Genomic DNA, 72,089 nt, shown 5'->3' with positions numbered 1-72,089 from the left:
TTTCCATACTTCTGAAATGCCTATTTTATTTATTTATTACATTTTACAATTCTTTAAATTTAGTTTTATTTTTTCGGTGTTCCAATATTCATTGTTTATGTACCACATCCAGTGCTCTATGCAATCCATGCCCTCCTTAATACCACCACCAGGCTCACCCATCCCCTACCCCCCTCCCCTCCAAAACCTTCAGTTTGTTTCTCAGAGTCCAGAGTCTCTCATGATTCATCTCCCCCTCTGATTTCCCCCAACTCACTTCTCTCCTTCTCCCCATGTCCTCCGTGTTATTCCTTATGCTCTACAAGAGAAACCATATGATAAATGAAATGCCCATTTTAAAAAAAAGATTTATTTACTTATTTGACAGAGATCACAAGTAGGCAGAGAGGCAGGCAGAGAGAGAGGAGGAAGCAGGCTCCCCACTGAGCAGAGAGCCTGATGTGGGGCTCGATTCCAGGATCCTGAGATCATGACCTGAGCCAAAGGCAGAGGCTTAACCCACTGAGCCACCCAGGTGCCCCTGAAATGCCTATTGTTTTGATGTTGGGCTATCTGAAATGGATTCTCTGATTTATTTACCATTTCTCCACTATTTTTCTGTGTGCCTTTTGTAGTTTTGTGATGTCTTCTTACATTTTATATTTTAATCCTATTATTTTTCATTTCTCCTATCATTAAAAAAATTCTAGTAATTTTTTGTTCTTTAAAGGAAAATCTTTTTCTTGCTTCACAGATACTGTCTTTTTATTTATACCTCTGAGTTCTAGGCAGTTACAGCTCTAATGTTACTAAGAGTTTCTTTTTTGATTTCTTCTTCCCTCAGCCCGTTCTCCAAAGTGCTTTCATTTTCAGTACGACTGTTGTGGTCTCTGTCCCTTGTGTGAGATGTTGTTTGGTTAATTGGGTAAAAAGACGATTGGAAGCTCTGTCGACATGAGTTAGTCTCATTGATACTTTGGTTTTCTATTGAGGGTGATCTGGCGGAGCTGTTTCCTTGGGACTTCCTTAATGGTAGTTTTTGTTTGGTTTTATTTTGTTGTTATTGCTTGTGCTTATCTTTTGTTTGTTTGTTTGTTTTGTTTTTTCTTTTTCTTTTTTTTTTTTTTTTGGTCTGGTTGATTCCCCAAAAAAGACTCTCTCACAGAAGCCAGTCTTTTGGATAGCTACCCCGAATGTTGGATGAATGCTCTAATTCTTTCTCTCCAGAGGAAACCAGGGTTTGGGCTTTGTGCCCCACTTGCTCTGTGGCCAGTGAGAGCATGCTTTCCAAATCATCACCTTTGTTCTCAGGGGCTCCCAATCTGAAGCACTTTTCCATCAGTGGTCAGACTCAGGCAAGACAGAAAACAGTCGCTCAGGCAGCTCCTCAGGACTTTAGAACTTAGGACCACAGTCCAGTCCTTTCCTTCCCTTCTCAGGGACAAAGCAGGAGCTGGGGGCTTCCTCCAGATTGTGTGTTGCTGTCATGCGGGAGGCATGATGGGAAGAAAGTGCCATCTACTTTCCTATTGGCTTTGAGGCAGCTGGTCTCACGCTTGACTGTAGTGCAGGAGCCCTTCAACTAGTCTCTGAATTTTGCACAAAGGGAACCAATCCTTGCTGTTGAATCAGTGTGTCCATGCCGGAAAGGAAGTCTGGGTCTTCCCTGTCCACCATTTTGTTGAAGTTGTGGCTAATCTCCTCTGAGCATAAGGACCCCAGTCATATTGGATTAGAGTCAACCCTAATGACATCATTTCAACTTAATTACTCCTTGAAGGACCCTATCTCTAACGACAGTCATGTTGGAGCATTAGAATGTCAACATATGAATTTTAAGGGGATTCAGCCCATAACCATGCTACAACATGAATGGACCTCTAAAATGTCATGCTAAGTAAAGGATTTCAGACACAAAAAAATCACATATTATAGATTCTATTTATATGAAATAGGTAAAACTTGTGGGTACAGACAGCAGATTGGTGGTTGCTAGAGCCTGGGATGATGGGAGCAACTGCTTCCTGAACAGGGAGTCTCCTTGGGAGGACAAAAATGTTTGAGAACTAGATCGAGGTGATGGGTATATGACACTGTGAATGTACTAAACTCCACCAAATTGCACCCTTCAAAATGGTTAACTTTTTGTGAACTCCGTCTCAATAAAGAAGTGTGTGTTTGTGTGTTTATGTGCATATAAAGAGATAAAGCAATGTGACTGAAGAATAACAACCAGTGACGGGTATATGGATGTTCCTTCCACTTTTCTGTAGGTTTAAAATTTTTTGAGTAAAAAGTCAGAAAAACCGAGAAAAGACTTGCTGTTTTATTATTAGTTTATAGCTATTTCCATAATTTTAGCCTTTTGTTCTCCAAAGACAAAAGGTGATGATGGCTTGTTAGCAAAAAAGAGGAAATTAAGTCAATTCAAAAAACAATGTAAAGTGAGTTGATTCAAGAAAAATGCAGGAATGTTCTGTGTAATATCTATCAGACCACTTGCTTAATCTTTACCCAGAAGAATGCAAATGTTAATGCCCAAACTTCATAAAAGAAGAGCTATCTGTACCCCAATGTTTATAGCAGCAATGGCTACGGTCGCCAAACTGTGGAAAGAACCAAGATGCCCTTCAACGGACGAATGGATAAGGAAGATGTGGTCCATATACACTATGGAGTATTATGCCTCCATCAGAAAGGATGAATACCCAACTTTTGTAGCAACATGGACAGGACTGGAAGAGATTATCCTGAGTGAAATCAGTCAAGCAGGGAGAGTCAATTATCATATGGTTTCACTTATTTGTGGAGCATAGCAAATAGCATGGAGGACATGGGGAGTTAGAGAGGAGAAGGGAGTTGGGGTAAATTGGAAGGGGAGGTGAACCATGAGAGACTATGGACTCTGAAAAACAATCTGAGGGTTTTGAAGGGGTGGAGGGTGGGAGGTTGGGGTACCAGGTGGTGGGTATTATAGAGGGCACGGATTGCATGGAGCACTGGGTGTGGTGCAAAAATAATGAATACTGTTATGCTGAAAATAAAATATAAATTTAAAAAAGTATGCATCTCTCAGTATAATGTTTTCTGGCTTATGGTTACACAGGGGAAGTTTATATTTACATCAAGTGAAATGCAAGATTTCAAAGAAAACAACGTATAGAGAAAGTGTGCCAACTGATAACCAGGGAGAATGTGCATCTCATGTATTGCCAATGCTAAGAGAGGTTATCAGGACATCTTCCTCAATGTGAGTCATTCTCTGCTGTTGTATGCTTGTGCTGAACTTGCTTCCCCTGCACTTTCTATATTTTGGCAAAAGCGAAGGTCAGTGTCCTATAGTGAGTCTTCAGGGAATTGAGGGAGTGAAAGAAATCTTGGAAGAGGAAGCGATAGAGAAACATGACTTCATACCAAACAGCTGTAAACAAATAGGTTCATGTTGCAGTCAACAGGAAGCAATGTTTCAAGTATTTAATATCCTAACACAAGGGGTTTTTAGCTACAGTTCAGGGAACTGAAAGTTTGTGGTTGATGTAAAATATGACATTTCCCATTTATGATAATGGAAAGTAGAGTCCCAGGTGACAGTTTTATGTTCATCTCATTCTCAGGAATGGATAAGTAATGTTACACAGGAGACACCTGTTAAAACAAGATGGCACATGGAGATGGCAAAAAATAAGGTGGTGTGCAAAGGATTAATGTTTGAGGCACACGTCTAGAGTGATAACGATTTCTTTGCCATCTTTCCCCCTTCCTCTGTTCTTTAGAACAACCTGGCTCAGCTGTAAATAACTTTAAGCATGGCTTGTTCCATCCCTCCATCCATCCATCCATCCATCCATCCATCCATCCATCCATCCATCCATGTGAGATGCTGAGGATTCAAGATCCACTCTCTACTACTCCATATCTTGATTTCTTTTTCCCAACTCCTCTCTGCTCCAGACTTTCCTGTTCAATAAACATCCACGTGTCCATGTGCTTTGGGTACCAGTGATACAGAAATGAATAATAGCAGGAACCTTGCTGCAAAGGAACTCATGGCCTATGGCAGTGTTACTCCAAGTGTACTCCATGAACTGGTATTGGCCCTTGAGGAAAAAAGGACCTTGAAACAGACTATAAATTAACAATATCACCTAAACTTTAGTTCAGCTGACATTTCTTCCAGAGCAAGACTTTCTCAATGAAGGAAGCAGTGTGTTGAGTAACTTTCTGGTGCAATCTTCTTATCTCCATGCAGACTGTCACAATTGCTTTGAGTCCTGGTCTAGAATCTGCTTGAAAGGATGTCATGGTGAATGTCAAACTCAATTTGTAAGGTCCAGCTGTATGGTGAGCTGAGTTGAGAAGCTCCACCTGGGCTCAGAGGTAGAAAGCCATGAGACCAATTATCAATGTCTGTTATGGGCTTGGGAGTAGAGTGTGGTGGTGTGGCTCAAGGAATTTGGTGGTAGTTGCCCACTACATATCAAGTCCTTAACATATGTCACTATTCCTACTTCCATTCCGGCTTCACTGGGTTGCCACCTGCCTGACTCAGCTTTGGTTTCAACAACGCTCTTGGTAATTCACTCAGCCTTGGGAGGCTTGCCTGTGATTTCCTGCAGTGGGCATTCCCGCTTAGGGTAGCCTGGCTCTCTGTCCTCTGCCCTCTCCCCTGTGATACTGATGATACTGTGAGACTGATCTGGCTGTGACACATAACATGTTCACAGGCACTAGACCATCTACCTTTGGACCTTTGCATCTTCCAAGTTTTGGAGACCCCTAAAGAATGGAGTCTAGAGGAAGAAATATCACAACTTAGGGAAGCTGCCTCCTGTTTTATCACCATCCCTGCTTCATTATTCATTATTTAACTCAGAAGAAATCTCCTGGACATTTTATTTTTTTGAGCAAGGGATCCATGTGTAGCAATGGATTCCCTCATCTCCTCCTCCTAATTAGATCCAAACAAAAAGACTTGGACATCTGTCACATTCATTTATTTTCATTAGTGCTGCTCACCCTTCCTGTCGTTGAGAGACAAGTAAATGTTTTCCCACAAGATCCAGAGACAAAATACCAGGGGCTCTAGGCTCCCATTGCAACTAATTTTCTCCCTTGAAGAAAGGGAGACTCAGAGGGGTTTATTGTGCAACAGGTCTCCCTGGAGCCCCCATCCCCAGATGATGACATGTATCCCTGCATAGACAGAGGCAGCAGTGGTTAAACCCTTGATGCTGGAATCCAGAGAGGTTTTTATTAGGGATGATCCTAGAATGAGGGGTGTTGAGAAAGCTCCTTCCCTCTACCCACAGACGCTGTGGAGTGGGGACAAGAACTCGTGGGGATATTAGGGGTCCAGGCATGATTTAGAGATTATACAGTAGTGGCAGGATGAATCTGAAGACCTGCTGGTGTTGTTTCCCGTGGACAAGGTAGGTGGACAGGTATTGAATGGAAGGACGAATTCTTGTCCACCTCTTTTGACATTTGCCAGCCTCCAGGCAGTTGTCTTGTTTTAAACTGGATGCTTATTCTTTCCTTGTCTGTCTTCACTGCTGTGAACCCACGATGGCCAGGCCTCTAGATAGAAGGTCATCCTTATTGAAGGTCATCTCATGTTGACCTTCCCTAAAAGCATTTGGAAGCAGCCATGCCTGGGCACTTGAGGTTGGTCATGGGGCTGGTATCAGAACAACCTATCTGGCAGGGATCGAGGCACCTTCAGCTTCCCTCTTGAGGACTGGCCATCCACAGCTGTGATCCCCTCAGAGGAGTTCTCAGTTCTGACCTCCTGGACCCAGGAGTTGAGCACTGACTACAAGAGAGAGGCAGCATCCGGGGATGTGTTGTTTCCAAATCCTAGCCTATCTTCTCAGTAGCTGTGCGGGTTTAGGTTAAGTCACATACCCTTCCTCAGCCCGTTTGCCAATAACACTAGTTCCAACCAAAATATCGCTCCCCTTACTTAACAGAATATATTCACTTGGCAACTATTTCCCAAGTAAGCTCTGTTGTGGATCCTTGAGCTGGTGTGATTGGAGACGAGGATTAATGAAACAATATAAGTGACCGTGTCCTGCAGACCGTCTTCTGATTAGTTAGGTAACCAAGGGCCCAGATCACGCCTGGTCATGGTGGAGAAATATGAAATTTGTATGGGTGACAGGAAGTGAATAATGCCAGTGTCTTTTCCCTGGTCACTCGGCAACAGCAAAGGCAACCCCCCGCCCCGGTCCCAAATTTAGCATTACTGAGGACAACGGGAAAGGTAGTGGTAAAATCCCATGTTGGAAACTTGCCAGAGGGGCTTCTGTTCAACCCAGACCCCAAACCCCGGTGTTTGTATAACAGGGCGTACACCTGGGTGCCCTGGAAGGAAAGGTGAATTTGGGGGCATATAGGACTGAGTATGTGAACATGTGCAACAAATCCTCAAATGTCTATTACAGTTGTGGGGGAAGTGTGTGTCGAATGTCAAGGGAAAAGCAGGGACTTGGGAATCAGATTCTTATTTTGTTCAAATTATGGCTGTTACTTCTTTGCTGGGTGGTGCTGGACAAGTCACTACACTTCTCTGAACCTGTCTATGTCTTCTCATCCAAAAAATACAGATAAATAATGCCTACCCCTAGATTTTTTTTTATTGTGATAAAATATATAGAACAAAATTTACAATTTTTACTACTTTTACGTGTACTGTTCATGGCATTAAGTATATTCCCATTGTTGTGTGACTATCTCCACCACCCATCTCCAGGAGTTGGACATTAAAGTGTTAAGCATGTAACACTTAGTCAGATGTCTTCTACACAGTCAGAACTCAGCTGGTGTCAGCTTCTTCATGGTGAGGATGTGTGAGTGGACAGAGGAAGACCAGGTTTATTTGGACACTTAAATAGCTCTTGACAGGAGCCTGTGGCCAAAACTATTTCACTGATGGGGATATTGGTGTTTGGGGGGCATTGGTTGTCTATAAGATGGCAGGAAATTGCAAGAGATATTATTTTTTTTTCCTGTATGGAGACATAGGAATAGTAAGATACTCCCAGGATTAATGCCGGGTCTGAGCTCAATCCAATTTAAGAATATACGTCTGGTAGATGAATTGAGTAAAACCTATGCAGTTTGCAGTTGTCCTATCTCTAAGCCAGAGGTTCTCTGCTGGGGGCGAGTCCACTTCACTAGGCACATCTGGCCACATGTGGAGCTGGTTTTGGTTTCCCTGATGAGGGGTGGTGGTTAGCCGGCATCTAGTGGGTTGAAGCCGGAGGTATTGCTAAGCTTCATACAATGCGAAAGACAGTTGTCCATGACAAAAAATTATCCGTCCTCAAATAATGCTACAGTGGAAAAACCCATTAGTGAGACAACGGAGCTGAGGATGAGTGGAGTTTTAAAGACTCTGCTGACGGATCTTAGAGGCTAGAAAAAAAGCAGGTGGGTTTCTACACAGCACGGATGAGGGTATCACAGAGCAGCACTAGAGAGGATGACAGAGCTGGACAGGGTCAGGCTTGGCCGTGGAAGGGGCCACCATGTTGAATAAAAACAACAGCAACAAACACTGACAGGAATGTTTTATGTGCCTGGCACTGTGCTAAGCACCCCTCAGCCAGCGATCTCTAATGCCTTTCCTATCTAGAGAATTAGTCCTAATTCTATAGCTTATAGATATTGTGCATAATTAATTATATAATTATATGAATTATATTTATTATATATAATAATTTACAATTCACTGAGCACTTGCTACATGTCAGCTCTTAACAGTCATCCTTTTTTAAAAAAAATTTCTTTTTAGCGTAGCAGAATTCATCGTTTTTGCACCACACTCAGTGCTCCACGCAATACCTGCCCTCCTTAATACCCACCACCTGGCTCCCCCAACCTTCTATCCCCAACCCCTTCAAACCCTTCAGATTATTTTTCAGGGTCCATAGTCTCTCATGGTTCACCTCCCCTTCCCATTTCCCTCAACTCCCTTCTCCTCTCCATCTCCCCATGTCCTCCATGCTATTTGTTATGCTCCACAAATAAGTGAAACCATCTGATAATTGACTCTTTCTGCTTGACTTATTTCACTCACCATAATCTCTTCCAGTCCTGTCCATGTTAAAAAAATATTTATTTATTTGAGAGAGTGAGCGAGCCCAAGTGGGAGGAGAGGCAGAGGAAGAGGGAGAGAGACAATCTCAAGAAGACCCTGTGCTGAGTGCTGAGCCTGATGCCAGGCCCCATCCCAGGACCCTGAGATCATGACCTGAGTTGAAACCAAGAGCTAGATTCTCATCTGGCTGAACCACCCAGGTGCCTCAACATTCATCTTTTTTAATCTTCACAACTATGCCTTGACATATATTTCTGCCACCCGCTTTATGGATGAAGAAACTGAAGTTAAGTAGCTACACAAGGTCAAGCTGCTACAAAGTAGTTGAGCTGGGATCCAAGCTCATTTTAATCTGACCCCTGGGAATACTCTCTTATTTTATTTTTTTAAATTTTGTTTATTTTTATTTTATTATTTTTTTCTTGTGTGTGTGTGGGAACACTCTCTTAATCACAAATCACATGTGCTCTATTTCTTCAGCCTGGAACAACTTTCCTTCTTCTTGCTGCCTGTAAAACTCCTACTTGATCTTCAAAACCCAGCTCCAATGCCTCCTCCTCTCTGAAGCCTTTTCTGATCTCATTGTGTCCCTTGGGTACCTTCAGCTTTGTGCATGTGTCTATTTCTGAGTAGATTATTCTGAAATGATTTGATCGATTCTGCTTTCCCTCTCAAACTCTAACTTCTATAACCACAGGACTAGTCTCTTATTTCCTAACACCATTGACTGACTTTAGAAAATGCCGCCAATGAGGCAGCCCATTTCATTTTTCATTGATTTTCATGGTTAGAAAGTTCTTTGTTAGGGTGAACCACCCAGCTGGTCTCACTAGCATTCGCTTCCCAGTAGCATGAGGCAGTTGATTCTAGTGCATCCCTCTCACAGAAGCTCTTCAGATACTGAGGACATGGGTCATCAGTCCCAAGAGCTTCTCTGACTATGTGCAGTGGTGTCCCCAGCCATTTCCTACAGGACATCCTATTCACTTCCCTCACTGCACTCTCCCTCTGTCACAAAGATCTTGTCCATGTATCTCCTCATTTGTCATCAATATCCTGATGGAGAGTGTGGGATACAGGGAGTAGGGACCTTGCCTAGGGTGATTCACCTCTGAATGTCTTACGCCCAGACCAGCTTGTGACTAATTTTATTGACTGCATGGCTGAATGGTATGTTGGGAGCTAAGATGTGATAGGAAAATCAGGATGTGGATAATCAAACAGACTTGAAGGTCTTCTGAGTGAGGACGGCAATCTTAGGACAAAGAGCTCCAGTGGGGCCCTCAGTAGAATCCACTTGCCCTTAAATGGCCAGTCTTTTTGCTTCTCTAACCACCAGCTGTTGGGAATTTTTGGTCTTACATTGTCCACTGTTGGAGTTGTGGATGGTGCATGGTATTCCAGGGTAAACTGGATTTCCCAGGGACCTTGGAAGGTGCCAAGAGAATCAAGAATTCCCAAATTTAAGTGTGTCACTCCCTCTGGCCCATGGTCATCTTTCTTAACACCCTCATTCACCCAGGCAATATTTATTAGAGATAGTCTTCTAGGCTTGGTACCTTACTTGAAATTGAGTCTGGCTGCTCACAGGTCACTACTCTTCACCCAATGGAACAAAGTCACCAATAATCACTGAGCTCGGTGATGACTCTTGTCCCCCACCTAACCCCAGGCCACTTCATCCCCAATCTGCTGTCACCAATAGCCACCCTCTATGGCTCACACTCCCTAGATTCATACCCTCACTATGACCCAGGGCTGGCTCATAATTGCTTTCTCTTTCCTTGAGATTCTCATCCAGGTGCTTGGACCTAGGCCCTTCTCTGTTTTCTTCCTTGATTTATTGCTTCATCTCCATTATGCTCTAGTTCACCTCCCAGCCTTTTTGGACTCTCATCCCTGCTTTCGACCCAGGACCATTAGGAGAGGTACTGAAATATTCTACTGGAGCTAAGTCACTGTCTTTGACTGGGACTCCAATGTTTGGACCTCAAGAGTTGGTGGGTAGCTCTTCAGTGGTATGTGGCCAAATGTCTCGTTTGGGGATGCAAGCTACTGCTCTCCCATTCAATGCCTGTGACAGATTTCACTAATGGACCATGGCATTTCCAACTGCTGATTCTAGCTGTGACCTCATAATACTTCTCCAGGCGGCCACTACCAAGTAATGGCCATTGGCATGTGGGTCAAAGCTCACTTGCAATTGGTCTCTTTCCTTCTTGCGTTTGGTCTCCTTCCCGCAGTGAAATCATGTTCTGTAAAACATGGGGAATGTGAATCAATCGGTGACCTCTGACTTCATTCTGGTGCGCCTTTTCAGTCACTCAAGGTCACATCAGCTGCTCTCCTCTTTGGTGGCTGCCACGTTTACCATGGGCCTCCTGGGCAACACCATTCTGCTCTTCCTGATCCGCCTGGACTCCAGGCTCCACACGCCCATGTACTTTCTGCTCAGCCAGCTCTCTCTGTTTGATATTGTCTTCCCCCTGGTCACCATCCCCAAGATGGCATCCCACTTCCTGCAGGGAGAAGGTTCCATCTCCTTTGGGGGTTGCGCAGCTCAAATATTCTTCCTGACCCTGATGGGCGTGGCTGAGGGCATCTTGTTGGCCTTCACGTCCTACGACCGCTATGTTGCTGTGTGTCACCCTTTGCAGTATCCTGTGCTCATGAGGCGCCAGGTGTGTCTGCTCATGGTGGGCTCCTCCTGGCTGGCAGGGGTGCTCAACGCCTCCATCCAGACCTCCGTCACTCTGCACTTCCCCTACTGTGCCTACTGCATCGTGGATCACTTCTTCTGCGAGGTGCCAGCCCTGTTGAAGCTCTCCTGTGAAGACACTTCTGCCTACGAGTTGGCGCTGTCCACCTCGGGGGTGCTGATCCTTGTGCTTCCCCTTTCCCTCATAGCCATCTCCTACGGCCACGTCTTGGGGGCCGTTATGCGCATGCGCTCAGAGGAGGCCTGGAACAAGGCCTCCACCACCTGCTCCTCGCACATGACAGTAGTGGGACTTGTCTATGGCGCAGCTGTGTTCATGTACATGGTGCCAGTTGCCTACCACAGCCCACACCAGAACAACGTGGTGTCCCTATTCTACAGTCTGGTCACTCCCACGCTCAACCCTCTTATCTACAGTCTGAGGAACTGGGAGGTGCGAATGGCTTTGGCCAAAGTGCTCAGCAGAGCTGAGCTCAGGCCAAAGTGATGACCACACAGGGGGTTTCTGGAGTGATCCTAGTGGTCCTTCCTCCCCTCCATTTCCCCAGAGCACCAATTTATGGTGTGACTATTAAAGCCTTATATTCAAGGCTAAGCACCTGTCCGGCTTCTTCAGATCCCATGATTAGCTGGGTCAGGGTTTTCTCCCACAGACTTGTATGGAAGGCCCTGCTTTGTGGAGTGGAGATCTCCTTGTTGAATTGATAATTTACTAGGAATAATGAGCACTTGTTGACCGTTTTACCTGCTAAGTGAATGTTATTTTGTTGTACTCACCATGGCTTTGGAGATGTAGGGACTATCATGATGTTCATATATAAGAAATAAACAAGACTCAAAAAGGAAAATAACTTAAAAATGGTCACACTTCCTGAAAGTGGTACAGCTGGGACTTGAACCCATGGTGCTTGGAGGACAAAGACAGCCCCCAAAGCACACTGCTGTGTGACCCCTAAACAGTGATCTCCTCACTGTTGTAGGGTGTGTGTGTGTGTGTGTGTGTGTGCTGGGATGGTGGTTGGGCCAGACAATATCTGGAAAACCACCAGATTCTTGAAAATATGAGTTACTGCTTTGAATGGTGATGGGGATAATAAAATTTAACAGTATTTATAAAATATTTGTTAATTTTGAGCTTTATTAAGATGATTACTATTGGCCAGGGTCTGGCTATTTTATTAGTAAGCACTCAATATTTTGGGGGAGTGGTGCTTATTTTAATTTCTTTTGGATAAATATCCAGCCATGAGGCAAGATTCAACTTTAAAAAAAATCTTTTAACAGTTTTATTGAGGTAAAATTGACATTCAATGAATGTACACATTTGAAGTCTAAAATTTGATGAGCTTTGACTTATGTATATGTCTGCACAACAAAAACCAATCTTTTTTTTTTTTTTAAGATTTTATTTATTTGACAGACAGAGATCACAAGTAGGCAGAGAAGCAGGCAGAGAGAGAAGAAGGGCAACAGGATCCCTGCTGAGCAGAGAGCCCGATGCAGGTTTGATCATGACCTGAGCTGAAGGCACCCGGGTGCCCCACGAAAACCAATCTTAAGACAGAAACTTATGCAAAAGTTTCCTTCTGCTTGTTTGTCACTCCATTCCCCATCCTCTCCAAGGAGTCACTGACCCACTTTCGGTCACCATAAATTAGTTTGCATTTTCTAAAGTTTTTTTTTTTAACAAATGGAATTGCAGAGTACATACTTTTTTTTTTTTTTTAAAGATTTAAAGACAGAGATCACAAGTAGGCAGAGAGGCAGGTAGAGAGAGAAGGTGGGGAAGCAGGCTCCCTGCCGAGCAAAGAGCCTGTTGTGGGGCTTGATTTCAGGACCCTGGCATCATGACCTGAGCCGAAAGCAGAGGCTTTAACCCTCTGAGCCACCCAGGCGCCCCTATACTGTTTTTATATAGCTTCTCTTACCCAGCATTATTTTGAGATTTATTCTTGTTGTAGGTACTTAAAACTTTATCTCATCAAGTAGCATTCTACCGTGTGGATACATCACACTCTTAAATACACTTTCTCTTTTGTTGATGGAGCTTTTGAAGCTTTCTTTGGACTAGTATTAGTATGGCATACTTTGTTTCATAATTTGACCTGTTTATGTCTATATCTAAAGTACATTTATTGTAGCTGTATCATAGAACTGGGTCTTGTTTTTTTTCAGAAGTAATGACATATCATTTTCCTTGAGTGGTTGTCCCATTTTGCATTCCCACAAGGAATGGGCCACAGTTCCAACTGCCGTATCTTCCCCAGTCCTCTTTAGGGTCACAACATTCATTGCAGCCACCCTAAGAGCTGGGTTCTTGTATCTCAGAGTGGATTTCATTTGCATTGCCTTCTGGTGGAGTGATGTCCCTCAGCTTTTCAACTGCTTTTCCTGATGCAATGTCTGTTGAAGTTTTTCCTCTATTTTCCCTCTGGGTCTCCCTTCCCCGCCCCTGAGAGCTATTAGGAGATTTTCTCTATTCTATGTATTAGTCCTTTGTGATAAATGAGATTTGCAATATTTTCCCCCCAAACTCTAGGTTGTCTCTTTTGTCTCACAAGGGCATCTGTTAGCAGAGCAAAGGTTTGGGTGAAAGCCCCCAGCCTCTCCGTTTGTGGGGTTCCTAAGTGTGGGTGACATAGGGTCATATAGACCAGCCCTAGAAGAAGCAGGTGTCCACCATTTCTGAATGGCATGTGCCATTCTTGACAGAGGGGTCGGCACTTGGGGACAGAGAGAGGATTGAGGACCAAAGTACTGAAGCAAGAGGGACCAGTCCCCCAGACAGGTTGGCTGAGGATGCCCACAGGGAGTTGGGACTGGTGGCTCTGGGAAGCCTCTCCTTCCTCATCTGCAAGAGGGATGCACATGTGCTCTGCTTTCTGGGCTGAAAGGGATACTTCTCCAATATTGATTCCCCACGTGCATTGGCCTGAAGGGACGGAGCCACCAGGCCTGGGCAAAGAACTGGTGACCACCAGGATCCAGTTGCTGAGCATGAGCTGCGCAGGGACTACCTGTTCCAGGGCAGCTGGAGGTGATCACGTGCATGTGGAGACTCAGCCATCTCTGGGTCAGAGGGAGAAAAGCTGAATCCTTGGCCTCCAGGGAAGGCTCAAAGCAGAGACTGTGGGGGTGGGGGTGTGGGGAAGTTGCTGGTCAAGTCACCCTCCCCAGCCAACCCTGGGAGAGACTACCTGGCTGCTGCAGTGATTCTGACAACCAGCTGGCGCCACAGCTCCTGGAAGTCAAGGGGTCTGGGTGTTGGGCTCCAGGATCCCATTCGTCACTCTGTAAGGACCCAGGGGCTTTGCTGCGCAGTCCCGGAGCAGATGTCAATCACCATGGCAGCTCGCTGTCTTGTGCTGTTCCCATGGTATGTGGTTCCCCATAACATTTGCGAGATCCATTCTTAATCTTTGTAGTTTTGCGAATTCTTGTTGCCAGGTTGAGTTCCCTGGTTTGTGTTACATCTACCAGATGCTGGTTCTATGCATTTAGATTCTCACTGGCCATGCAAGAATGATCTGACTGCTTTCCCTTCATTTCAGCTAATGTCTGTGTTATAGTATCTCATTTTGACTTTTCCTAGCATTTCCCTGAAACAAAAGAAGTTAATTTTTTTTTATATGTTAACTGAGTATTTGTTTAAGCTTTTTTATGGTGTCCCTATTTTAGAATTTTGAGCCTCTTTTCTAGTGGGTTTTTAGATTGATTGATTGATTGATTGATTTTTATTTTCTTTTTTTCAGTGTTCCAAGATTCATTGTTTATGCATCACACCCAGTGCTCCATGCAATAGGTGCCCTCCTTAATACCCACACCCAGGCTCACCCAGTTTTATTTTTTATTTCACAGAATTCTTTACAAAAGTTGGCTTGATGCACTTTACCAGATGTGTGTGATGTCAGTTTCTTCTCTCACCCAGATTGTCCACTCCCTCTGTCTTACTGGTGAATTTTATTTTATTTTATTTTAAGATTTTATTTATTTACTTGAGAGTGAGAGAGAGGGGGAGGGAAATAAGCAAGGGAAGGGGCAGAGGGAGAAGCAGGCTTCCCACTGAGCAGGGAGTCCACTTCTGGGGCTCAATTCCAGGACCTGCAGATCATGACCTGAGCCCAAGACAGATGCTTAACTGACTGAGCTGCCCAGGAGCCCCTAACTAGTGAATTTTAATGAATAGTGGCTTCTCATGATCTTATTTTGATTCAAGTTATAATTTTTTTTCCGATCAATTTGAGTGTTGTTGTATCAAAAGGAAAACATCTGGAGCACTGGGGGGGGGACTCAGTTGTTAAGCATCTGCCTTTGGCTTGGGTCATGATCCCAGCATCCTGGGATCAAGCCCCATATCGTGCTCCCTGCGCAGAGGGTAGCCTGCTTCTCCCTCTCCCACTCCCCCTGCTTGTGTTCCCTCTCTCTTGCTGTGTCTTACTCTGTCAAATAAATAAATAAAATCTTTAAAAGAAGAAGTGTCTGTTTATGTGTTCTGCTCATTTTTCAACGTGATTATCGTTTTGGTCATTGCGTTTGAGGAGTTCTTTATACAGTGTTGGAGAGGATATGGAGATAGGGGAACCTCTTACACTGTTGGTGGGAATGCAAGTTGGTGCAGCCACTTTGGAAAACAGTGTGGAGATTCCTCAAAAAATTAAAAATAGAGCTTCCCTATGAACCTGCAATTGCACTACTGGGTATTTACCCCAAAGATACAGATGTAGTGAAAAGAAGGGCCATCTGTACCCCAATGTCATAGCAGCAATGTCCACAATCACCAAACTGTGGAAAGAGCCAAGATGCCCTTCAACAGATGAATGGATAAAGAAGATGTGGTCCATATATACAATGGAATATCACTCAGCCATCAGAAAGGATGAAGACCCAACTTTTTTAAAAAAAGATTTTATTTATCTATTAGAGAGAGAGAGAGAGAGAGAGAGAGAGAGAGAATGAGAGGTCAGCGGGAGAAGCAGACTCCCTGCTGAACAGGGAGCCTGATGCAGGACTCAATCCTGGGACTCCAGGATCATGACCTGAACCGAAGGCAGTCGCCCAACCAACTGAGCCACCCAGGCGCCCCTGAATACCCAACTTTTGCATCAACATGGATGGGACTGGAGGAGATTATGCTGAGTGAAATAAGTCAGGCAGAGAGAGTCAATTATCATATGGTTTCACTTACTTGTGGAGCGTAAGGAATAATATGGAGGACATTAGGAAAAGGAAAGAAAAGTGAATTGAGGGAAATTGGAGGAGGAAATGAATCATGAGAGACTGTAGACTCCGAGAAACAAACAGAGTTTTGGAAGGGAGGAGAGTGGGAGGATGGGTGAGCCTGGTGGTGAGTATTAAAGAGGGCATGTATTTCATGGAGCACTGGGTGTAGTGCATGAACAATGAATCTTGGAACACTGAAAAAAATAAAATAAAATTAAGATGTTAATAAAAAAAGAAGGAAAACATTTCTCTTTATTGTGAAACTCCTATGCTATCTTTTTATTTATTTATTAAAAGATTTTATTTTACTATTTGAGAGAGAGAGAGAGAGAGAGCACAGTGGGGCCCAGGCGCAGAGGAAGAAGCAAACTCTCCATTGAGCCAGGAGCCCTATGCGGGGCTCCTTCCCACGAGCCTGGGATCATGACCTGAGCTGAAAGCAGATGCTTAACCAACTGAGCCACCCAGATGTCCTTCTCTGCTATCTTTATAAAGTTATGCATTACATTTATGGTAGAACCAAAATAAAAATTAAAGTATTTAAGAAGGGACTGATTCCAAAGGGCTGAGTTCCTAAGCCAGAAGACAATTCAAGAGCAAATATCCTAACAAAACTATAGGGTGAACACTACTAGTAAACTCAGGACAGGGTTAAAAGAAAAGTGAGATTAACAGAGGAGCTGAGATGAAATAAGGCAGTCAGAGAAAGACAATTACCATGTGATTTCACTCATATGCAGAATTTAAGAAAAAAATAGATGAATATGGGGGAAAAGAAGGAAAACTAGAATAAGATAAAAACAGAGAGGGAGGCACACTGTAAGAGATTCTTAACTCTAGGAAACAAACTGAGGGCTGCTGGAGGGAAGGTGGGTGGATGGATGGGGTAATTGGGTGATGGGCATGAAGGAGGACACCTGATGTAATGAGAGCTGGGTGTTGTGTGCAACTGATGAATCACTAAATTCTACCTTTGAAACGAATACTGCAGTATATGTTAATTACATTTAATTTGAATAAAAAATAATAAAAAAGAACAGCTGTGAGGTCATGGGGAAGAATGATGTCCGAAGTAAAAATACACAATCTGTTCAACATTGATGAAAGACACCAACCCACAGATGTAATTAAATCACCACCCCCTAAACAAAGTCAGGACACAGGAGACAATAGGGAGATACACCACTGTCTAAAAAACCAAAGTTAAGGTGACGGATTTTGGAGAATGCAGAGGCCAGATAAATAAGAAAAAGGTTAACTAGTGGTATTAAAGCAAATATTAAATAAGTTTGGTATTAACTGAGTGCAATTTTTAAAATGTTAGAAGAAATGTCATATCAAACCCAGAATTCTATACCAACAACAATATTGCCCACAATAACAACTTAAATGAAACATTTCATTGTAAGCAGATTTGATTTAGAAAACAAATACTAGACTAGTTCTTCAACTGAAGAACTAAAGAACTAAGAACTAAAGGAATAGACTCTCAGATTGAAAATCAGGAATGCAAGACTGTTGGTGGGAATACAAGTTTGGTGCAGCCACTTTGGAATACAGTGTGGAGGCTCATCAAAAAGTTAAAAATAGAGCTTCCGTATGACCCTGCAATTATACTGTTGGGTATTTACCCAAAGATACAGCTGTAATGAAAAGAAGGGCCATATGCATCCCAATGTTTGTAGCAGCAATGTCAACAATAGCCAAATGGTGGAAGGACCTGAGATGCCCTTCAACAGATGAAGGCATAAAGAAGATGTGGTTCATATATACAATGGAATATTACTCAGCCATCAGAAAGGATGAATACCCAATACTTGCATCAACATGGATGGAAATGGTGGAGATTATGCTGAATGAAATAAGTCAGGCAGAGAAAGGTAATTATATGGCTTCACTTATTTGTGGAACATAGGGAATAGCATGGAGGACATTAGGAGAAGGAAGGGAAAAATGAAGGTGGAAAATCAGAGGGAGAGACAAACCATGAGAAACTATGGACTCTGGGAATCAAACTGAGGGTTTTAGAGTGGAGGAGGTGGGGGGATGGGTGAGCCCGGTGAGGGTATTAAGGAGGTCACGTATTGCACGGAGCACTGGGTGTTAAATGCAAACAATGAATCATGGAACACTACCTCAAAAACTAATGATGTCCTGTCTGGTGACTAACATTACATAATTTAAAAAAAATGTAAAAAAAGAGACTTTCAAGTTTCTGTGATCCATCTCAAAGTCTGAGAATAGAGCTACCCCATTAAGTGCAGGGCCTGAAAATGACCTGAAAACACTGAACCATGAATCACGCTGGTTTGAGAGGAGTTCTATCCCTGGGCTGTTTAGCTATATGAAATAAATTCCTTTTTCGGCTTAAGCAAAAAAAAAAAAAAAAAAAAAAAAAAAAAAAAAAAAAAAAAAAAAAAAAAAAAAAAAAAAAAAAAAAAAAAAAAAAAAAAAAAAAACAAAAAAAAAAAAAAAAAAAAAAAAAAAAAAAAAAAAAAAAAAAAAAAAAAAAAAAAAATTCAGGAATTCCGGAAGGAATGAAGAGAAGGAAAGGAAAATTTACAATTACAAATGAATTTTTTTTGCTTTTTATATTAACATATAATGTATTATTTGCCCCATTGAATCATCAGGCTTCTACATTTCACAGCACTCACCATAGCACATACCCTCCCCCATGTCCATAACCCAGCCACCCTATCCCTACCCCCCAACCCCTGAATTTTTTTTTTTATGAGGCAATTCTAGAAATCTCTCTTAGAGATTAAAATAACATGTAGAATTGAAATGCGTGAGAAGAGTAAAGCAGAAAAGTTATAAATGTAGTTGGAAGTGTTTGAATGTATTAACATTTGGGGAAGGTGGTAAAAGTAGTTGCATTAGACTACGTTAAGAAAAGGACGCATTAAGTAGGCTCCACACCCAGTGTGGAGCACAAGACGGGGCTTGAACTCCCCACCCTAAGATCAAGACTGAGCTGAAATCAAGAGTGAGATGCTTAATGGACTGAGCCACCAGGAGCCCCTCATTAACTACATGGAGATTTGTATATGACTGCAACTGATAAGTTTATTGAGGGAACAATAGAATAATAAAAGATGGGCACCTGGGTGGCTCATTTGTGAAGTGTCTTTAGCTCATGTTATGATCTCAGGGGTCCCCTGTCAGGTTCCCTGTTCAGTGGGGAGCCTGCTTCTCCTCTCCCTTTGCTTGCCACTCCCCCTGCTTGTGCTCTCTTTCTCTCTGTCAAATAAATAATAAATAAAATCTTAAAAAAAAACCCAATAGGGAGACAAACCATAAGTGACTCTTAATCTCACAAAACAAACTGAGGGTTGCTGGGGGGAGGGGGTTTGGGAGAAGGGGGTGGTATTATGGACATTGGGGAGGGTATGTGTTTTGGTGAGTGCTGTGAAGTGTGTAAACCTGGTGATTCACAGACCTGTACCCCTGGGGATAAAAGTATATGTTTATAAAAAATAAAAAATTATATTAAAAAAAAAACCCAATATAGCTCACCTACAAATGTATTCAACGTTTTCATCTACAACAGTATCTGACAGTGTCAAGATCTCCACATATTTGTGTTTTTAAAAAAGTTTGTTTATTTAAGTCATCTCTACAGCCAAAGAGGCAACCCAATGTGGAGTTCAAATTCACAACCCTAAGCCAGCCAGGTGCCCCAATTTTTGTGTCTTTGTATAAAGATTTAGGAACGTTTGAATCCCATTGATATAAGCCAGGGTATTTCTGCCGGATTATCGGCTGATTGGGTTATCCTCTCCCTTCCTCCATAAAAGGGGAATCAGAAGCAGAAATCTCACACTTTCCAGCAAGCCACCAGCTCTCACATCAGGAGTGCAGCCATGGAAGGACCTGCATCCACGCGTTCTTCCAACCAGCCTGCTTGGGTGAGTGTGGAGTGCATACTGATGGAACCAGGGCCCTTTAGTATACTTAGCCTTATGTGAAACTTCTTTTAAGTGAGAAGACACGAGATTTAAAAATGAGGAGAGATCTTACTGAAAGCTGCTTCTTAGGTGTTCATGTTTTTTGAAGTGATGTTTAATAGTATTGTACTATTTTGCATGTGAAGGTTTTTTGGGCTAATAGGCTAGATATTTTTGTTTTGTGGTTTTGTTTCAACCAACAATATCACCAGGACATGGATGTAGCCTGTGGTCCTGCACTGTTTAAATCATTCCCCTCTCTGGAAAATTCCTTAATTTGCAATGTTCTTGGTCTTTTTTTTTTTTTTAATTCAGTTCTAATCTCTTCATCATCAATAATTGTAATTAATTTCTTTGTTCCGTCATCCCTCCTCACTATCTTCCTCCATTCCTCCTTCTTCCTCTCTCTGTCAACCTTACTGTTTGTCACAGCCATTAACTATACCCGGCATGATATTAGACGTTCATTACTCTTTGTATTAAGTCTTTTGTCTCACCAAGATTAAAATAAACAGGGGCAGTAATTTGTTAAGTTAAATTCTGGATCATGGGTTTTAGTGCACAACTTGGCATGTAATAGGTGTTCTAGAAATGGGAGGATCAAGTAGTTTCCCATCCAAACTAGGACCTCTTGAGTATTGAAAGGGTCATTATTAATAATTATGGTAGGAGGGGCACCTGGGTGGCTCAGTTGGTTAAACTCCTGCCTTTGGCTCAGGTCATGATCCCAGGGTCCTAGGGTTAAACCCCATGTCGGGCTCCCTTTGTATTCAGTGGGGAGTCTGCCTCTCTCTCCCTGAAATAAATGAATAAAACTTAAAAAAAATTATGTAAGGATGAATACCCAACTTTTGTATCAACACGGATGGGACTGGAGGAGATTATGCTGAGTGAAATAAGTCAAGCGGAGAGAGTCAATTATCATACGGTTTCACTTACTTGTGGAGCATAAGGAATAACACAGAGGACACTGGGAGATGGAGGGGAGAAGTGAGTTGGGAAAAATCAGAGGGGGAGATGAACCAGGAGAGACTGTGGACTCTGAGAAACAAACTGAGGGTTTTGGAGGGATGGAGGGGGGGATGGGTGAGCCTGGTGGTGGGTATTGAGGAGGGGTACGTACTGCATGGAGCACTGGGAGTGGTGCATAAACAATGAATCTTGGAACTCTGAAAAAATAAAACAGAATTTTAAAAAAGGAAATAAATAATTATGTCAGGACAACTGGAATGATATGGGATTTATGGCTTCCCTTAAAAAAAAGATAGAAATGGTTGGTTTAAAAAGAAAGGCACACTGATTAAGTTTGCATTTTAAACAGCTTATTGTGATTAGAATCTTCTATGGTACTCCTCCCATATCCCTCATGGTGACATGTTCCAAGACCCTCAGTGGATACCTGAAACCATGGATAGTAGTTAACCCTATGTATATCCTATATATTTTTCCCTATACATACATACTTATGATAAAGTTTAATTTAGAAATCGGGCACAGCAAGAAGTTAACAATAATAAAGTAGAATTAAGTATAACCATATATTATAATAATTTATGTGAATGTAGTCTCTCTTGAAATATTTTACTGTACTCCCCTTCTTCTCATGATGATGTAAGATAACAAAATGCCTACATGATGAGATGGAGTCGGGTGAATGACATAGGCACTGTGATGTAGGGTTAGGGTATACTCCTAACCATTCCATCTGGACCTCAGACCACAGTTGACCTTGGTTAACTGAAACTGTGGATAAAGGGAATGCTACAGTGAATTCCAGGGAGAAAGGATAAAAAAAAAAAATCTTAGGCAGTCAGTGATCATTTAGTGCAGTCTGGCACCATAGAGATGATCTTGCTGTATAATAGTGGTTGAGTGAATTTATTTGAAAAATCTAGAAAGTTTTTTTTTTTTTTTTTTTTTTTAGTTTGAATAATTTCTTTCAGTAAATATAACTTAGTGCCTTCTAAGGCAAAACAAGTGGATACTGGTATAAAACATTAAGGTTCATATTAATCATCTCTTCACTGAATATCCATTTATAGAAAAGCAATATGAGGGGCACCTGGGTGGCTTATTTGAACGTCTGCCCTCTGCTCAGGTCATGATCTAAGGGTCCTGGGATTGAGCTCTGAATTGGGCTTCCTGCTCAGCCGGGAGCCTGCTTCTCCCTTTCCCTTCCCCTGGTTTGTCTCTCTCTCACGTTTTCCTCTCAATAAATAAGTAAAATCTTAAAAAAAAAGAAAAACTATATGAGAGAGATAATACATGTACTAGTGAGTATTGAAAAAAATTAACACAGAAAATGTAATTCTGATGGCTGGATCAGAAAGATCACTGGAGAAATGGTGTTTTGTGGGGAAACTGAAATGTGCTCAAGAATTATTCAGAAGTTGAGAGTCTTATTATTTATTTGATTTTTAAAATTTTTATTTAAATTCAATTTAGTTAATATATAGTATATTATTAGTTTCGGGGGTAGAATTCAGAGATTCATCAGTTGCGTGTAACACCCAGTGCTCATTACATCAAGTGCCCTCCTTAATGCCCATCATGCCATTACCCCACCCCCACCTCCCCTCCAGCAACCCTCGGTTCAGTTTTCTAGAGTTAAGAGTCTCTTCTGGCTTGCCTCCCTCTCTGTTTTTCTCTTATTTTATTTTTCCTTCCATTCCTACATGTTCATCTGTTTTGTTTCTTAAATCCCACATATGAGTGGGAGCATATGGTATTTATCTTTCTCTTGACTGGCTTATTTTGCTTAGCATAATGCCCTCTAGTTCTATCCACATTGTTACAAATGGTAAGATTTCATTCTTTTTGATGGCTGAGTAATATTCCATTATAGCATTTTTATCCATTCATCTGTTGATGGACACCTGGGCTCTTCCCATAGTTTTGCTGTTGTGGACATTGCTGCTGTAAACATTGGGGTGCATGTGCCCCTTCGAATCACTAAACAGTGATTATCCTTTGGATAGTGATATATTCTTTGGCTAAGTGATTTATCCAAAGTGATATATCCTTTGGATAAATACCTAGTAGTCAATTGCTGAGTCATAGGGTAGTTCTATTTTTAACTTTTTGAGAAATCTCCATACCATTCTCCAGAGTGGCTGCACCAGTTTGCATTCCCACCAACAGTGCTAGAGGGTTCCCTTTTCTCTATATCCTCACCAACATCTGTTTCCTGAGTTGTTAATTTTAGCCATTCTGACCAGTGTCAGGTGGAATCTCATGTGGTTTTGATGTCTATTTCCCTGATGCCAAGTGATTTTGAGCAGTTTTTCATGTGTCTGTTGTTCATTTGTATGTCTTTTTTGGAGAAATGTCTGTTTATGTCTTCTCCCCATTTCTTTTTTATTTTTTTATTTTTTATAAACATATATTTTTATCCCCAGGGGTACAGATCTGTGAATCACCAGGTTTACACACTTCACAGCACTCACCAAAGCACATACCCTCCCCAATGTCCATAACCCCACCCCCTTCTCCCAAACCCCCTCCCCCCAGCAACCCTCAGTTTGTTTTGTGAGATTAAGAGTCAGTTATGGTTTGTCTCCCTCCCAATCCCATCTTGTTTCATTTATTCTTCTCGTACCCACTTAAGCCCCCATGTTGCATCACCACTTCCTCATATCAGTTCTCCCCATTTCTTGACTGGATTTTTGTTTTGTTTTTGGGTGTTGAGTTTGTTAGATGGATTCAGGACTCATTATTATGAGTGTGAAGTGGCCGGAATGACACTCAGGTTTAGACAGGACATTGTATTAGCAGCGGGTTTGGGGACACTTTGATAAAAATGAATTATTTGGAGAATTGGTTGGTTCAACTTGGGATCTGGTCACTGTGAGTGGAGTCGTCAGTATTATCACCAGAGAGGTGAGTGGGAGGATGGCACTGGGTATCAGGGTTGGAGTTAGATCTGTGCTGATTCTATGGGCATTTCTAGTTCTATGGGCTAATGGTATTTGAAATCAAGGAAATGGAAGGATGGCCTATACAGGGGTGTGGATGAACAAATGTGAAAGCAGGACTGATTTCTAAGAAGCATCGATCATTGTGTTAAGTCAGAGGAACTGACATTAACAGGGAGGAGAAGAGAAGGAAGAATATCAGGGAGAATGTTTTGCACCAGAGCCTTGAAGAGTGGTTTACAATAGAGATATTTGTACAAAAAAAAAAAAAAAAAAGTGGAACTGTGTGATGGGACTATGGTGTTTTTGAGTTACTTATTTATGAACAGGAAGATAGTTGAGTGAATATGGGATTTCGGTGTGCAAGTCAAAGAAATTGAGTATCTCAGGGTTGGGAGGGACATAAAACCACTGAAGATGAGGCACGAAAGCTGAGAATGCCAGGAGGTAGGGTGTCTTAAAGCATAGTAAACTGAAAACCTGAAGTCTTGGGATGCAAAGAAATCTATGATCCTTGTGCCCAAATAACGGTGGGTCAGGGGGTACCAGCATGTGTGTGGTTGACACTGACACGAGTGGGAAATGGGAAACATCCTCTAGGGAACATGGTGGAGGAGAAAGGGTCTGGAGTTGGCACTGGGTAATGACCTCAAACTTTCTGTCCTTGACTTATGTCTGCTTGATGGTGTCCCAGAACTAATTGTCAGTGTGTGGCACCTGCACCCGCAGCATCAGCACCACCTGGGAACCCTTGGGAATGTAGATTCCTGGCCCCACCCCACACCTACTTGGCTTAAGGTCCAGAAACCTACGTTTTAGCAAATCCCTAGATGATTGCGATGCCCATACTTCCCCGTGGAGAGAGGAGGGTGGAAAATCCAAATGAGTGGAGAACGTTCTTTGTGGCTGGTGGTCCTCATCTCTCATTTTATTCACATATCATACTTCTTTTTTTTTCAAAGAGCAAGCTCAAAAGAAACATGATGCTCCAGACCATAGAGAAGAAAAGACAAGTCCATTTAACCAAGGCCAAGAAAAGACATCATGAAAGAATTGCACCTCCTACAAGGCTGACCGGTTGCATTTTTAAAAGGCCAGTCACAAGCATAACTTCTCATCCTGGCAATGAGGTCAGGTATAATCAATGGGACAGGACCTTGGAGAAGCCCCAGCAAATCTCTGCATACAGCAGACTGCAGGGACTCCAAGCCCACAGCAGTGAAGGAGAACTTTTAAGTACTTTGGACTTCATAAGTACCTCACAAGTCATTGCACTAGGCAGTGCGGATGGAGGGTCTCTACCTAGTGGCCCTGGGCCCAGCATGGTACCATTTTGGGCAGGGATGGTCCCAGGAGTGGGTCTCCATCTCCCACCACCCATCTGCAGACAGCAAGTAACACCTGGAGATATCCGGAGGCAGACTTGGAAAGTGAAAAAATCAAGAGAGAGACTGGCTAAGGCCTTGAGGGCAGACAGGCTTGCCAGGGAGGTGGAGAGAGCCAGAAGCGAAGAGAAACGTTCTGACAACTAGAGGAAACGTTGGAAAAGGTTGTGTGGGGGAAGGATCCAGTAGGGCGCTTCACTGCGAGACAGCCCCCAGTTTCACTTCCCGTCACGATGTCTATCTTGTTTCTTGCTCTATACCACTGTGCTTTGTTACATCAAAATGGTACTTCATTAAACTCTTGAGAGACAAGGTTGTGAAAGAGTAGAGTGGTGGTTTTGTGGGTAAGAGATTGGATTTCATGTGGAATAAGTCAGAGAAACAGAGATTATACGGTTTCATTTATATGTGGCACATAAGGAATAATGCAGAGGACAGTAGGGGTTGGGGGAAAACTGAATGCGAAGAAATCAGAGAGGGAGACGGACCACATGAGACTCTTGACACCAGGAAACAAAACTGAGGGTTGTAGAAAAGGAGAAGGGTAGGGAGATGAGGTAACTGGGTGATGGGTATTAAGGGGAGGGCATGTGGTGTGATGAGCAATGGGTGTTATACTGAACTGATGAATCATTGAACATTCTATCAAAACCCAATGATGTATGATATCCTGGCTAATTGAATTTAAATAAAAAAGAAATAAGAAATAAAAAAAAAGGAAAAAAGAAAGAATCCTTGCTAGCAGGCTCCCTGCCTTCGCCCCGAATGAAAATTGTCCATCCCACAGCACAGGACACATTGAAATTATTCAATAGACAATTCATTTCACTTATAAACAATGTATCCAGTAAACATTATAATCATTTATGGTGAACAAATAATTGATAGAATAACGGTGTCACATCACAGAAGTCAGAGGGGGAGACTGTCTCACTAGGGTCAGGAAGGAAAAGAAGTAATGTGATTCTGGAAGATTCTGGCGTTTTCTGGACTTTTAAAACTTTTGGTAGAGTAGTTTTTTTATTTATTTCTTTTCAGTATAACAGAAATCACTGTTTATGCACCACATCCAGTGCTCCATGCAATACGTGCCCTCCTTAATACCCACCCCCCCCACCGCCCCTTCAAAACCCTCAGATAGTTTTAGCAGAGATGGGGAAGGAAGCCTGATTTCAGAGGGTCAAAGACTGAAAAACAAAAGGTTAGAGAGTGAGTGGAAGTGGACAGCTATGCCTCAGACAGCTGTACTCCGTGCCTCCTACAATAGGCACTGGATTTAACAGTGGAAAACTCCCTCCTAGAGCCAGCAGGTTTGGTGGAGGCTGATTCCACCCCAGAACAGGGACAGGTCTGACTCTTCAGTGTGAGTTAATCTGCATATTCCAGATTCTCAGTGTCTTGGGGTAGGACATTCTCACTCTGGTCCAGCAGGATCCAGGCACAGAGCCCTTTATGGAGCATGAGGTGGAACCCAGTATCCAGGGCTCTTACCTGCCAGACCTGGCATTCTGGGAGGTGGAGCTGAGTGAGGTCACAGTGTAGGAGTGGCTGCCTGGGTTTGAGACCACCTGGGAGGACCGCATAGTAGAGGTGGGCATGGGGGTGGGCAGGACAAGACCCCTCATTTGTATTTTGCAAGTATCTATGTCTGGACATCATCTATTCAAGTTCCATCAACATAGCTGAGTTCTACCCTCATTGAATCTTTGCTATTTTTATTTTCTATTAAATCATTTTATCTTAAGTTAATTTTATTTTATTTATTTTTTGGAGGAGTAAATTATTTATTTTTTAATTTAAATTCAATCAGCCAACATAAAGTACATCATTAGTTTCAGATGTAGTGTTCAAGAATTCAGTTGCATGTAACACCCAGGCTCATCTTTTACGTTAATTTCTGTTGGGTTTTTCCCTCCCATGCATTTAAATTATTCCTGACTGGTTTCCAGATGTAGGCTAAATTTCAGGGAGTGAAGCTGAAAAACGAAGGGGTTCCTTCCCAACCCGGGCCCAGCAGAGTGGCTCTCACAAAGAAGGGTGGTAAGAAGAAGGGCCGTTCTGCCATGAGCGAGGTAGTGACCCGAGAGTACACCACCAACATTCACAAGCCCATGCATGGAGTGGGTTTCGAGAAGTGTGCCTCTTGAGCACTCAGAGAGATCTGGAAATTTGCCATGAAAGAGATGGGACCTCCAGACGTGCATGTTGATGCCAGGCTCAACAAAGCTGTCTGGGCCAAAAGAATAAGGAATATTCTAGACAGTATCCATGTGCGGCTGTCCAGAAAAATGTAGTGAGGGTGAAGATTCACCAAAGAAGTTCTATATGTTGGTTATCAATGTACGTGTTACCACTTAAAAAAATCTACAGATAGGGGCACCTGGGTGGCTCAGTGGGTTAAAGCCTCTGCCTTCAGTTCAGGTCATGATCTCAGGGTCCTGGGATCGAGCCCCGCATTGGGCTCCCTGCTGGGCGAGGAGCCTGCTTCCTCCTCTCTCTCTGCCTGCCTCTCTGCCTGCTTGTGATCTCTGTCTGTCAAATAAATAAATAAAATCTTTTAAAAAAATTTTATTTATTTGACAGAGAGAAATCACAAGTAGTTAGAGAGGCAGGCAGATTGAGAGAGAGAGGAGGAAGCAGGCTCCCTGCCGAGCAGAGCGCGTGATGCAGGGCTGGATCCCAGGACCCTGGGATCATGACCCAAGCCGAAGGCAGAGGCTTTAACCCACTGAGCCACCCAGGTGCCCCAATAAATAAAATCTTAAAAAAAAGAATTTAAAACCAAATCACCTTGTTCCACATTCTTGAATTCCTCATGCCTTCTATACAGGTAAATGCTAGTTTGCTCTTCATCCCCAAGGTCACTTAAATAGCTCCCCATACTAGGCGACGCAGAGAGCAATGTAATTAGTTCTTTCTTCACTGATTGCCACGAACTCACGTTTCTTCAACCTTCATGCGGTGACTGGCACAATTAGCTGCATATTTAAGTCACCTAGGTAACTTTTAAAGTACTGTTTGAATGTACAGAGATGCCAATAATCCTGCCTGGGATCTAGTCCTTTCCAATATTACCAGGTAATTCTAATGTGTTCCAAAGCCTGAAAAAACATGAGAAAAAGAGCCCTTCGCCTTACTGTCAAAAAATGTGGAGTTCTTAGAAAATAAATTCTGTTTTCCTGGCCCCTCCCACAGCCATTGTGATACACTTGGTCTGGAACATGTCCAAATACCCACAGCGTTAGAAGCATCCCAGGTGTGTTTCCCACAAGTCAGGGTCCAGGACCACAGCCCCCCAAGCAGCTAGAGGCGTAGTTTCTCATCCTTGGCTGTTCTGTAGATCCCTGGGGATTTGTAAAATTCCTGCAGACCAGGCTGTATCCTGCATCAGCAGATGAGAAGGGCTAGGACTGGACACAGTTATCAGTGGTTGTTAACTGTCCCGCTGATTCCAATGTACATCCAGGCTGAGACCAGTTAAATAATCACCTGATGTTAATCACAATTAACAACAGGTGATGCCAGGTGACAAATCCGGATTCTTGCTCTCCCTCTGGGGGAACGGGTCTGCAACAGCTACAGGCTGGGGCAGCTTTTGGAAGGAAGAGGAATTTTGGATAACAGGCTCAGTGATCAGGAAGTTAAGTGCTATGAGAGTGGGGCACATGAAGAGGGAGGCAAAGAGAGCACCAAGAAAACCCCCCAGGGGGCTCTTGACTCTAATGATGCTGTTGCTGGCCATACTCTCTCTCTTGGGATACTCACTGCCCCGATGCTGAGTTCTCTAGATTATCCGAACCAGCACATATATTGTCTAAGGATTCCCACTCCCTTGCTTTGCCCCCTGAGTCTCAGGTCACCCTGGGGAGTGTCTCATAGGCAGCCTCCTATCTTCCCAGAGATAGGAGAGAGGAAGTCTCTCCTTTGCTCACTCCTTCCTCGTTAAAGACATAGCTTCTGCACCACCTTCAATCTTGGGATGGCCCTGGGAGGAACTACCTCCCAATGCAGTGTGGAGAAGCTGACACAGTGAGCCAGACTGTGCATGTGAGGAAAAGAGTTTCATTTTTCCCTAGGCATTAAGCACTAATCAGTGTAGCTGAAGTTGATAAGGGAATGGTCCTATCTTTTTTTTTTTTTTTTAAGATTTTTAAAATTTATTCATTTGACAGAGAGCGAGAACACAAGCGGGGGGGGTGGTGCGGGAGGACAGGAGAGGGAGACGCAGACGCAGACTCCCTGCCCAGCAGGGAGTCCACAGGGCTGGATCCCAGGACCCCTAGGATCACAACCTGAGCTGAAGGCAGATGCTTAACTGACAGAGGTGCCCTGGGAATGGTACCCTGGGAATGGTCATTTCTTTAGTGCATTTGTTTGTATCTTTAAGGAAAACAGTTTGCATTTGCAGCATGATTAGCATTGGCTGGAGGTGGAGAAACCCACTGGGTCAGTACTGGAGAGTGTTGGAGGTGGGGGAGGGTGATCCATGTATGAGCCAGGGGAGAGGACTGTACCCTTCATTCCCAGATGTTCCCTGATTCACAGACAAGGGTTACTCATGCTGCTGACATTCTAGTCTTGGTCTGTTTGCCTTCGGGTGTTTTTGCTTAAAGACCTGAATGTAAGATCTGAAAACATAAAATCTTAGACAAGAACACAGGCAGTAATTTCTCTGACACTGGCTGTAGCAACTGCTTACTACATCTGTCTCTTGAAGCAAGGGACATCAAAGCAAAAATAAACTCTCGGGACTTCATCAGAACAAAAACTTATGCACAGCAAAGAAAATCATCAACAAAATGAAAAGGAAACCTATTGAATAGAAGATGATATTTGCAAATGATATATTTATTAAGGGGTTAGTATCCAAAGTATATAAAAAACTTACACAACTCAACACCAAAAAAACAATCTGATTAAAAAAAGGGTATGGAATCTGAATAGACATTTTTCCAGAGAGGATATACAGATGGTCAACAGACACATGAAAATAGGTTCAACATCAATCATCAACAGGGAAATGCAAATCAAAACCATAATGAGATATTGCCTCACACCAGTTAGAATGGCTAGAATAAAAAAGACAAGAAATAACAAGTGTTGGTGAAGACACGGAGAAACGGGCACTGTTAGTAGGAATGTAAATTGGTGCAACCACTATGGAAAACAGTATGGAAGTCCTTCAAAAAATTGAAAAAAGAAATACCATATGATTCAGTAATTCTGCTACTGGGTATTTACCCAAAGAAAACCAAAACACTAATTTGAAAAGATATACGCACCCCTATGTTTATTGCAGCATTATTTACAATAGCCAATATAGGGAAGAAACCCAAGTGTCCATCAGTAGATGAATGGATAAAGAAGATGTGGTCTCTATATACAATGGAATATAATTCAGCCATAAAAGGGTGAGATCTTGCCATTTGTGACAACATGGATGGAACTTGAGGATATTATGCTAAGTGAAATAAGAGAGACAGATAAAGACATATACCACATGATTTCATTTATATGTGGAATCTTAAAAAAAATGAATAAACAAACAAAAACCAGAATCAGACCTATAAGTACAGAGAACAAACTGAGGGTTGCCAGTAGGGAGGGTATGGGGGAGATGGGCAAATGGGTAGGGTGAGTGGGAGATCTAGGCTTCCAGTTAGGAAATTCAGAGGGATGAAAGGTATAGCACAGGGCATATAGTCATTGATATTTTAATAATGTTGTATGGTGACAGATGGTAGCCGTGCCCCAATGTAAAATGAAAGATGGAGGAAGGGAGGGAAGAGGGGGGAGGGGGAGAGGAAGAGAGAGAGATAGAGATAGAACAGCTTGCTTCCACAGCAACCCGGGTATGTATCTACCAAGTATGAAAACAGGAGTCAAGATTTTGAAGGAAGCTCCCCAAACCATGCTATAGAGTTAAAACACGACTTCCATTCACATATCCAGGGGATGCTGGAAGAGTTAACCCAAACACCTTTTAATAGGTTGCTTTATTCCCGATCGTCCTTTTCATTCTCAGGAAAGCCGGTAATGAGTCTGGAGCATGGGTTGCGTTATGCTATGAAGATATGTTGCTGCTTTTCCCAGGGAAGTCCACTGTGTTCTCCACCTCCATTTGGGAAATTGACAGAAGGGGAAGAAAACGCATTAATGACGTGTCAATTATAAGTAAAAGAACAGGTGGGTAGGTAGTTTCCGGATTAAAATCAAAGAGCCATATAGACGATTGCATCAAAAGATGATGTACTGGAGGTTTCAAGTAATCTGCCAGAAAGAGAACCCTATGAGTCATTGCCCATGTGGTGATGAGTCAGTTTCCATCTTTTTGCTCACTGAATTCTCTGAAGGCGAGAACAGCTCTGTTCTGTACCATTGTGCTCTCAGTGCTTAGACAGTGACCGGCACAGACCAGGTTGTCAGTGCATATTTGTTGAAGGATCACACAGCTTTAGCATCCTCAATGGACAGAAGGAGCTGAGGACCACAGAGCTGAAAACACCTGCTCATGGTCAGATAAAGAGAAGGTTGCTGGGTTGCAACTAGAATGGGTCCACCTTCAACAGCTTCTAGTGGTTGATGAGATGCCTTCATTTCTTACTCCTAACTGAATCTCTGCATACTCTATTTCTCCCTTTCTCTGTATCATGCTTGCCCTATGTTTTGCTCTTTCCACTAAACCACACCATTCTCAGATTATTGTTATATTATGATACACGAATTCTGAGCCTCTGATTTACACCCTTCGATCAAGCTACTTGTTCAGTTTCCACAGACCTTTTTCAAGGTCTGAAGCAGCAAAGAGGAAGAAATGCCTGGCTTAGCTTTGAAGGCTCTGGGACAAAAAAAGAAACAAACTTCAAACCATGGGTTTCAGAATCTGAGTGTCCCCAGATTTCTGAGAGAAAGCTGTGGGTGGAAATACTGACGGGAACCCACACATTCAATGCCCATGACCTCCACTGTGGGGATTGCACTATTCTTTTATGCTTTTCTCTAACAAATACTGACATGGCTCTTCTTATCTTCCAGCATTATTCCAAATGCTTTACTAGCATTAACTCATTTCATTTGGAGATTTTAATCTTTGGGGAACCTTTGACTCCCCAGGACTCAGCACAGTGTGTGTGGCTATAAGAGACCGAAAGAAAATTGCCAGTGGATTGAAGTGTTCATGGATGATTCACCTCGAAGAACAAAAGCAACAGATCTGGGTTTCTGAAAGCTACAGACTGAATGATAAAAATGCAATCATATACAGTGTGGAGATTCCTCAAGAAATTAAAAATAGAACTTCCCTATGACCCTGCAATCGCACTCCTGGATATTTACCCCAAAGATACAGATGTCGTGAAAAGAAGGGCCATCTGTACCCCAATGTTTATAGCAGCAATGGCCACGGTCGCCAAACTATGGAAAGAACCAAGATGCCCTTCAACGGATGAATGGATAAGGAAGATGTGGTCCATATACACTATGGAGTATGATGCCTCCATCAGAAAGGACGAATACCCAACTTTTGTAGCAACATGGACGGGACTGGAAGAGATTATGCTGAGTGAAATAAGTCAAGCAGAGAGAGTCAATTATCATATGGTTTCACTTATTTGTGGAGCATAACAAATATCATGGAGGACAAGGGGAGTTAGAGAGGAGAAGGGAGTTGGGGTAAATTGGAAGGGGAGGTGAACCATGAGAGACTATGGACCCTGAAAAACAATCTGAGGGGTTTGAAGTGGCGGGGGTGGGGGAGGTTGGGGTACCAGGTGGTGGGTATTATAGAGGGCACGGATTGTATGGAGCACTGGGTGTGGTGAAAAAATAATGAATACTGTTTTTCTGAAAATAAATAAATTGAAAAAATTAAAAAAAATGCAATCATATAAAAAATAAGAAAGTGTAAGGTAGTGACTGGGGATGGATAAATGGGCAGAGATGAGATAATGCTACTGCATGAAAATGTTAATTGTAGACTATAGGTAGTGTATAGAAGGATATTCATTGTAAAATTATTAAAGCTTTCCTGTATCTGGGGGCACCTGGGTGGCTCAGATGGTTAAGTGACTGACTTCAACTCAGGTCATGATCCCAGGGTCCTGGGATCGAGCCCTGCATTGGGCTCCTCGCTCATCAGAGAGCCTGCTTCTGCCTCCTGCCCCCTGCTCAAATTAATGTGAAATATGCCAGTAGAGTCTTGTACAAATAAATCCAGAAAGATTCCACCCTTGGCTGAAGATCCTCATTTTTGAAGACTGCTCCCTCTTTGAAAAGCAAGGATCAGGTATCTCAAATGATGAAATCAAGAAAGGTCAGACATGGGGAGAAGCATGAAATGAGAGAAGAGGAAATCTTACCGTTTTGGTCTGGGTGACTGAGCCAAAAAAGTCATAGTTGCCAGTTTCTGTCCTTTTCCTCATCTTCTTGAACCAGCGTCTGTATTCTTCTCGTACCTAACGTGCAAGCACACAGAAATGGACCTCATTTCAGAGAGTATGAACAAGGCATGAATGCCATAAAATGGGCTCTGGAAGGCATGAATTCCTTCCTCCCTTCCCCTGTCAGTTTTTCAAGTGACTTGCAACCTCACTCATTGGCCATAGAGACCCTCCCATTAATGTTTTATGAATTGCATTTATATCGTTAACACATTTTTTTTTTTACAATTTTCATTGTGATGGAGCATATATAACATAAATTTGCCACAGTATCCATTTTTTGGGTATACAGTTCAGTGGTGTCAATTATATTCATGACATTGTGGAACCATCACTGCCATCCATTTTTGAAAACTTTCTTATCACCCTGATAGCCATCAAGCAGCACCTTCCCATCTCCACTCCCCAGCCATTAGTAACGTCTAGTCTATATTCTGTCCCTGTGAATTTACCTATTGTAGATATTTCATGTAAGTGGAATCACACAAAATTTGCTCATTATCTTTGGCTCATTTTATTTAGCATCATGTTTTCAAGACTTATCCTTGCTGTAGAATGTATCAAAACTTCATTCCTTTTTATGGCTGGATAGTAGTCCATTGTATGGGATACCACTTCATATCTACTAGGATGGCCATATGGCTTTTTAAATGATAACTAGTGCTGGTGAGGATGTGGAGAAGTTGGAACCTCTGTACATTGCTGATGGGAATGGAAAATGGTGCTCCATTGTGGAAAACCACTGTGGTTCCTTTAACACGCAGACAGAAATACCAGAGGACCCAGAAATTCCACCCCTAGCTACATCTGAAAGACTTGAACATAGGGATTTAGGTGGATACTTGTACACCAATGTTCATTGCAGTTCCTATCTCTTTTGAGGATGTTTGCTGCCTTCAGCTCAGGTCATGATCTCAGGGTTCTAGGATCGAGTCCTGCATCGGGCTCTCTGCTCCGCAGGCAGCCTTCCTTCTCTCTCTCTCTTTCTTTCTTTGCCTGCCCCCCTACCTACTTGTAAAATAAATAAAATTAAAAAAAAATTTAAAAAAGGAACGTATCTAAATGGCTGTTATTCAGAAGGAGACCTCATGAGCATGCAATGCAAACAATGAAGAGAAATTCGAGGGGTCTCTTTATGATGGGGGCACTTGTGACAGAAGTCCCCCACAATACCCCCTAACAAGCAGAGCACTCAAGTCTGGTTCCCAGTCAGATGTCCCTAATTGCCGAATGTTAGCTTTGACGCTCATCCAGCATGTCACTATGGGTTAGTTTTGTCCCTGGAGTGACTGTGCAACACATATAAGGATCATACAGAGGGAAAAGATACAATTGTAGTTTGATAAGGCATGAAAGATTTAAAAAAAAAAAAGGCATGAAAGTTTTAAGTATTTTTATGGTATTTTATTTTATTTTAAAGATTATTTATTTATTTATTTGACAGAGATCACAAGCAGGCAGAGAGATAGGCGGGGTGGGGGAGGAAGCAGGCTCCCCGCTGAGCAGAGAGCCCGAGGTGGGGTTCGATCCCAGGACCCTGGGGTCATGACCTGAGCCAAAGGCAGAGGCTTTAACCCACTGAGCCACCCAGGCGCCCCTTTATGGTATTTAAAAATATATAATAATAATGATGAACTCTTTGAGGATAAAGAACTTCTAAGACTGGCAAAAACTGAAAGAATATGGAACCACTAAGCTGGCCCTGCAGGAAATACTAAGGGGGGTTCTCTAAAAGAAGAAAGACCTATGGGATATGGATTAGATATTAGATTAGAGAGAACAACTGAGAATTCTTCCCTTGCCTCCTGAGATATAAAAACTCTAGAATACTCTAGATATAAAACCTCTAGAATACTCAAGTAACTATAACGTGTGATATAATTATAATATGATCTTGCTCATTACAATGTACTGGAAGGTATTGCATATTTCTAAAAAGTGAGCAGACCAGATTTTATATTTATATGTATACTTATATATACATATAAACACATTTATATTTAATTTTTAAAAAAAGATTTTATTTATTTATTTGAGAGAGAGAGAATGAGAGAGAGAGAGAGACCATGAGAGGGGAAAAGGTCAGACGGAGAAGCAGACTCCTTGCTGAGCAGGGAGCCCAATGCAGGACTCGATGCCAGGACTCCAGGATCATGATCTGAGCCAAAGGTAGTCACCCAACCAACTGAGCCACTCAGGTGACCCTATATTTAAATTTTTAGAGATAAATATAAAATTTTTAAAGATATAAAAATATTTATATTTAAATTAAAATATATAAAGTAAAAATTAAAAAAATATAACATGACAGGACATTAGATTACATGAAGCTGAACAAACAAAAAAATGGAGACTAAGTTATTTAGGGGAAAGCAAAATTGTAGGTAAAAATCATATATTTATAAGGTCCCATTGATCAATACAACATGGAGGACATTAAGAGAAGGAAAGGAAGAGTGAATTGGGGGAAGTCGGAGGGGGAGATGAACCATGAGAGACTGTGGACTCTGAGAAACAAACTGAGGGTTTTGGAGGGGAGGGAGGTGGGGGGTTAGGTGAGCCTGGTGGTGGGTATTAAGGAGGGCATGTATTGCATGGAGCACGGGGTGTGGTGCATAAACAATGAATCTTGGAACACTGAAGAAATAAAATGCAATGATTAAAAAAAAGAGTTTGAGTTTGAATCAACTTGGAAGGTGATGCTGGGTCCTGTCCTCATCAAAAACCCATCATTAGATTATCCTTTAAAGTTGACTGGTAGGAGAGATATGGAAGCTGCCCAAGTGTCCAATGATAGATGAATGGACAAAGAAGAAGGGGTGTGTGTGTATCTGTGAGTCTGTGGAATATTACTCAACCATAAAAAATCACAAAAAATGAATTTTATGTGGAATATTACTCAATCATAAAAAATGAAATCTTGCCATTTGCAACAATATGGATGGACCTAGACGTTATAATGCTAAGCGAAATAAGTCAGAGAAAGACAAATACCATATGATTTCACTCATATATGGACTACAAGAAACAAAACAAATGAACAAACAAAAAGGAAAAAAGAGACAAAGAAACAGATGGTTAACTACAGAGAACAAACCGGTGGTTGCCAGAGGGGAGGTGGGTAGGGGATAGGTGAAATAGGTGAGGGGGATTAAGAGTGGACTTATCAGGGCGTCTGTGTGGCTCAGTGGGTTAAAGCCTCTGCCTTCGGCTCAGGTCATGATCTCGGGGTCCTGGGATCGAACCTTGCATTGGGCTCTCTGCTCTGCTGAGAGCCTGCTTCCTCCTCTCTCTCCCTGCCTGCCTCTCTTGCCTACTTGTGACCTCTGTCAAATAAATAAATAAAATCTTTAAAAAAAAAAAAAGAGTGCACTTATTATGATGAGCACTGAGTAACGCATGGAAATGTTGACTCATTATATTGCACACCTGAAACTAATATAACACTATTAATTATACTGAAATTAAAAAAAAGTAAAGCTGGCCGGTAGGAGACAGTATTCTTTATCTTTGGGGTCTTATAAAATTAATGTAATCAATCCTAGGAAGTGATCATTATAAGTATAGTGCAGTATTCCTGTAGCTTTTGAAAGTGATGGCCAAATCTAGTGGTACTAGGAAACATAAGTAAACATCTGGTGCTGGTATTTTAAAATGCATTGAAGTTTGGTAAGTATTATAACTGTTGTATTTGTGTACTTTTTAAAAAAGATTTTATTTATTTATTTGACAGAGAGAGAGAGAGATCACAAGTAGGCAGAGAGGCAGGCAGAGAGAGGGGGAAGCAGTTTCCCTGCTGAGAGGAGAACCCCCTGTGGGGCTCGATGCCAGGACCGTGACCTGAGATCATGACCTGAGCTGAAAGCAGAGGCTTTAACCCACTGAGCCACCCAGGCACCCCTATATTTGTGTACTTTTGCTGCTGTCTTATTTTTCCTGGTTTCTAAAGGGTTCAATTGTATTAAACGTTTTATTGTATTTTAAATTTAAGTTGCAATGAAATGATTGAGAAAAATTTACTTCATTTTGTTAACTAGCTACCATATAAATTTAATGATTGAACATTAATTGCATACATGTGGGGCACCTGGCTGGCTCAGTCTGTGGAACATGTGACTCTTGGTCTCAGGGTTATAAATTTGAGCCCCACACTGAATATAGAGATGACTTAAAGATAATTTTTTTTTTTTGCTGAAAGTGACCTTTATTTTTATTTTTTTACTATGTTCAGTTAGCCAACATATAGGCCATCATCAGTTCTTGATGTAGTGTTCAATGACTCATCAGTTGCGTGTAACACCCAGTGCTCATCACAACATGTGACCTTAATATCCATCACGTGTTTAATAGCATTACATGTAGTACTTACTGTATTTTTTCACACCCATCATTCTACCAGCCAGTAAAACAGCCAATTAGTAAGTCCCAATGGCAATGATTGCAAAGTGAAATTGAAAATCTTGTAAAAATGAAATAAGTCAAGCAGAGAAAGACAATTATCATATGGTTTCACTTATTTGTGGAACATAAGGAATAGCATGGAGGAGAAGGAAGGGAAAAGTGAAGTGGGGGGAGTCGGAGGGGAAGACAAACCATGAGAGGCTATGGACTGAGGGGTTTAGAGGGGGTGGGGGTGGGAGGATGGGTTAGCCCAGAGATAGTTATTAAGGAGGGCAAGTATTGCATGGAGCACTGGGTGTTATATGCAAACAATGAATCTTGGAACACTACATCAAAAACTAATGATGTGGTCCATATACACTATGGAGTATGATGCCTCCATCAGAAAGGATGAATACCCAACTTTTGTAGCAACATGGACGGGACTGGAAGAGATTATGCTGAGTCAAATCAGTCAAGAGAGAGAGTCAATTTTCATATGATTTCACTTATTTGTGAAGCATGACAAATAGCATGGAGGACATGGGGAGTTAGAGAGGAGAAGGGAGTTGGAGGAAATTGGAAGGGGAGGTGAACCATGAGAGACTATGGACTCTGAAAAATAATCTGAGGGGTTTGAAGTGGCGGGGGAGTGGGAGTGGAACCAGATGGTGGGTATTAGAGAGGGCACGGATTGCATGGAGCACTGGGTGTGGTGCAAAAATAATGAATACTGTTATGCTGAAAATAAATAAAAAATAAATAAATTAAAAAAAACGAATGATGTACTTTATGGTTACTAATATAACATAATAAAAAAATTTAAAAATCTGTAAGCTCATGAAATCAGTGACTGTGATGTTGGAGAATTTTCAAAACACAATAGACCAGGGGCCAGCAACCTACTCCCCCAGGCCCAATGTAGTCCATTACTTATTTGTGTAAATAAAGTTTTGCCTTGCCCATTCATTGACATACTGTCTATGGGCACTTTCATGGTACCAGAGCACAGGTGAATAGATACAACACAAATCTTACAGCCTGCAAAGCCAAAAATATTTCCTGATACTTTAAGAAAAGTTTACCAACCCTTACAATAGACAAAAATCTTGCAAATTGGACCAGATAATTTAAAAAAGTGAAACTCTAAAAAGAATCACGACAAGATAGGCACACCCAAGAAAATGATTAAGCCATCGAAAGATTCAGAGGTCCTTGTAAAATTAACAAATTCCAAACTATTTGTGTGAAATTGCAGTTTATAAAAGTTGAGCATCACATAAAAATCATTCTATTATAGCTCCCACACCATAACGCATAACATCATGCCCCTTCAAAGTCAACATTTGATTCTTTTGTCATTCTAAGAATTAGCCCACGTTTACAATTACAAACTCAGTATTTAAATGTAATAACCCAGAATTGTTTTCGTAGCATAGGGATTTTTTGTAAAGTCCTATACGACGATTTCTCAGCATTTACTGTGTTTTCTCCATTTTTTTTTTTTTCTCATTGTCAGATTCTTAACGTCTGATTGTGGGCCTTGTATGGCTCTACCCAGTTTCTGCTACTTCAATGCAGGTTCAAATGACTGGAAGCAAGAGACAGAAATCCTGGAAAGGTGGTCCCTGGGACAAAACTTAAGATGGGGAAGAAAGAGCCCCACCTCCCTCACCCTTCCACCCCCCAAACACACATACACAACCACTACCCAAGCAATGGAGAAGTCCAAGAGACAGAAAGTAGCAGTAGAACGTGGGAAACGCAGAGACAGTGGAATATGTGGAGGGCAGATTGGTTTACCTTGTGATTGAGAAGGCAGTAGACCAGGTAGATGTAGACGCCCTGTAGGACATTGATGATGGTGAAGGAATAGGCCATTACCGACCTGATGGGGTCCAGTACTCCTTCCACCAGAAAGAAACCAAGGCCCCAAGAACAGCCCAAAATGAAAAGCTGAGCAATGGCTTTGAATGCCAGCATCCTGCCAAAACCAATACACAGCATGATGTTATTCATCTCAGCTCCATGGCTCATGGCAATGGTTTCTCTCACATACTGCGATGGTTTTACTCTTGCTTCAGGGCTTCAGGACTTAGAATGTCAGCCTGTTCAACATGATTACCCCTGGCAGGAGTGTTATAGAGACTGACTGGTATGTAATGCTAGTATAATATATTGTGAAGTGTTAAATATCACATGTAAATATTGATAGAAAGTAATACATTACAAATATACAAAAAGTATACATTTTTGTTTGGTATAATGAAATAGCATATGTTCCAGTATTCATAATAGTAACATAATGACATTTATTAGAATTATATACCATAAGTGTATTAACTATGTTTTTTATTTTCTGTAGTCTGTTGGTGTGACAACGGGAACCTTGCCGGACACCCCCCCCCCCCCCCCCCGGGGCCTGCCCTTCCTGGGGTTAGCCAATTCTTAGAGTATACTTTTCAAATGCAAACCAACCAACTCAAAGCTCACACCCTCAACCACCTCCTTTATGGATCTCTCACATTCCAGGCCACTATTCATCTGCCTTAATCACTCCAGGGCCAGGTACCAGACAACTGGGGAAAGTCCCTATGCCCAGAAACACACTGGCATTTTTCTTTTCTTTTTAAAAAAATTTATTTAAATTTAATTAACATAGAGTGTATTATTAGTTTCAGAGATAGAGTTCAGTGATTCATCAGTTGCATACAACACCCAGTGCTCATTACATCAAGTGCCCTTCTTAGTGCCTATCACCCAGTTACCCTATCCCTACAACCACCTCCCTTCCACAACCCTCAGTGTGTTTTCCTATAGTCAAGAGTCTCTCAAATTTATAGGGAACAAGAAAAAAACCCAAACAGCCAGAGGAATGTTGAAAAAGAAAACCAAAGATGGTAGGATCACAATTCCAGACTTCAAGCTCTTACTACAAATCTGTCATCATCAAGACAGTATGGTACTGGCACAAAAACAGACACATAGATCAATGGAAGAAAATAGAGAACCCAGAAATGGACCCTCAACCCTATGGTCAACTGATCTTTGACAAAGCAGGAAAGAACATCCAATGGCAAAAAGACAGTCTGTTCAACAAATGGTGTTGGGACAATTGGACAGCCATGTGCAGAAGAATGAAACTGGACCATTTCCTTACACCACACACAAAAATAGACTCAAAATGGATGGAAGACCTAAATTTGAGACAGGAATCCATCAAAATCTTAGAGGAGAACATAGGCAGCAACCTTTTCAATCTTGGCCACAGCAAGTTCTTGCTAGACATGTCTCCAAAGGCAAGGGAAACAAAAGCAAAAATGAACTATTGGGACTACATCAAGATAAAAGCTTTTGCATAGTAAAGGAAATAGTCAACAAAATCAAAACAACCTATAGAATGGGAAAAGATATTTGCAAATGTCTTACCAGATAAAGGGTTAGTATCTAAGATTTATAAAGTACTTATCAATCTCAACACCCCAAAAACAAAGAATCTGGAAAAGAAATGGGCAGAAGACATGAATAGATACTTCTCCAAAGATGACATACAAATGGCCAACAGACACATGAAAAATTACTCCACATTACTCGGCATCAGGGTAATACAAGTCAAAACCACAATGAGATACCACCTCATACCAGTCAAAATGGCTAAAATTAACAAAACAGGAAACAGCAATGTTGGTGAAGATGTGGAGAAAGGGGAACCCTCTTACACTGTTGGTGGGAATGCGAGCTGGTACAGCCACTATGGGAAGCAGTATGGAGGTTCCTCAAGAAGTTAAAAATACAGCTACCCTACAACCCAGCAATTGCAATACTAGGTATTTACCCAAAAGAAAAAAAAAACACCATGATCTGAAGGGGGACCCGCACCCCAATGTTTATAGTAGCAATATCCACAATAACTCAACTATGTAGAGAGCCAAGATGTCCATTGACAGATGAATGGATAAAGAAGAGATGGTATATATGTATACACACACACACACACACACACACACACACAATGGAATATTACCCAGCCATCAAAAAAGATGAAATCTTACCATTTACATGGATGTGGATGGAACTGGAGGGAATTATGCTGAGTTAAATAAGTCAATCAGAGAAAGACAATTATCATATGGTTTCACTCATATGTGGAATTTAAGAAACAAAACAGAGGATCATAGGGGAAGGATGGGAAAAATAGAACAAGATGACATCAGAGAGGGAGACAAACCGTGAGATTCTTAACTCTAGGAAACAAACTGAGGGTTGCTGGAGGGGAGGTGGGTGGGGGGATGGGGTAACTGGGTGATGGGCATTAAGGAGGTACTTGATATAATGGGCACTTAGTAAACATTAAGTCATGCAATGGATGAATAACAACTCTACATTGAAAATTAATGCTACACTATATGTTAACTAATTGAATTTAAATAAAATCAATTTTAAAAGAGTCTCTTACTGGAATTTTTCAAACTAGTCGATCCTAAGCCTGTTTACCCTGCTATACCTCTTTCCCACAGACACCACAATAAAGGCACTTGCCTACAATTTCCCCTGTCCCCCGCCTGCTAGCCAACTCTGGTGTTTCCCCAGAAAATCCCCTTCTTGTGGCACAGCATGCCCTTCCTCTCAGGGTCTGTGAGTATAACAAATTATCTTTTCAATGGCAGCTACCTCCTGATCTAGTGTTCTTATTATGTACCTAAATAACACCGTGCATAAAACAAGTTAATACAATAATATTAATTACAACCTATAATTCACAACATTAAGTACTGAAAAGGACTTCTTGTAGAAATACAACCCTATTAGAGATTCATGTGCTGGATAAACTTTGCTTTTTGCCTGGACCATATACATTCCCCCAAATTATAAAAATAAGGGAAACTGCAAAGATATTATTCTCTTAATTCAGGGTTTCTTAACTTCACCACTACTGACATTTGGGTAGGTCACCTTTGTGTGTATATATGTGTATGCGGGGGGCTGTCCCGTGCATCATAGGATGTCATGGCATCCCAGGTGGCTAACATCTAGATGCCAGTAGCAGCCTTCCCCTCTTCACCCTCCACCCCATCTTGCGACAACCAAAAATGTCTCCAGAAAATTACCCCTCATTTTAGAATCACTGCCCCCACTTTACACAGTGAAAAATTCTGGAGGGGGAAAAAACCCAAACCTCTTTTGCATTTTCTGGCGCTGTGCCCACCTACCTTGTGTTGTGCATCCTGGATAATTCATTATTGAGGGAGCTAAGCTGGTTTTTCAAAATGCATAGGGTGGTCAGATAGAAGGAAAAATTGATCTGTGGAAATGACATGAAGGGCAGAGTTTAAAGTAGGCTAATATCTGATAATAAAATAAAAAAATGAGATTTAAAAAAGGAATTCATTCTTGAAACTTGTAAAATATGTTCAGGATTTCTGAAACTCTCTGGATATATGCCTCGATTATTTTCTATGATTATGTTGTTAGCCAACATATAGTACATCATTAGTTTTTTTTTTTTTTTTAAATGTCTGATCTTATTTATTTGTCACTCTTAGAAAATCTCATTTTTGACTAGACTCAGACTTAGAGGTAGAAGCTCTCAGAGAGGACAGCCTCCGTCTCTTGGCAATCTGTTCCTGGCGTTTTTCGTTGGCCTCCTTCTTTCTCTTGGCCAAAAGTTTAGCAGATTCTGCAGCCTCTTTCTTGTTTTTCTTAGTGCGCTGTTTCTTCAGAGCAATACGCCCACGTTTGTGTTGGAGGACACGTGGAGTAACAAGACGCTGTATCTTGGGCGCTTTGGTTCTAGGTTTCTTACCTTCTTTGTATAAGGGCTTTCTCACAACATACTGGCGGACATCATCTTCTTTAGAGAGATTGAAGAGTTTGCGGATTCTGCTGGCTCTTTTGGGCCCCAGGCGTCGAGGCACAGTAGTATCAGTGAGTCCAGGAATATTCTTCTCCCCTTTCTTTACAATGACCAAGTTGAGAACACTGAGATTGGCATCCACGATGCAACCCCGAACAGATTTGCGCTTTCTCTGGTCTGTAGCAGGAATGCCCCTTACTCAGCAGCAGGCGGACACGGCCATGGGTCAAGACACCCTGCTTCATGGGGAAGCCTTGTTTGTCATTGCCACCACTGATTCGGACCACATAACCCTTCCATTCTTCACCGAGGGCGTCCGCAGCAACTTCTGTGGCCATACGAAGTTTGCGTTCATCGTCCACTTCAATGAGTTTCTGGCAGCCAGTAGCTGGGAAAGAGATGTTCAGCTTCATCCTGAATCAGCCTCCATCATTAGTTTTTGATGTTGTGCTCAACAGTCCATTAGTTGCATATGCCTTGATTTTTTAAAAAATTAGCCTCCATTTTTTTTTAAAGATTTTATTTATTTATTTGACAGATAAGAGATCACCAGTAGGTAGAGAGGCAGGCAGAGAGAGACAGGAGGAAGCAGGCTCCCTGCTGAGCAGAGAGCCCGATGTGGGCTCAATCCCAGAACCCTGAGATCATAACCTGAGCCAAAGGCAGAGGCTTAACCCACTGAGCCACCCAGGTGCCCCTAGCCTCCGTTTTTTTATGACCAGAGAAGCAATATATGTTCATTATCCAAAATTAGGAAAATGCAGAAAAACAGACAGAACTTACCTGGAATTCTGGTGAAGAAACTCATAGGCAGAGATAAGCACTATTTCCATTTTGGTGCTTACCTTTTCCAAGCTTTGCTCCCTCCTCCCCCCATTAGCATGACCTTTTCATAACAAAATTTTAGGATCACTAAATGTTTTACACAACCATTAAAAAACACCCAAGATTGATGGTCAAATTGTATTTGCAAAACACATTCTATTAATTCAGAGAGGAAATCTGATTGAGGCTTGTAGTCTAGTTGATGTGACTGTACCAATGTCATTTTCCTGGTTTTGGTATTTTACCATGATTATGTAAAATATTATCTTTGAGTAAAGCTGAGTGAAGGCTACTTGGAACTCTTTGAACTATTTTTGCAAGTTCTTGTGAATTTTAAGTTATTTGTAATGAAAAAGATAACTAGTGTTGGTGAACATGTGAGGAAATTGGGACACTTGCACACCTGTTGGTGGGAATGTAAGTTGGTACAGCTGCTGTAGACAACAGTATGGAGCTTCTTCAAAGTATTTAAAATATAACTGACTTGTGATCCAGCAATCCCACTTCTGGATATCTATCCTAAAGAATTGAGTTTGTGTTGGGATGAGCACTGGGTGTTATATGCAATGATGAATCATTGAACACTACATCTGAAACTAATAATGGACTGTATGTTGGCTAACTGAATTTAGATAATAAAAAAGGAATTGAAGTTCAAATCTTGAAGAGATATCCATACTCCCATACTCCATGCGACATTATTCACAAAAGCCAAGATGCTTAAACAACCTAAGTATCCATTAAGAGAATGGGTATAGTAGATTTGATAGCAATAGCTCATTGTGTAAATAGATGGACAGACACAGTGGAATATTGCTCGGCCCTAAAAAAGAAGAAGACCTTACACTATGTGGCCACACGGATGAACCTTTAGGACATGATGGTAGGTGAAATAAGCCAGTCACAGAAGGACTAATACGGCATTACTTCACTTACACGAGGTGTCCAAATAGTCAAACTCATAGAAACAGAGAGTAGGATGGTCGTGTTGGGGTCTGGGGCTGGAAAAGGGATATAAGGAATTATGATTCAGGAGGTATAATGTTCCAGTCATGCAAGCTGATTATGCTCTAGAACTCTGCTGTATGACGCCATCATGTCCATGTTTGACAATACTGCATTGAACCCCTAAAATTTTACTAAGAGGATACAGCTCATGTTAAATGATTTTATTATAATTTTTAAAAAGCTGATTGACAGTGACCACATATTTTTTTAGAAAGCCAAATTATCAGTGATTCCGCTGAGGCAACATGTGATGTCTTCATCTCAGCTCAGATGTGACTCTTTCCACAAAGAGAAGGGTCCATACATAGTCTCTTAGTATGTTCTGTTCTAAGTCTAAAGACTCTAAAGAAAATTTAAATAGGTCTCTATCCAATGATTCCTTTGTCAAATCACAAAACACGGTATTTTCTATATCCAAAGTGACAACAAAAATTATACACCTACCAAAATAATAATAAAAACAGGTCCCATGAAGCTCCAAATAAATCTTCCATGGAAGTTGAGCCAGCAGCTGAAAAACAGAACAAACAACTTTCCAGATCTTCATAAAAAGAAACAAATGCATTTATTTATTTTTATTTTTTTAATTTTTAAAGTTTTTAAAAGTTAAAAAAATTATGAAGGACGGCACGTATTGCATAGAGCACTGGGATGTTATATGTAAACAATAAATCTTGGAACAGTACATCAAAAACTAGTGATGTACTGTAGGGTGACTAACGTGACATAATAATAATAATAATAAAAATAAAAATTTTAAGAAAAAAAATTTATTTCATTATGTTACGTTAGTCACCCTATAGTAACATCATTAGGTTTTTAGTGTGCATTAAAAAAAAAAAACATCTTTCCTGGGCACCTGGGTGGCTCAGTCAGTTAGGCAGCTGCCTTTGGCTCAGGTCATGATCTCAGGGTCTTGGGCTCTAGTCCTGCTCAGCCCTCTAGTCCTGGGCTCTCTGCTCAGTGGGGAGTCTGCTTCTCCCTCTCCCTCTGCCTGCAGCTCCCCCTCCGTGTTCTCTCTCTCTTTCTCTCTCTCTCAGTGTCAAATAAATAAATAAGATCTTAAAAATAAACCTTTCCCTAAACTGAAACATAGGGAGAAAAATGGGCACAGGAACTGGGTCAGGGCGAAATAATAATATGACAATAACAACCATTAACATGGAGAAAAATTAACAATGATTAACATTCATGGAAAACTTATATTCTGGGTATAGTGGCCCAGACCACTCATTCAGTTAAGCATCGAGGACCCAGTGAATGCTGACCCATCCTTCCACTATCAGAATTCAATTACAAACCCAGAGCGGTGGCTTTGAATAGACCAGAATTCCTCTGTCTTGGTACTACTGACATTTGGGGCCCATGGTCAACATGGGTCAACCCCCTGTGCACCACAAAACATTCAGTAGCATCTCTGGCCACCTCTCTCCCTCAAGTTGTGACAACAGAAAAGGTCTCCAGACACTGCTGAAAGTCTCTTGTGAGTCTCACCCTACCTAAGAACTGCTGGAATAGACCAATAGCAGGATAAACAGAGATTTGGCTTTTAGTAACAAAAATATTTAATTTCAACTCTGATTTTCATTCATAAAGGACGGTGCCCTTTCCTCAAGTTGTATTTCAAAAGTATGTTGTTTACTGCTTAGTTCAAAGGACACTTTTTTGTACGTTATTTCTTTTCCAAAATTATGTCCACCCTAAACCCACAATTGCCCACTTGGTCCTAAAAATAATTTTCCAAGTTAGAACAAATTATGAAAGAAGATAAATTTATAGGTGTGATAGAATAACTTGAGCTTCTCTCCACTCCAAAGGTGTCCAAGTCCCAAGGCCCAGAATTTGTGAATTGCTACTTTACAAAGCAAAAGGGACTTTGCAGATATAATTGAGTGTAAGTATCTTGGAATGGGGAGATAGATTACCCTGGATTACTTGAGTGGATCCCATGGAATCACATGTGTTCTTAGAAGTGGAAAGGAGAGACAGAAGAGAGTCAGAAGGAGATCCAAAGGTCAGAGAGGCGCAATGTTGCCAGCTCTGAAGACAGAGGAAGGGGGACATGAGCTGAGGAATATGGGTGGTCCCTGAAGGCTGGAAATGCCCCTCCAGGCCCAAGATGGAATGTACATGCTGATATCTTGTTTTTAGCTCAGTGAGACCCATGATAGACTTCTGACCTACAGAACTCTAAGATAACAAGATTGCGTGGTTTTAAGCCACCAAGTTTGAGCTAATTTGTTCAAACAGCACTGGGAAATAAACACAGTAAGACACTTCAAAAATTAAGTAACATATGTCATAGGAAGTTTACCTCTTAGGGGTCCCTCTGACCACACTATTTCAAATATCACCTCACATATATTCTCATTTCTCTACTTTGCTTTCTGTGGTGGTAGCTATCACAGCCCAACATCATATTGCATGTCTATTTGCTTATTGTCTGCTTTGTTTCCTGGGGGGCCCACAGAGCCTTCAATAGCACAGGTAGTAGATGTTTAATACATTGAGTTCATATTTGTATTGTTACTTCCTCATAACAAAGACACTGTGCTTACTGAGTTTCTGTTCCATAACTGGTGTGTCCAAGCCCTGCAGACACAGCTACAATCACAGCTGGGATCCCGTAGCCAAAAGGATATATGAACCTCCTCTTGAATTTCCCTGCACTGATGTAGTTGGCCACCTTGAGGTTCTTGACAGTTAGGAAAAGCTGCAGCCCTTCAAGGAGCATCCAGGTGAAGGAAGCCAGGTAGAGGTAGTGTAGCACCCCAGCGATGATGGAGCACAGCACCTGGAGGGGAGACAGAAGTTGGGAGAACTTTACGGGTACACAGAGAACAATGTTCACCATTCCTTGGAGCAAAGGGGATACAAGGTCAATGGAACACAGTCGTGCAGAGCAAGATGCTTGGGTTGAGTTCCTGTACTTCTCTGGGTTGACTCATGGCGGTAAACTCAAATAGCTGTGGAGGGCTAGGCAGGGAGCATGTATCTGTCAAGCAGGCAAGTGTTAGGGAAGAGGTAGTGGTTGGAACTGTGCCACATGACCCTTCCGAAAAGCAGCAGTTGTTTTCAGCTCCAGCAATGGTTTCCATTCAAGAATGTGAGCCCAGGTTGATGCAAAAGTTGGGTATTCATCATTTCTGATGGCTGAGTAATAGGGCACGTATTGCACGGAGCACTGGTTGTTATATGTAAACAATGAACTTGGAACATCACATCAAAACCAAAGATGTAAAAAACAAACAAACAAACAAACAAACAAACCAAAGATGTACTGCATGGTGACTATCATCATCATCATCATCATCATCACCATAATCAAAGAATGTGAGCCTAATATTGCCAGTGTTTCCTTTCTTTAAAACATATGCACACACACACCTGGAAATCAGGATTGTTAAGCAAAATCTCTCAGTTTTCAAATGTGGACAGTTAAAAAGAAAAAAAAACCTGTGGGAAAATACACAGTACATGACACAAAAGTTACCCTCTTACCATTTATGAGTGCATGGTTCGTGGTCTAGTTCAATGCCTGTGAGTGTTAAGTATGTTCACCCTGTTGTGCAGCCGTCCCCACCATCCATCTCCAGAACTCTTCATTTTGCAAAACTGAAATCTGTCCCCTTGAAACACTGACCTTCCGACCCTCCCCCACCCCAGGTTCCCATCGTCGACCCTCTGTCTTTGGGAATATGTGTAAGTCTTTCAGGGACCCTCTGTGAGTGGAATCAGATAGGATGTGTCCTTTTGTGACTGGTTTATTTCATTAAGCACAATGTCCCCAAGGTCCATTCAGGTTGTAGCAAGTGTCAGTATGTCCTTCCCTTTTTAAGGCTGAATAATATTCCAACCTATGTATATACAGCACTTCTTGTACCTGCCGTCTGTCAAGACACACGGGTTGTTTTTACCTTTGGCTATTGTGAACAATGGTACCGTGAACATGGTTGGGCAAATGTCTCTTTCAGAACTTATTTTCAAATTCTTTTTCTTTAATTATCTTAAAAAATTAAAAAAAATTTTTAAATTTATTTTTAATTTTCAGCATAACAGTATTCATCATTTTTGCACCACACCCAGTGCTCCATGCAATCTGTGCCCTCTATAATACCCACCACCTGGTACCCTGACCTCTCACCCCCAGCCCCTTCAAAACCCTCAGATTGTTTTTCAGAGTCCATAGTCTCTCATGGTTCACCTCCCCTTCCAACTTCCCTCAACTCCCTTCTCCTCTCTATCTCCCCATGTCCTCCATGCTATTTGTTATGCTCCACAAATAAGTGAAACCATATGATAAGTGACTCTCTCTGCTTGACTTATTTCACTCAGCATAATCTCTTCCAGTCCCGTCCATGTTGCTACAAAAGTTGGGTATTCATCCTTTCTGATGGAGGCATCATACTCCATAGTGTATATGAACCACATCTTCCTTATCCATTCATCCGTTGAAGGGCATCTTGGTTATTTCCACAGTTTGGTGACCGTGGCCATTGCTGCTATAAACATTGGGGGTACAGATGGCCTTTCTTTTCACTACATCTGTATCTTTGGGGTAAATACCCAGTAGTGCAATGGCAGGGTCATAGGGAGCTCTATTTTTAATTTCTTGAGGAATCTCCACACTGTTCTCCAAAGAGGCTGCACCAACTTGCATTCCCACCAACAGTGTAAGAGGGTTCCCCTTTCTCCACATCCCCTCCAACACATGTTGTTTCCTGTCTTGCTAATTTTGGCCATTCTAACTGGTGTAAGGTGATATCTCAATGTAGTCTTAATTTGAATCTCCCTGATGGCTAGTGATGATGAACATTTTTTCATGTGTCTGATAGCCATTTGTATGTCTTCATTAGAGAAGTGTCTTTTTTTAAAAATTTAATTTTATTTTTTCAGTGTTCCAAGATTCATTGTGTATGCACCACACCCAGTGCTCCATGCAATATGTGCCCTCCTTAATACCCACTACCAGGATTACCCAACCCCCCATCTCCCTCCCCTCCAAAACCCTCAGTTTGTTTCTCAGAGTCCACAGTCTCTCATGGTTCATCTCCCCCTCCGATTTCCCCCACTTCACTTTTCCTTTCCTTCTCCTAGTGTCCTCCATGTTATTCTTTATGTTCCACAAGTAAGTGAAACCATATGATAATTGACTTTCTCTGCTTGACTTATTTCACTCAGCATAATCTCCTCCAGTCCTGTCCAGGTTGATACAAAAGTTTTTAAACCATTGTTTTTTTTTTTTTTTTAAAGATTTTATTTATTTATTTGACAGACAGAGATCACAAGTAGGCAGAGAGGCAGGCAGAGAGAGAGAGGAGGAAGCAGGCTCCCTGCTGAGCAGAGAGCCCAATGCGGGACTCGATCCCAGAACCCTGAGATCATGACCTGAGCCAAAGGCAGCGGCTTAACCCACTGAGCCACCCAGGCGCCCTAAAACATTGTTAAGTTTAAAAAAAATTTTGTATTGTTACATTAGTCACCATACAGTACCTCATTAGTTTTTGATGTAGTGTTCCATGAATCATTGTTTGCATATAACACCCAGTGCTTCTTCTTTGAGGTAAGTACCCAGATACTGGCAACTCTTTTTTAATTAAAAGCCACAAGCAGACTCAACAGAAAGGAACTGCTGACGGTTAGGTCTGGGAAACAATTTTTTTGACCTTTGGCTTAGATTCATCTCACTCATGCATAAAATACTATTGGAGAGAGCTGAGTATCCTATGTTCAACATTTTCATTTAGCAAAGTACTGAAAGGTGACCCAATGGCTTTAGAGGAACTATATTTTCACAAATATTCACAAAATAAACACTTCAGTGTCCTTCTTTGCTGAATAAGCTTGATATCTACAGATCTGCACAGTCTACCTTATGGCTAGGAGACACTCATGGGACTATCTGCATTTAAATTCATTAAAATTAAACAGAATTTAAGGGGTGCCGGGGTGATTCAGTCATTAAGTGTCTGCTTTTGGCTCAGGTCATGATCCCAGGGTCCTGGGATTGAGCCCCGTGTCAGGCTCTCTGCTTGGTGGGAAGCCTGCTTCTCTCTCTCCCATTCCCCCAGATTGTGTTCCCTCTCTCACTGTGTCTCTCTCTGTCAAATAAATAAATAAAATCTTTAAAAAAATTAAAACAGAATTGAAGAGTCAGTTCCTCAGTTACACTAGCCAAAGTCAAGTGCTTAATAGCCACATATGGCCAGTCACTCCCATATTGAAGAGTTCATATATAGAATATTTTTTATCTTAATAGGAGGTTCTGCTACAAAGTGCAGATCTAGACCTGTGTGCCCTGAATTAAGTGAAGGACAGTCAGGTTCTTAACTAAAACCTCATAAAACCTATTATACGATATTAGGCAAGTCACTTCCTCTACTCATGCTTTAGGTTTGCCAAGTTAAAATAAATTAATTTTGATATGCAACTTTCACCATTTATTTTTTTAAAAAAGATTTTATTTATTTATTTGTCAGAGAGAGAGAGAGAGTGAGCACAGGTGGACAGAGTAGCAGGCAGAGGCAGAGGGAGAAGCAAGCTCCCCACTGAGCAAAGAGCCCAATGTGGGACTCAATCCCAGGATGCTGGGATCATGACCTGAGCTGAAGGCTCAACCAACTGAGCCACCCAGGCGTCCCTCACCATTTATTTTTTTTTAAGAGATTTATATATTTATTTGAGAGAAAGGGGAGAGGGACAGAGGAAGCAGAAGAGGGGAAGCAGACTCCCCACGGAGTGAGAGTGATGCGGGTCTCAATTTCATGACGCTGAGGTCATGCCTTGAGCCAAAACCAAGAGTTGAACACTCAACTGACTGAACCACCCAGGCACCCCGACTTTTACCATTTCATAGCCAGGGAGCTCCCTTCTAATATTCATTCCCAGAGACCCACTATTGATAGCACTAAGGTGAGCAGCCATTGGCAATGGCAGTTGAACTGTCCATCCAAATTTTTGGACCTTCCTTCCCTTTTCCTACATCTAGCTACCCTTCCTTGGGCTTCAAGAGCATAGCAGCAAACCACTGGAAATGTTCACAGAAAAGTGAGTCTCAGCTAATTCTCCTACCTTGGACTTTGTCCGCTCAATGCCAGTGAGGAAGAGCAGGTGAGCCAGGAAGAGGCAGATGGAGAGTTGCAGGTGGAGGGAGGTGCTGATGTTCTGGATGGTTCGGCACAGGAGGAAGGTGAGGGCTGCCAGGAAGAGGCACAGCAGAGAGAGGCTCAACCCTACGTATGTGATCATGGTCAGTACAGGATCCACCTATGAGCCGCAAAAGAAGAAATCCATTAGAGTTTCCAGTTATGTTGTTATGTGCCTGATGGGTGTCCCAGGTCTGTCCCTCAAACAAATGACTTTAGCTCTCTGAGATCTGGTGTCCCCATATTTAAAATGGAGGTAATATTACAGGCTGAATTGTGTTCCCCACCCACAAATTAATATGTAAAAGTACTGATCCCAAGGACCTCTGAATCTGACTGTATTTGGAGACAGGGTTAACTGAGTTACATGATGTCATTAGGGTGGGCCCTGATCCAGTAAGACTGGTACCCTTATAAGAAATTTGGAAACAGACAGGTAGAGAGGGAGGACCATGTGAAGACACAGGGTGATGGAAGCCAAGGAGAGATGTCTCAGGAAAAAAACAATCCTGCCAGCATCTTGAACTTGAACTTCCAGATTCTAGATCTGTAATAAAATAAGTTTCTGTTGTTTAAGCCACCCAGACTGTGAAACTTGTCATCACAGTCCTGGCAAGTTAATAGAGGCATTAAGAGCATTTTCACACAGGATTGTTGGAAAACTGAAACCACCAAACTGGAATGGCCCATAGAAATATCACAGTTGCATCATTCACAATAGCCAAGATATGGAATCAACCTATGAGATATGGTTGAGATATGTCTCACCCATTGATGGATGGATGAGTAAAGACACTGAGGTATATGCATTACATTACTAGAGTGGAGTATTACTCAGCATTAATAAAGAAGGTAATCCTGCTATTTGCGACAACGTGGAAGAATCCTGACAACATCAGGCCAAATGAAGCAAGCCAGACACAGGAAAACCAATATTGTATGATCTCACATATATGCAGACTCCAAAATAGTCTAATTCACAGAAGCAGAGAGTAGAATGTCGGTTGCCAGAGGCTGGGAGTAGGGGAAAATGAGGAGTTGTGGCCAAGTGGCATCAAGCTTCAGTTATGAAAGCTCACTGAGTTCTGGGGATCCAATGCACAGCATGGTATCAACAGATAACAATGCTGTATTGTGTACTTGAAATTTGCTAAGAAGGTAGATCTTAAACCTTCTCATCACAGACACACATGACAGGACACCTATATAGAGGTGATGGGTAAGTTATGTATCGTGACCATGAAGATCTTGTCATAATGCATACACATATACTAAAACATCACATTGTTCACCTTAAATATATACAATTTTTACATATCAAGGAAATCTCAATAAAGTGGGTTTTTTCAAAAAACATATATCCTATGAGGTAATTTTACATATTCTGGTAGCCCCATTAAAAATGTAAAAGGAGACATAAAATAATTTACTACTATGTTTTCTTTTTTTCAAGAGATTTTATTTATTTATTTGAGAGAGAGATTGAGAGAGCATGAGAGGGGCGAGGGTCAGAGGGAGAAGCAGACTCCCTGCTGAGCAGGGAGCCCAACTTGGGACTCAATCCTGGGGCTCCAGGATCATGACCTGAGCCAAAGGCAGTTGCTTAACCCACTGAGCCACCCAGGAACTCTAGTACCTTTTCTTTAACCCAATAGGTTCCAAATATTAGTTCAATGTATGATCAATGTAAAGGTAAAGAGCTATTCAGGAGATGTTTGACATTCTTTCCCTCTGTGTTGAGGGAGCACAGAGTTGTCCCTGTTGTCACTTCCCCATATCAGAGAGAGAAGTTTGTAACATACAATACAATTCATTTATTCTGAGGTTCATTACTTACTATGTCCCCATTCACAGAAGCATGGGGTATCTTCCACACACTTAGTGGTCCTAGATGCTCGAGGAATATTTGTCTAGGGAATGAATCCCCTTGTAAAATTCAGGCCCCTGACCCCACACCCCGTTTTCAGAATCCAAATCTCTTGGAAATGGAGCCAAGAATCTGCATTATAAATAAACACCCCACCCTATGGTTCTTAGGAACAGGAAACTGTGAGAAGCACTTAATGGCTAACACTTCCAGGTGAACATTCTAGTGATTTCCACTGAAAATGTTGACAGCCTTTCATGAATAGAGGGCTTGCTTTAAAACTGCTCTCTGTTCAATGTCAGAATGCATTCAATCTTCTTTTTACTAGAACTTGATAATGTTCCACTTCAATGAAAGGTAAGTTTATTTACAAAAGTAGAGATTACCTTTAATTTGGCAGTTGCCACAAGGATGGCAAAGCTGGAGAGGTGGTTGCAGCTGCAAAGGGTTTGATTTTCATCTGAAGAAATGACTTGACAGCCTTCATTAGACCAAGACGACCCTTGCCAATAGACACAGATGGACTGCTCATTTTCTCTCTTCATCTGGAGAATAACAACATTACCTTAGCCCAGTCATAGAATAACTAACATTTACTGATTGTTGTTCATATTTCAAAATATATTAGGCATTTTGTGTCTATTATCTCATTTACTTGTTACAAAATCCTTGTAAGGTAGGTATTCATATATTCTTTTTACACATGGGGAAACTGACAGTTGGAATCTGGTGATAATTGAGATGGGATTCCAGTCCTGGAGTTCTGACTTCAGAGCTGTAAGTCTTAACCATCCTACCTACTGTCTCTCTCATTTGTAAGGTAAATGAGGAGAGGAGAGAAAAAGGAGATAATTTTTGATGTCAAGGCAATGTGATTTCCTGAAGAAGAGAAAATATCTGTTGAATTCCTAACTAGTGGTTCTTTTCTCCCTTGAAATTGTCCTTGTCACCAACAGAGACAACACTGACAGATATCTACACATGTAGGCACCAATCTCTAGACTCAGCATGGAATAACTCGATTAACCTCCATAGCAGCTTATGGTGTAGGTACTGTTACTGTCCCAGATGCATGCGCTGGGGCATACCCCAAAATACAGTACATGCACAAAAGTGTTGGTTCACTGTTCTGTGATTTGACACAGAAAAGGACTTGCTCATTGAAGCTGCTACAAGTGAACAACTTAGGTATAATGGGCCCCAGTGGGAGGTATAAATGGGTCAGAATGCTTTCACATGGCCACTCAATCATGCCCAAAGTTTGATTATATGAAGGAGACAAAAACCTGTTTCTTTCCTTAATCCAGGTTTAAGGCTCTTTGTAAGAAAAAAAAAATCCTGTGTTCAGCCAAGAGCTGGGAAAAGGGGGAAATGGTGTCTGAATATTGCTTATTTGATATTTAGAGGTTTTAAATATTTCCTTTGACAGGGAATAAAAGGCAGTAAAAAATATTCTGAGTGCTCACCACTTCCTGTGTTCTGAAATTCCCATGTAATTGCATTTAAAAAAAATCAACAAAGGCTGAGCCTAGAAAGTAATGGTATCTAATGCTTTGGAATTCTTACAATGTGCCAGATTTTTTTTTTTTTTAAAGATTTTACTTATTTATTTGACAGACAGATCACAAGTAGGCAGAGAGGCAGGCAGAGAGAGAGAGAGGAGGAAGCAGGCTCCCTACTGAGCAGACAGCCTGATGTGGGGCTTGATCCCAGGACCCTGAGATCATGACCCGAGCCGTAGGCAGAGGCTTTAACCCACTGAGCCACGCAGGCACCCCTATGTGTCAGATTTTTAAATAAAGATTTTATTATGGTAAAAATTGCATAATATAAAAATTTCTCACCCTAGCCATTTTTGAGCGGACAGCACCATAATGTTAAATAAATTCACATTTTTGTGCAACCCATCTCCAGAACTTTCTTTAAAAATTGTCAGAGAGAGAGAGAGAGAAAGAGAGCGCACAAGCAGAAGGAGAACAGGCTCCCCACTGAGCAAGGAGCCCAATGTAGGACTTGATCTCAGAACCCTGAGATCATGACCTGAGCAGAAGGCTGACACTTAATCAAATGAGCCACCCAGGTGTCCTGTCCACAACTTTTTTTCATTTTGTAAAACGGAAACACTGCCCATTAAAAAAATAACTCCCATTTCTCTCTCTGCAACTCCTGGCAAACATTCTTCGACTTTTTGTTTCTATGAACCTGAATACACTGGGGACCTTATACAAAATGGAAGATTACAATATTTTTCTTTCTATGTTTGGTGTATTTCACTTAACAAAATGTCCTCAAGGTTTATCCCTATTGTAACATATATCAAAATTGTATTTCTTTATTTTTCAAGTTTTTATTTAAATTCTAATTATTTAATGTATATGGTAAAATTGATTTCAGGTATAGAATTTAGTGATTTATCACTTACATATAACACCCAGTGCTCATTTTTTTTTTAAAAAAGCTAAACACTAGTCGATATTATTTCATACAGTAATACTAGGTTCAAGCATTTGAGGAACAACCATACTATCTTCCATAGTGGCTGCACCATTTAATATTCCTACCAACAGTTCACAATGATTCCAATTTCTCTCCCTCTTCATCTTATTTTGTTTTGTTTTTATAGTAGCCATACTAATGGATATGAAGTGATATGTTATTGCAGTTTTGATTTACATTTACCTAATAGTTAGTGACTTCCAGCATCTTTGCATATGCTTCTTGAACATTTGTATATCATCTTTTGAGAAATGTGTTCAGATCCTTTCTCTATCTCTCTCTCTCTTTTAAATTGCGGTATTTTGTTGCTATTGTTGACTTGTAGACATTCTTTATGTATTCTGGGTACTAATCCTTTAGCAGGTATTTTCTCCCATTCCGTGGGTTAGCTTTTCATTCCATCGACTGTGTCCTTTGATGCACAGAAGTTTTTAGTTTGTCTATTTCTACTTTTGTTGCTTGTTCTTTTGGTGTTGTAGCTGAGAAATTCTTGCCAAATTTAAGTAATGAAGCTTTTCAACTATGTTTTCTTCTAGAAGTTTGATAGTTCTAGGTCTTACATTTATGTCTTTGATCCATCTTGTGTTCATGTTATGTATGGTGTAAGAGTCCATTTGCTCTTTAGCACACAGATACACAATTTTCCCAGCACCATTTGTTGATGTGAGGCACTATTTTAAGGGCTTTATACATGTGGACTCATTTATCCCACACAACAAGAAGGCACATTACTATTACCAGTAGCAGAACCTCAGCATCTGGACCGTGCTCAGCACAGAAGGCTGGGTAATTTGCCTAACTAGTGAGTGGGAAGGGAGCGGGGACTTGAACCCAGTTTGTTCAGCAGCAACTCTCCGTGTACTGGTTTAAGAAATGTCCATCAATTATTTGGCACTCCCTTCAAAATGTCAAGTCTAACTCCACTTCCTTGGGAGTAGTCTCTCTTGGAGAACTCATGGAAGCCAACTGCCATGCCATGAGAACAGTGAAGCAGCTCTCAGAGAGCCCCACGTGGCAAAAAAAAACAAGCCTCTTGTCACCAGCCACAGGGTGGATCTACCTTTAAAACTAACCCTTTAGCCTCAGTGAAGTCTGCTGGTGACAACACCCAGCCACCATCTTGACAGAAAACTTTTGAGAAACCTTGAGCTAGAGCCATCCAACAAAGCTACACCCAGATTCCTGACCTAAAGAAACAAAGTGAGATAATACATTCATATCACTTTAAGTTGACAAGTTCTGGGGTAATTGTTTACACAGCAAACAACCCCTTTGAAGAAAACAAATCAATTTTAATTTTGGCAAAGTTCTAAAACCTTGAAAACTTTTCTATTGGAATGTGCCTGGTATTATGCCTCGTTACAGCCATTAGGAAGCACTCCAAAAACACCTAAGGACTACCACTCATCTCACATGCTGGTCTGGATTGGTGCCTTCTTAAACCCTGACCAGTTTTATTTGGACCGGTTTGACAAGTCAGACATGTCCAGAGTCCTGGGGGAGAGATGAGAGGCTGATTATGAAGTTATCTCCTCAGTACAGTTCAGGGATACCCCAGTTTCTCAGGAAGCCGTATCACACCCTTGGTTTATTTTGGACTTTCCAACACCACGTCTCTCAGATGGGTGAGATTCGATTTCATTTTTACAGACTTCCAACCTGTGAATTCATCAGCATGGAAACATTCCCATTTAATGATGAAATCCCTGCACATGTAATAGAGTTACCTGGTTCTCACATACCTTTTCATGCTGAAATGTGAAATTAACCGACACGGGGAGTGAGATGTTCTTTCTGGATCCCACTGTACCACTCACTACCTTGGAGTTCAGGTAGAAATTATGCAATTTTTCCTTTGTCCTTAGATTTTCCTCAGATGCAAAACTCTCACCAATGATGGAACCAATAGAAGTGTAAGATATAAATGCGACAATACCTGGGATGAAAAGAAAACCCCACCTAGTTTCAGGGATGGCCATTTGGGGGCAATGTAATCTGTCTTAACTTTCACAGATCATTGGAAAAAATGATTTTAGTTCTCATTTATTGAGCCTTTACTGTGGGACAATGTGCTGAGTCATTCACATAAGTCATAATCATTTTCTTTTTAACAGATTTTAAATTTTAAATAGAAATTTCTTCATGACTACCACTTTTGCTAGGGAATGTTTTCTTTGGCATTTTACAGTTAAGGAAAAGATTACAGATATTTAATAACCAACTTTAGGTTGGAGCTAGGAAAATGTGAAGTCATTATTATATTCCCCCCAAATTCCAATGCAAATCAATGAATTGATGGAAGGAATCAAGGAAGAGGGGAAAGAAGGCAGGCCGTTTAATCGATGGGTGAGTGAGTGAGTAGATGGATGGATGAATGGGTGGATGAATGGGTGGATTTAGAGAAGGAAGAAAGGGAGAAAAGGGAAGGGAAAGAAAATGGGATGGAAGAAGAAAGGGGGGAAGAACAAAGGAAAGAGAGAAGGGGAGAAGAAAGCAAGAGATGAAAGGGAGAGCAAGGAAGTGAAAGAGGAAGAAAAAGACTATTAGCAGGTTAAGTTTGCAGGAGGGAAAGGTCATGTGAAAAATAGTAAAGGAAAAATCTTAAAGGTGATTAAATTTAGACAGTTCGCACAGTTTTTAAAATGAGCTAGACAAATATGAAATCAGTATGTCATGCACCAGAAACTAATGTTATATGTCAATTATATCTCAAGTAAAAATTCTTTAAAAATTTAAAACTTAAAGCAAAAAAAATATAAATGAATAAAAATAAACACAAATATTCAGAAACTTTAAAAAGAGAGAAAGAGCTGAAAGGCTGATTGGTTTCCTCCAGGAAATGGGGAGCCACTCATTGTCCATTTGCAAGGGAAAGACATCTGTTCAAGGAAACCAGCCTAAAGCATTGCAGAGGGTGGAGGTGATTTAAGCACGGAAAAGATAGGGGAAGCCATTAAAAAATCTCAACTCTAATCCTGCTCCAACACATCTAAGGTAAACAAAATAGGATTCTTTTCTTTTTCTTTTTTCTGGCTGTAAGAATCCAATGTGAATTTCCCAGACTCTGGCTTTATCAGTGTCATTCATGGAACTTACTCAAGTAACAATAAAAGGCTTCTATGAATTGTTTTATTGGAGCAACACGGAATTCCATTGGGAAAATTCTTGGACTGATAGTCTAAGTTCTAGGGCCACCATTTGGAGTACCTCCCAAGATTTCTTTCTCAGTGGTGCTGCAGTGGATATCCATGGTCTGCTTTTCTGCCTTCAAACTGAGTGTCTTCAGGCTGCAGTTCTCAACCCTTTGTGTGTTGATGGCTAAAAAACAGAGAATGTTTGGTCAACAACAACATCCACTTGCCCATCTGCTCCAATGTGATAATCCTCTGCCCTGGACACCAAAAAGAAAAGCCCACACACTCCTGAACTGATAACTCTTGATTAGTGTGGAAAAGAGATGGCCAAACTCTATGGGCACTTAGCCAAATTCAAAAAGTGAACTAGGAATTAATCAGGCACCTTCACTGTTTTCTTTATCATTATTGGAATAAAATACACATAACATAAATTTTACCATTTTAACCGTGGTTAGGCATACAATTCAGTGGTGTTAAGCACAATCACACCCTCACCATCCCTTTCTAGAACTTTTTCATCTTCCCAAATTGAAACTCTGTTCCCATTAAACACGAACTCCTCATGCTTTCACCCACCCCTGGCTCTGATCATCTGCTTCTTGTCTCCATGGATGGGACTCCTCTAGGGACATCCTATGAGTGGGATAATAGAGAATCTGTTCTTTTGTGTCTGGCTTATTTCACTGAGCATAACGTTCTCATGGGTCATCCCTGTTGTAGCGGGTGTTAGAATGTCCTTCCTCTAAGACTGAATAATACTATGTTGTCTGGATACACCACATTTTATCTAGTCATCTATGAATGGTCACGTGAGTTGCATCCACCTGTTAGCTACTGTGAATAAAGCTGCTGTGAACACGGATATATGAATATCTCTTTGAGTTTCTGCTTTCAGTTCTTTGGGGGTACACACCCAGACGTGGAATTGCTGATTCATATAGTAATTCTATGTTTAATTTTTTGAGGAACCACCAAGAAATTCCACATAGTTGTACCATTTTACATTCCCACCAGCTGTGCATAAGGTCTCCATTTTCTCTCTATCGTCATCAATGCTTGTTATTTTCTGGTTTTTGTTAATAGCCCTCCAAGTGGATGTGAGGTATTACTGTTTGCTCTTCAAACCAGCACTGAGTCACAGGCCAGGAAGGAAGGTAGGAGAGAAAGAACCGTTTCCAAATCAGCAATAGAACTGAACTGAATCCTGTCAATAACCGTGTGAGCTTGGAAATAAATTCTCCCTTGTTCAAGCCTTTAGATGAGACTCCTGCCCTAGTCAACACCTTCACTGCAGTCTTGGAAGACCCGCCCCAGCAGAGTTTTCAGCTAAGCCATGCCCTGACTCCTGACCCATGGAAGCAATGAATTATAGATGTGATCGCTTGTTATGCCACAATCACTAAATAATACGCTAACCTAGAGTAGGTTTCTCTGAATCTGCAGGATTATAGGTATACAGGATTAAAGTGTATACTTTCTTCTACTTGCTGATCTGTAATTCTGTGAATGTTTATAAGAAATAGAGAGGTATGTCCAATCCAAAATTAAAACCACACCCTATTCATTTCCTCTGTCAGTACTTTATGAAATCGGCTACCTGCAGACTTTTGACGGTGGGTCCATGTAGGAAAAAAACCAATCCATGAAATGCAAAATTACACCAGGCAGTGCACACTGACTGTGTACTGGTTGAGAGAAGACTGTGGACTCAGACTTGGGTGCAGAGTCTGACTCTGGACTCTTACACCATTTAGGATGCCAGGAACTCAGGCACATTTTCTGGGGCTCAGCCCCCTTATTATAAGAGAGAGGTAATCACACTTACCCCAGCACTACTAGGAGGATTTTGTGAGGTGATAACACAAACTCGGTAGAACAGAGCCTGGCACCAGGGAAGGGGAGCTGTGCTTACCATCCTTGTGATTCCTTACCCATAAAAGGCCCTTCCTCCTTCTGTGTTTCCTTTGGATTTCTGGACGCAGCGGCAAGGACGGCCGCTTCTATACTCTGCAGGTAGGTTGTCACTAGCCTTGCTTTCTGTTTTTGATTTCCAGGGGTTATTTGGGAAGTGAGGTTTGTGAGAAAATGGTAAGAGTTTCCGATGTCCTGTTAGAAACAAGGCTTGTTAGATGAATGGGAGGCTTTGCAAGACCAACGTCCTTTAATTGAACAAATTCAAGCTTGTGTTTGGGCCAGATAAATCTACCAATAGCCCTGAGCCCAGGATCTGGGACTGTAAAAGCAAAAGCATGCTGGTTTAATACTTACTCCCTAATAAAACCATTTTCTTTCTCTTAGACTTTATTGGTGCATTTTTCTATGTTGGGAGAAGACTTTGGTTTTCATTGCCTTTCCACAACATTTTGCCATATGATAAATTCAAAATTAAAATTAAAATTGACAAGAAGCACAAAAGAGGAGGTATTTACTCTCATTGACAGAGGTTCAAGGGACCTTAAATCTTTTCTGGGAACATCCCACAACCTTGTATGCACAGACTCCAAAGGAACTGTGTGAAATGAGATTTCCTGAATTGGCAAATGCTGGTTGAGCCCAATCCTGAGAATCTTCACATGTGTCATATCCTGAGAAGATAAGTCTCAGTAGACTCAGCTCCTTAGTATGTCTTTCAATACTTTCCAGTATTATAGTAGTGTTTGGTTTTGATTTGGTTAAGTATCCATCTGCATTGGTCAAAGATTCTAAAGTTGCATTTATATAGGATGAGTCTCAACCTCTCATGTACAGTATGATGGCTTTAGTTAAAAATACTATATAATAGGGATGCCTGGTTGGCTCAGTTGGTTAGACATCTGCCTTTGGCTCAGATCATGATCCCAGTGTCCTGGGATTAAGAGTCCTGCATCAGGCTCCTTGCTCAGTGAGGAGCCTCCTTCTCCCAATGCCTGCCACTCCCCCTGCTTGTTCTCTCTCTCTCTGACCAAAAATAAATAAATAAAATCTTTTAAAAAAGAATACTATATAATATACTGTACATTTGCTAAGAGCTTTCAGGAATGCTCACCATACACACACAAAGGTAAATGTGAGGAAATGGATATGCTAATTAGCTTGACTGTAGTAATCATTTCATTACATATATGTATATCAAAATATCATCATGTACTCCTTGGATATATAAAATTGTTATTAAAATACATTTTTTATTATGTTCAGTTAGCCAACATATACTACCTCATCAGTTTTTGATGTAGTGTTCAATAACTCATTAATTGCATGTAACACCCAGTGCTCATCACAGCACATGCCCTCCTTAATAAAAACTCATAGAGATGAGTTTTTTAGAGCAGTTTTAGGGCAGCGAAACTATTCTGTTTGATACTATAATGGTGGACACCTGTCATTATACATTTGATAAAACTCACAGAATGGGCAGCATGAAGTATGACATTAGCCTAATGTCAACAACTCTGGCCTTGGGGTGACATTGACATGACATTGTAGGTTCAGAAAAGCACCATCTGGTGCCAGATACCAGGGCAGGCTGTGCATATGAAGGGGGCGAGAATATATGGGAACTGTCTATTTCTGCTCAACATTGCTGTGAATCTAAAACTGCTCTGAAAGACGAAGTTTACTTGTTTTTTTTTTTCTGATTCAATTTTATTTTATTTTTTCAGTGTCCCAAGATTCATTGTATACACACCATACAAGTCTACTTAAAAGGGAGGTGGTGGTGGAGAAGGCATCCACCTGCACCTGGAGCCAAAGGAAAAGAAGCTCAGACCTGTAGGGACAGAGTAGTTCTTCTCTCTCCACAGCTGCGGGACAGCTTTGCAAAACCGGTGCAGATCTCTCTGCTGTTGTCCATAGAACTGCTCAAATTTAACTAAGAGAAAAGAAGCAAAGAAGGATTTGTTATTTTTCCTTTAATCAGTTTGGGCTGGTTGTCTAGTAGTTTTGATAGATGAGCCCCAATTTCATATATCATTTTTTCCCTAATTTTTAAAATTTAAATTCAATTGTGTATTGAAATTCAATAATGTACTGGTTTTTTTTTTCCCCCAGAGGTAGAGGTCTGTGATTCTTCAGTCTTATATAATATCCAGTGTTCACTACATCACATGCCCTCCTTAGTGAACATCACCCAGTTACCCCAGATCCTCCCCTCCCCTCCCCTCAAGCAGCCCTCAGTTTGTTTCCTATGGTTGAGAGTCTCTTATGGTTTGTCTGCCTCTCTGATTTCTTCTTGTTTTATTTTTCCTCTCTTTCTCTATGATCCTCTGCTTTGCCAAACATACTTTAAAACTGGTTGCTAAAACAGCTTTGGCATCAACAAGACTTGTGACCTTGAAAAAGTCACTTAAATCTCTCTGGGCCTCAGGGTCCCTAATTAAAAACAAAGGAGCTCAGAATATATGGTCTGTAGGTACTAAAAGTCTTTGATTAATTATATTGGGAGACCAACTATGCACACTGGCCAATTCAGCTAACCTTTTTTTTTTTCTTAAAGATTTTATTTATTTATTTGACAGACAGAAATCACAAGTAGGCAGAGGCAGGCAGAGAGAGAGAGGAGGGGAAGCAGGCTCCCTGCTGAGCAGAGAGCTCCAGGTGGGGCTTGATCCCAGGACCCTGGGATCATGACCTGAGCTGAAGGCAGAGGCTTTAACCCACTGAGCCACCCAGGCACCCCTCAACAAACATTTTTTTCTTTAACAATTCCATTGAGATATAATTCACCCATAAGACTCATCCATTTAAAGTATATAATTCAATGGCTTTTAGTATATTCACAGATTTGTACAACCATCACCTCAACCACAATAAAGTTTAGAGAATTTTCAACACTCTCCCCTAAAATCTGCATTCTTGAGCCATCACCCCCAATCCTAGTCCAGGGCAACCCCTAGTCTACTTTCTGTGTCTCAGGATTTGCCTATCTGGACAGTTCATATAAAAAAAAAAAAAAATAAAAGGAATCACGCTCTCTGTGACATTTTTTGTCTGGCTTCTTTCACTGAGCATAGTGTTTTCAAGGTCCATCCGTGTTGTAGCATGTGTCAATGCTTCATTCATTTTTATGGTGGAGGAGGAGTTCTTTGTATGGATGGACCACATTTCTTTTGTCTACTTAGGAGTTCACGGGCATGTCAGTCATTTCCACTTTCTGGCTCTTGTGAATAATGCCACTGTGAACACTGGTGTACAAGTTTTTGTGTTGACATGTATTTTCAATTTTCTTGGTTATATACCTAGCAGTAGAATTACTGGGAATACGATAAATCTATGTTTAGCTGTTTGAGGAGTTGCCAGGCCATTTACCAAAGCAGCTCCATTGTTTTCCTTTCCTGTCAGCACGATGAGGTTTCTGCTTACTCTCCATTCTCACACCTGTCTAACAGCCTTGTTAGATATCCCATGGCAACATGTCCAGCAAAGCACTCCCTGGATTCCTGACTCATAGGAATTGAGACACGGTAAATGTTGTTTAAGTCACTAAGTTTGGGGGTCACTTGTTTCATGACAATATATATTGAATACATCTGCACACTATGGTGAGCTATCCCTCCCTACATCACCCACTCTATTCTGAGGACGGTCTTCTGTACACTTGTGCAAACCCATGAAGTGATGAACCTTACCTGCTTCTGACAGTTCTGAAACGTTGCATCACTACTGAAATTAGAGCAGTTCACAATGTCGATTTCTAGGACAGAAAATAGGTAAGTTGGGTTAACATCATAGATTCATCACAGAAAACAATGCCATGTCTACTTTAATTAGGAGAGATTTGTCTCCATAATCTTGGAGGATCCCATAATTCCCCAAATAAAAAATGGGTCTCCAATTCTACTTTGGTTTTTAAGTAGTTGGGAAGGTTGTAGCTTAGCCCTTAACAGGACTTGTAAAATAAAAGTTTCAGTCAGAGGGAAGATGGGGAAAGAATAGGAGACCCGTGTTTCATCTGGTCCTTGAATTCAACTGGTTATCTATCACATCCTTTTGAACAACTGTGAATGAAATCTGAGATCTAAGAAAAGAATCACTGCAACTCTACAAATAGAAAAACAATCACTGAGGGGTAGGAGGCAAGGTTGTGGAAGAGTAGGGGACCTTGTTTCATCTGGTCCCTTGAAGTTAGCTAAATAACTATCAAACCATTCTGAATAGCCATGAATTCAGCCTGAGATGTAAGGACATATATTTGGAACTCTACAAGTAGAAAACTTTTTTCTCCTTGCTTTTTTGCAAAGTAGGAGTTATGGAGACACAAATCGGAGGGGAGATATCAGAGATAAACGGAAGGGGGAGTGAGCCTCCATAAGCTGATTATTGGAAAGTGATAGAGCCTTGGGGGGCAAAATCAGAACCCTTAGAAATCTGCTCCAGTGAAAGACATCCCTGTCTGAAAGGGACTCAGGGGATGAAATGGGCAGAATTCCAGGTGAGTAAATGTGGTCTCGGGATCCCAGGAGTCACAAAACTAACCGGGGTGCTTGAACTGGGAGAGTGCCCAAGCATTGGAACGGGGAAACTGGTTATAGCTGGGGAGCCCAGGAGGGGAATCTTAACTCAGGTCGCCATAAACCAAGAACCAGGCTAATGGGGTGACTGCTCTCCACCTGAGCACCTTTAAAAAGAGTGGAACATGTGCACTGCCTGCCATCCCTTGAGAGGAGTTAAACAGGTATGCCCATGACCAAGCAACAGCTCTTGGGTGCGGCCTCAGAAATGACAGTAGGGTGACAGTCAGCCATCCCCCTGGGAGTGGTGGAATGGGTACATGCATAAGCCTGCAACCTCTCTCAGCCCCATGGTACAAAAAGGGCAGTAATGCAAGTCCCTCAGAATCCCCCTAGGAGACTGCCATGGATACCTACCACAGGAGTTACGGAGTTTAACACACACAAAAGTGAAAACTGTTTGTCCAGGAGGGTTTACTGAAGTTGGGGGGTGGACTTTGATCTTTCAGCTCTGGGGCTAGAGATTGGGGCATGGCTATTTTTATTCTTTTTCTTTTTAAATTTATTTTTTATTTATTTTCAGCATACCAGTATTCATTATTTTTGTACCACACCCAGTGCTCCATGCAATCTGTGCCCTCTCTAATACCCACCACCTGGTTCCCCCAACCTCCCACCCCCCCCGCCACTTCAAACCCCTCAGATTGTTTTTCAGAGTCCATAGTCTCTCATGGTTCACCTCTCCTTCCAATTTCCCCCAACTCCCTTCTCCTCTCTAACATTTTTATTCTGATCCTCTAAAGAGGTGTGGAAAACTCTGAGGGAACAAACCCATACAGAGGACCAGCTTACATTGAGACCAGCCCCCTGGCAAAGGGAGGAACAACTCAGCCCAGAAAAAGACACCTGAGAAGCAGCACAGCAGGCCCCTCCCCCAGAAGACAAACTAGAGGAACAGGTGCTCAACTAGCTTAGGGATCCCACAATATTGTAAAACTCCAGTGCTAGGAGAAAATATTATATAGAACTTGAGGATTTTCTCATAATCCATTTATCTTTACATCTAAAATTTTCTGTTTTTTGTTTTGTTTTGTTTTGTTTTGTTTTTTTCCCATTTCAACTAGTTTCTTATTTTACCAACTCTATATTTTTAATTCATTTTTTAACTTTTATTTTTTACATCTATATTTTATAGAGATTCACTTCATTTTTGGCCTTTTTGTACTCTATATAATTTTAATTTTTTATATATACAAGTTTTGCTTTCTTTGCAATTTTGGGATTTAGTGTCTTTGAACATTTAAAGACCAAAATTCACCCAGGAACAAGTGGATCACAATTCTTTATTCACCCTGTGAGACTAATCTCTTCCTCCCCCTTTTTTTCTCTTTTTATTTTGCTTTCTCTTGTTTTTGTTTGCTTTTCTATTTTGTTTTTTGACCACTTTGGATATGTCTACTGTGTATTTTGCTTGGCTGGTGATTGATATTTTTTTATTCTGTTCACTTGTTCACCCATTCTTCTCTGTACAAAATGACTAGAAGGAGGAACTCAAAACAAAAGAAAGAACCAGAAGCAATGTTCTCTGCCACAGACCTAACTGATATGAATATAAGTAAGATATCAGTGATGGATTCAGGATAGCAATTATAAAGCTAATAGCTGGGCTTGTGAAAACATTAAAAGACAGCAGAGAATCTCTTAGAATCTCTTATCATAAATGAGATCTAATCATGCCAAACTTTAAAATGCTATACTGGAGATGAAGCCTAAATTGGATGCTCAAACAGCCAGGGTGAATGAGGCAGAAGAGAATAAGTGATCTAGAAGACAGGGTGATGGAAAGGAAGGAAGTTGAGGAAAAGAGAGAAAGACAGCTAACAGCCCATGAAGAAAGGCTTTGAGAAATTAATGAGGCCATGAAGCCAGCCAATGTCAGAATTATTGGGGTGCCTGAGGGTGGAGAGATAGAGGGGCCAGAAAATATATTTGAGCAAATCATCACTGAGAACTTCCATAATCTGGGGACGGAAACAAGCATTCATGTCCAAGAGAAAGATACAATGTCTCCTGAAATCAATAAAAATAGTTCAACACCCCAACATATAATGGTGAAGCTTGCACATTTTAGAGAAAAAGAGAGAATCCTGAGAGTAGCTCAAGACAAGAGGCTCCTTATTTTTAGAGGGAGGAATGTCAGACTTAACATCAGAACTATCCACAGATAATTGTCTTTCTCTGTTTGACTTATTTCACTTAGCATAATCTCCTCCAGATCCATCCATGTTGATGCAAATGTTAGGTATTCATCCTTTCTGATAGCTGAGTAATATTTCATTGTATATATGGAATACATCTTTATCCATTCATCTGTTGAAGGGCATCTCAGCTCCTTCCACAGTTTGGCTGTTGTGGACATTGCTGCTATGAGCCTTGGGGTGCATATGACCCTTCTTTTTATTACATCTTTAACTTTGGGTAAATACACAGTAGTGCATTGAGCACTGGGTTTTATATGCAAAGAATGAATCATGAAACACTACATCAAAAACTATTGATATATATGTGACTAACAACATAACTTCAAAAAAAAAAAAAAAAAAAAAAAAGGAATTATCCACAGAAACCTGGCAGGCCAGAAAGAGCTGGCATAATATATTCAGGGTGCTAAATGAGATGAATATTCAGCCAAGAATACTTTATCCAGAAAGGCTTTCATTCAGAATGGAAGGAGAGATAAAGAGCTTCCAGGACAGACAGATTAAATGAATATGTGACTACTAGGCTAGCCCAGTAAGAAATATTAAGGGGATCCTGTAAGCAAAGAGATAGCCCAGGAGTGACATAGAAAGAAACAGAGACAATTTACAGAAACAGGCGCTTATAGGTAATACAATGGTACTGTGTTCATATCTTTCAGTAGTCTCTCTGAAAATAAATGGGCTATATGCTCCAATCAAAAGACACGGAGTATCAGATTGGATAAAAAAAGCAAGACCGGGGCGCCTGGGTGGCTCAGTGGTTTAAGCCTCTGCCTTCAGCTCAGGTCATGATCTCAGGGTCTTGGGATCGAGCCCCACATTGGGCTCTCTGCTCAGTGGGGAGCCTGCTTCCCCCTCTCTCTCTGCCTGCCTCTCTGCCTACTTGTGATCTCTCTCTGTCTATCAAATAAATAAATAAAATCTTAAAAAAAAAAAAAGCAAGACCCATCCACATGCTGTCTACAAGGGACTCATTTTAGACCTAAAGACACCTCCAGACTGAAAGTGAGGAAGTGGAAAACCATTTATAATGCTAACAGATTTCAAAAGAAAGCTGAGTTAGCAATCCTCATATCAAAGTAGATTTTAAACCAAGACTGTAGTAAGGGATAAAGAGGGACTTTATACCATAGTTAATGTGTCTATACAACAAGAAGACCTATTTACAATTGTAAATATTTATGCCCCTAAATTGGGAGCAGCCAATTATATCAACCAATTAATAACCAAATTAAAGAAATACATTGATATCAGTACAAAAAGAATAGGGTACTTCAAAACCCCCTCACAGCAATGTCAAATAATTAAATAAAAATCTTTAAAAAAAGGAAACAAGACAAGAAACAACAAGTGTCGGAGATGATGTGGAGAAAGGGGAACACTCTTACACTGTTGGTGGGAATGCAAGTTGCTGCAGTCAGTTTGGAAAACAGTGTGGAGATTCCTTAAGAAATTAAAAATAGAGCTACCCTATGACCCTGCAACTGCACTACTGAGTATTTACCCCAAAGATACAGATGTAGTGAAAAGAAGGGCCATCTGTACCCCAATGTTCATAGCAGCAATGGCTTCAATCGCCAAACTGTGGGAAGAGCCAAGATGCCCTTCAGAATAAATAAAAAAGATATGGTTTATATATCCAATGGAATATTATGCCTCCTTCAGAAAGGATGAATACCCAACTTTTCTATCAACATGGACAGAACTGGAGGAGATTATGCTGAGTGAAATAAGTCAAGCAGAGAAAGTCAATTATCATATGATTTCACTTACTTGTGGAGCATAAGGAATAACAAGGAGGACATTAGGAGAAGGAAAGAAAAAGTGAATTGGGGGAAAACAGAGGAGGAGATGAACCATGAGAGACTGTGGACTCTGAAAAACAAACTGGGGGTTTTGGAAGGGAGGAGGTTGAGGGGATAGGTGAGCCTGGTGGTGGGTATTAAGGAGGGCACATATTGCATGGAGCACTGGGTGTGGTGCATAAACAGTGAATCTTGGAACACTGAAAAAAATAAAATAAAAAAAAAGGAAATAAGAGCTTTCAAGGACACACTGGCTAGATGGACTTCAGAGATATATAAAGAGTTTTCCATCTTAAAACAAAGAATACAAATTCTTCTCGAGTACATATGGAGCTTTCTTCAGAATAGATCACATACTGGGTCACAAATTAGGTCTCAACCATTACCAAAAGATTGGGATTATTACCTGCATATTTTCAGGTCACAGTTTTGAAACTTGAACTCAACAGCAATGGGAAATTTCTAAGAAACTCAAATACTTGGAAGTTAAATAGCATCCTGAAGAATGAATGGGTCGACCAGAAAATTAAAGAATTTTAAAAATTCTTGGAAACAAATGAAAATGAAAAGACAACTTTTCAAAACCTTTGGGATATAACAAATGCAGTCATAAGAAGGAAGTACATAGCAGTAAAAGTCTTTCTTGAAACGTTCTCAAAATTTTGGAGAAAAGTTTCAAATATACATGTTAACCTTACACCTAAAGGAGCTGGAGAAAGAACAGCAAATAAAGCCTAAACCAAGTAGGAGAGGAGAAATAATAAAGATAAGAATAGAAATCAATGAAGCAGAAACCAAAACAATAGATCAATGAAACCAGCAGCTTGTTCTTTGAAAGAATTAATAAATAAGATGAATAAACCCCTTGCCAGACTTATCCAAAAGACAAGAGAAAGGACCCAAATTAGTAAAATCATGAATGAAAGAGGAGAGATCATGACCAGTACCAGGAAATACAAACAATTTTAAGAATGTATTATGAGCAATTCTGAGCAATTCTGTCCCAATTAGGCAATCAGAAAGAAATGGATGCATTCCTGGAAACTTATAAAACGGAAACAGGGGTACCTGGGTGGCTCAGTGGGATAAAGCCTCTGTCTTTGAGTCAGGTCATAATCCTAGGGCCCTGGGATCTCTGCTCAGCAGGGAGCCTGCTTCCCTTCCTTTCTCTCTT

The 72,089-nt window shown here is 41.2% G+C and overlaps 3 protein-coding genes and 2 pseudogenes across 3 annotated transcripts; 3 read left to right on the top strand and 2 right to left on the bottom strand.

Moving 5' to 3' along the window:
- The first annotated feature begins 10,347 nt into the window (after nucleotides 1–10,347).
- On the top strand, nucleotides 10,348–11,289 carry LOC132009667 (olfactory receptor 2Z1). Its single transcript, XM_059387693.1, has one exon. The coding sequence runs from the start codon at nucleotides 10,348–10,350 to the stop codon at nucleotides 11,287–11,289; it is 942 nt and encodes a 313-aa protein (XP_059243676.1).
- An 8,599-nt stretch (nucleotides 11,290–19,888) lies between these two features.
- On the top strand, nucleotides 19,889–25,418 carry LOC132009598 (methyl-CpG-binding domain protein 3-like 2B). Its single transcript, XM_059387636.1, has 2 exons — nucleotides 19,889–19,933; nucleotides 24,849–25,418. Exons 1-2 carry the CDS (start codon nucleotides 19,889–19,891, stop codon nucleotides 25,416–25,418), a joined length of 615 nt encoding a protein of 204 aa, XP_059243619.1.
- A 278-nt stretch (nucleotides 25,419–25,696) lies between these two features.
- LOC132009597 (large ribosomal subunit protein eL31-like) lies at nucleotides 25,697–27,635 on the top strand (annotated as a pseudogene).
- Nucleotides 27,636–32,446: 4,811 nt separating this feature from the next.
- On the bottom strand, nucleotides 32,447–59,263 carry LOC132009596 (adhesion G protein-coupled receptor E4-like). The gene is made up of 9 exons (XM_059387635.1): nucleotides 59,027–59,263; nucleotides 55,175–55,333; nucleotides 52,848–53,042; nucleotides 48,335–48,570; nucleotides 46,221–46,287; nucleotides 43,300–43,391; nucleotides 39,893–40,073; nucleotides 33,629–33,724; nucleotides 32,447–32,506 (listed from the first exon to the last, which is right to left on the bottom strand). Exons 1-9 carry the CDS (start codon nucleotides 59,261–59,263, stop codon nucleotides 32,447–32,449), a joined length of 1,323 nt encoding a protein of 440 aa, XP_059243618.1.
- Nucleotides 43,599–44,363, bottom strand: LOC132009666 (small ribosomal subunit protein eS6-like; annotated as a pseudogene).
- Nucleotides 59,264–72,089: the final 12,826 nt, after the last annotated feature.

This window comes from Mustela nigripes, chromosome 2 (genome assembly GCF_022355385.1).
Source record: "Mustela nigripes isolate SB6536 chromosome 2, MUSNIG.SB6536, whole genome shotgun sequence".
Classification (NCBI taxonomy): domain Eukaryota; kingdom Metazoa; phylum Chordata; class Mammalia; order Carnivora; family Mustelidae; genus Mustela; species Mustela nigripes.
This window is presented reverse-complemented; position numbering and strand designations above follow the sequence as displayed.

What these genes read in the sequence shown, in the direction of transcription:
- LOC132009667 (XM_059387693.1), top strand. Translation starts at nt 10,348, where the DNA reads ATGGGGAATGTGAATCAATCGGTGACCTCTGACTTCATTCTGGTGCGC.
- LOC132009598 (XM_059387636.1), top strand. Translation starts at nt 19,889, where the DNA reads ATGGAAGGACCTGCATCCACGCGTTCTTCCAACCAGCCTGCTTGG. An exon ending in CTTCCAACCAGCCTGCTTGG is followed by an intron (nt 19,934 to 24,848) that starts GTGAGTGTGGAG and finishes TTTTTTTCAAAG; the next exon opens with AGCAAGCTCAAAAGAAACAT.
- LOC132009596 (XM_059387635.1), bottom strand. Translation starts at nt 59,263, where the DNA reads ATGGCCATCCCTGAAACTAGGTGGGGTTTTCTTTTCATCCCAGGTATT. An exon ending in AGTTATGGAACAGAAACTCA is followed by an intron (nt 46,288 to 48,334) that starts GTAAGCACAGTG and finishes TCTGTTTTTCAG; the next exon opens with CTGCTGGCTCAACTTCCATG. An exon ending in TCCAGGATGCACAACACAAG is followed by an intron (nt 40,074 to 43,299) that starts GTAGGTGGGCAC and finishes TGGTTTTGGCAG; the next exon opens with GATGCTGGCATTCAAAGCCA.